This window comes from Ahaetulla prasina, chromosome 5, assembly GCF_028640845.1.
Source record: "Ahaetulla prasina isolate Xishuangbanna chromosome 5, ASM2864084v1, whole genome shotgun sequence".
Classification (NCBI taxonomy): Eukaryota; Metazoa; Chordata; class Lepidosauria; order Squamata; family Colubridae; genus Ahaetulla; species Ahaetulla prasina.
The window spans coordinates 36722108-36794196 of NC_080543.1; positions in this window are offsets into that span (position 1 = coordinate 36722108).

The window sequence follows — 72089 nt, forward strand, 5'->3', positions numbered from 1 at the left end:
GGATCTTTTTAGAATTTTATATTGAACTCCAGACTGCTAGATGTCTGTTGAAATCTTAGGTTCTTAGATTACTTCAACAAAATAAGTATACTCTATATTAGTTATACATTTATTTCTCCTTTTTTCTTTTTTTCCCAATGATTTTTTAAGCCATTATTTCTCTTCTATTGGCTATTTTGCAAATTTTGCTCAGCAAGTTTTCAATAAACTATTTCCTACTTTACAGTGCCTGACAATATAATTTGAGTCCTATAGATATAAAACCATGTATTTATAGCTTTTATCGATGGAACCACCACAACATTCTGCAAAATATTGTCACATAAATAAGAGCTTAAAGCATATTGATTTTAAATTTTCTATTACAAATTTTAATGGGGTTTTAGTTTTATATATTTTAAAGTTTTTTGGCCAATTATAAAATAAGCTTTTTAATTTGTATTTTAAATTGTATATTGTATTGTTTGTTTTTTTACTTTTTGGCTGTACACCGCCCTGAGTCCTTCGGGAGAAGGGCGGTATAAAAATCGAATTAAATAAATAAATAAATAAATAAATATCCATTCAAAACTGACCTGATGGCAGGATAAAATGGGAATATGTCTGAGTTTACTTCAATAACAGGGTAGCTAGGGATAAGTGTGAGTGTCCAGTAATTTATTTCTGTATGATCATTGTTTAGTTGTTTTAGTTTTCCTTGCTTCCTACACTCAAATTCCAAGACAAGATAGTATGAGGCTAATTGTCTTGGACACGTTTTCAGCTCTAGAAAGATGAGCAGTTGATAAGCAGAAATGTGAAAGAAGAAAGAAAGAAAGAAAGAAAGAAAGAAAGAAAGAAAGAAAGAAAGAAAGAAAGAAAGGGCAACAATACCCTCCATCCCATTTCAATAATATTCAAAAATGCTACCTGCTTTTTTCTTTTTCACTTTTTATAGACTAGACTAGACTAGACTAGACTAGACTAGACTAGACTAGACTAGACTAGACTAGAATAGAATAGAATAGAATAGAATAGAATTCTTTATTGGCCAAGTGTGATTGGACACACAAGGAATTTGTCTTTGGTGTATATGTTCTCATATACATAAGGAGAATAAAATACATTCTTCAAGAATAAAAAAGATACAACACTTAGTGATAGTGCAAATTATTTAGTGTGAATCTTAATATAGTATATTGTGCTTATATTTTCTTATCAAATAAGTGATACTTTGTAATGATTGAAGATCATTGATTCTAATGTTTAGATAACCTAAATAATTGAGGATTTTAAAAATCCATTTTAATTACAGTATAGGATGTCACAATTAATGAGCATAAAATTATTGAGCTTTTTCATCTAGAATTGAATAACAGTTAAAAACACTGCTGCAGATTGTGTCTTTTTTGTTTAACAAAGGTTTCTGTCTTAAACTGATTAGTGTTGACATTAACAATAATGTATTGTTACATAATGTAATTTGTACATGTTAATAAAGGAAAAAGGACATAAACAAAACACACTTGACATCAATTAAAATAGCAAACAATGAAGAAAGAGACAGACTGTTGGATTATGACTTTGCCCATTTTGTGCATCTGCTAAACTGAAAGACTTCAAAAGCATACTGAAAATAGCTGGGAAACAGAATACTTTTTCTTAGTTTTGCTCAAGAAATTGGGAGACAGTTTCAGCACTATGAATGTCAGTAATTTTGAGCACAACTGCAAACAGCATGACAGTAAAAGAAAAAGGAGTACATAGTGGTGGGAAACAGATTAAATAATGCAATCCTCTACAGTGGGCAGTTTTATGTTACAGAGATATTTTAAGTTCAATTCTATACTTACTGGAAAATAAGCCTTCCTGAAATCAGTGAAATTTACATTTAAGTATATTCAGATGTTCTTGGTGCTGCTAGGAATTGTAGCTTAGTAATACCATAAGCAGAGGTGGGGAACTCTGGCACCTTTATGACTTGTGGACTTCAACTCCCAGAATTTCTGGGAGTTGGCTCAAGAATTTTGGGAGTTGAAGTCCACAGGTAATAAAAGGGCCAGAGTTCCCCATTCCAGCCCTAAGGGCATGGATTCTCCACCAACAGCATATTGTGTACAGTACCCCAAATAAGTATAGGTTGTTATATCTGCATGAGTCAATTCCATGAAAAACGATGGCTCCTGGATTTTTTAGTTTATTATATAAATTTATTTTATTCATTTCTATAGAGATTAATATCTCAATTTTCCATTGCCCTTCACCCATTGCTCAATTCAGTTTAAAATCAGAATATACTCTAAAACCATATTAATAGAAACAAAAGTACATTTAGAAGTGGTAAAAATGAAGAGGCAGAAAAGTTGTAGTGAAGTTGCAGTGGAATGCAGTGGAAGTGCAGAGCATGGAATGATTTAAGAACTTTTATTGTGCCTCAGAAAGGGAATTATTTGACTGAGTGCGTGAATGCTACTCTCTGCATGCAAGTGAAAAAGGAAGGAAGTATATACATACATACATACATACATGCATGTATACATACATATATACATAATGTACATACATACATACTGTATGTACATAGAATAGAATAGAATTTTATTGGCCAAGTGTGATTGGACACACAAGGAATTTGTCTTGGTGCATATGCTCTCAGTGTACATAAAAGAAAAGATACTTTCATCAAGGTACAACATTTACAACACAATTGATGATCAATATATCAATATAAATCATAAGGATTGCCAGCAACAAGTTACAGTCATACAGTCATAAGTGGAAAGAGATTGGTGATGGGAACTATGAAATGATTAATAGTAGTGCAGATTCAGTAAATAGTCTGACAGTGTTGAGGGAATTTTTTGTTTAGCAGAGTGATGGCCTTCGGGAAAAAACTGTTCTTGTGTCTAATTGTTCTAGTGTGCAGTGCTCTATAGCGTCGTTTTGAGGGTAGGAGTTGAAACAGTTTATGTCCAGGATGCGAGGGATCTGCAAATATTTTCACGGCCCTCTTCTTGATTCGTGCAGTATACAGGTCCTCAGTGGAAGGCAAGTTGGTAGCAATTATTTTTTCTGCAGTTCTAATTATCCTCTGAAGTCTGTGTTTTTCTTGTTGGGTTGCAGAACCGAACCAGACAGTTATAGAGGTGCAAATGACAGACTCAATAATTCCTCTGTAGAATTGGATCAGCAGCTCCTTGGGCAGTTTGAGCTTACTGAGTTGGCGCAGAAAGAACATTCTTTGTTGTCCTTTTTAATGATGTTTTGATGTTAGCTGTCCATTTGAGATCTTGCGATATGATAGAACCTAGAAATTTAAAGGTTTCTACTGTTGATACTGTGTTGTCTAGTATTGTGAGAGGTGGAAGTATGGAAGGGTCTTCCTAAAGTCTACCACCATTTCTACGGTTTTGTGTGTGTTCAGTTCCAGATTGTTTTGGTTGCACCACAAGGCTAGTCGTTCGACCTCTCGTCTATATGCGGATTCGTCATTGTCTCGAATGAGACCAATCACTGTTGTGTCATCTGCGAACTTCAGTAGCTTAACAAATGGATCATTGGAGATGCAGTCATTGGTATACAGAGATAAGAGAAGTGGGGAGAGCACACAGCCTTGGGGGGCCCCTGTGCTAATTGTACAGGTATTTGATGTGATCTTGCTTAGCTTCACCTGCTGCTTCCTGTTTGTTAGGAAGCTTGTGATCCACTTACAAGTCTGTTCCGGTACCTGTAGCTGGTTTAGCTTAGTTAGAAGAATGTCTGGAATGATGGTATTGAATGCTGAACTAAAGTCTACAAAAAGGACCCTTGCATAGGTCTTTGGAGACTCAAGATGTTGTAGGATGTAGTGCAGAGCCATATTAACAGCATCATCTGTTGATCTATTTGCTCGGTATGCAAATTGCAAGGGGTCTAAGAGCGGATTTGTGATGGTTTTCAGGTAGGAAAGCACTAGCCTTTCAAATACATACATACATACATACATACACTTATTGCTTCATTCCTGGGGTTTGTATTGCTTTCTTTGTGGTAAGCTGTCCAGAGTGATCTTGAAGAACTAAATAAATAAATCAATAATCAATCAATCAATCAGTCTCTTGAGACATATAATATGGGATCAATATCCAGGTTAACACTGAGGTGTTTATTTCCATATGATATACTCTACATACTGTATAGCAATCAGTCTATATTCAATACATAAGAAAGCCTCTCTTATAAATACATGCATATTTAGAGATTTTATATGAGGTTTTATTGCTTTAATGGTTCTGTGCAATTTAAAATACAAACATATGTAAAAACTGCATAAAAAGCATAACAAATAGAAGCATAAATGAAAACAAGAACATAGAAACACCATGTAGCAAGTTTGTTTTAAACCAATAATAATAATAATAATAATAATAATAATAATAATAATAATAATAATAATAATAATAATAATAATAATAATAATAATAATAATAATTTAATTTGTATACCGCCCTTCTCCCGAAGGACTCAGGGCGGTGCATAGCCAGAATAAAAATACAAAGAAAAAAACAATACATATAATATTAAGAACACCCCTTAAAAAACTTATTCAATTGGCCGAAAATTTAAAATATAATAACACCCTATAAAAAATTTACAATAATTTAAAACCCATAAAAACGAATTAAAAATTTTAAAATCAAGCCAGTCCAGCTAGACGGAATAAATAGGTTTTAAGTTCACGGCGGAAGGTCCGAAGGTTGGCTAGTTGACGAAGTCCAGGGGGAAGTTCGTTCCACAGGGTAGGAGCCCCCACAGAGAAGGCCCTCCCCCTGGGGGCCGCCAGTCGACATTGTCTGGCTGACGGCACCCTAAGGAGTCACTCTCTGTGAGAACGCACCGGTCGCTGGGAGATAGAAGATGGCAGTAGACGGTCCCGTAAATATCCTGGTCCTAAGCCATGGAGCGCTTTAAAGATGGTCACCAATACCTTGAAGCGCACCCGGAAGACAGCAGGCAGCCAGTGCAGTCTGCGCAGGATGGATGTTACATGGGAGCTCCGAACCGCTCCCTCTATCACCTGCGCAGCTGCATTCTGGACTAACTGGAGTCTCCGGGTGCTCTTCAAGGGGAGCCCCATGTAGAGAGCATTGCAATAGTCCAAGGGAGAAGTCACGAGAGCATGAGTGACCGTGCATAGGGCATCCCGGTCCAGGAAGGGGCGCAACTGGCGAATCAGGTGAACCTGATAAAAAGCTCTCCTGGAGACGGCCGTCAAATGGTCTTCGAAAGACAACCGTCCATCCAGGAGAACGCCCAAGTTGCACACCCTTTCCATAGGGGCCAATGACTCGCCCCCAACAGTCAGTCGCGGCTGCAGCTGACTGTACCGGGGTGCCAGCATCCACAGCCACTCCGTCTTGGAGGGGTTAAGCTTGAGCCTGTTCCTCCCCCAGACCCGTACGGCTTCCAGACACCGGGACAGTACTTCAACAGCTTCATTGGGGTGGCCTGGGGTGGAAAAGCACAGCTGTTGATCTATTTGCTCGGTATGCAAATTGCAAGGGGTCTAAGAGCGGATTTGTGATGGTTTTCAGGTAGGAAAGCACTAGCCTTTCAAATACATACATACATACATACATACACTTATTGCTTCATTTCTGGGGTTTGTATTGCTTTCTTTGTGGTAAGCTGTCCAGAGTGATCTTGAAGAACTAAATAATTAAATCAATAATCAATCAATCAATCAGTCTCTTGAGACATATAATATGGGATCAATATCCAGGTTAACACTGAGGTGTTTATTTCCATATGATATACTCTACATACTGTATAGCAATCAGTCTATATTCAACACATAAGAAAGCCTCTCTTATAAATACATGCATATTTAGAGATTTTATATGAGGTTTTATTGCTTTAATGGTTCTGTGCAATTTAAAATACAAACATATGTAAAAACTGCATAAAAAGCATAACAAATAGAAGCATAAATGAAAACAAGAACATAGAAACACCATGTAGCAAGTTTGTTTTAAACCAATAATAATAATAATAATAATAATAATAATAATAATAATAATAATAATAATAATAATAATAATAATAATAATAATAATAATAATTTAATTTGTATACCGCCTTCTCCCGAAGGACTCAGGGCGTGCATAGCCAGAATAAAATACAAAGAAAAAACAATACATATAATATTAAGAACACCCTTAAAAACTTATTCAATTGGCCAAAATTTAAAATATAATAACACCCTATAAAATTTACAAAATTTAAAACCCATAAAAAGCAAATTAAAATTTAAAATCAAGCCAGTCCAGCTAGACGGAATAAATAGGTTTTAAGTTCGCGGTGGAAGGTCCGAAGGTCGGCTAGTTGACGAAGTCCAGGGGGAAGTTCGTTCCACAGGGTAGGAGCCCCCACAGAGAAGGCCCTCCCCCTGGGGGCCGCCTGTCGACATTGTTTGGCTGACGGCACCCTAAGGAGTCCCTCTGTGAGAACGCACTGGTCGCTGGGAGTAAGAAGATGGCAGTAGACGGTCCCGTAAATATCCTGGTCCTAAGCCATGGAGTGCTTTGAAGGTGGTCACCAATACCTTGAAGCACACCCGGAAGACAACAGGCAGCCAGTGCAGTCTGCGCAGGATGGGTGTTACATGGGAGCTCTGAACCGCTCCCTCAATCACCCGCGCAGCTGCATTCTGGACTCCGGGTGCTCTTCAAGGGGAGCCCCATGTAGAGAGCATTGCAATAGTCCAAGCGAGAAGTCACGAGAGCATGAGTGACCGTGCATAGGGCATCCCGGTCCAGGAAGGGGCGCAACTGGCGAATCAGGTGAACCTGATAAAAAGCTCTCCTGGAGACGGCCGTCAAATGGTCTTCGAAAGACAACCGTCCATCCAGGAGAACGCCCAAGTTGCACACCCTTTCCATAGGGGCCAATGACTCGCCCCCAACAGTCAGCCGCGGCTGCAGCTGACTGTACCGGGGTGCCAGCATCCACAGCCACTCCGTCTTGGAGGGGTTAAGCTTGAGCCTGTTCCTCCCCCAGACCCGTACGGCTTCCAGACACCGGGACAGTACTTCAACAGCTTCATTGGGGTGGCCTGGGGTGGAAAAGCACAGCTGTATGTCATCAGCGTACAGTTGGTATCTCACCCCAAAACCACTGATGATCTCGCCCAGCGGCTTCATATAGATGTTGAACAGGAGAGGCGAGAGAATCGATCCCTGCGGCACCCCACACATGAGGCGCCTCGGGGTCGATCTCTGTCCCCCTGTCAACACCGTCTGCGTCCGGTCAGAGAGGTAGGAGGAGAACCACCGATAAACAGTGCCTCCCACTCCCAACCCCTCCAACCGGCGCAGCAGGATACCATGGTTGATGGTATCAAAAGCCGCTGAGAGATCTAATAGGACCAGGGCAGAGGAGTAACCCTTATCCCTGGTCCTCCAGAGATCATCCACCAACGCGACCAAAGCTGTCTCCGTACTGTATCTGGGCTGGAAGCCGGACTGGAACGGGTCTAGATAGACGGTTTCATCCAGGTACTGGGGTAATTGACGTGCCACCGCACTCTCTACAATCTTCGCCGTAAAACGAAGGTTGGAGACGGACGATAATTTCCTAAAACAGCTGGGTCCAGGGAAGTCTTCTTGAGGAGAGGTCTCACCACTGCCTCTTTCAAGGCAGTGGGAAAGACCCCCTCCCGCAAAGAAGCATTTGTAATCCTCCGGAGCCAGCCTCTTGTCACCTCCTGCGTGGCCAGCACTAACCAGGAGGGGCACGGGTCCAGTAAACATGTGGTGACATTCAACCTTCCCAGCAACCTGTCCATGTCCTCGGGAGTCACAGGATCAAAACCATCCCAAACAGTCTCAACAAGACGAGTCTTGCAACTCTCGCCTGGATCTACCCAATTTTGATCCAATCCATCCCGAAGCTGAACGATTTTATCATATAGTTAAACTCCTCGGCACGCCCTTGTAGTGGGTCCTCCCACCCCTTTTGTTGAAGGAGAGAGCGGGTGACCCGAAACAGGGCGGCCGGGCGGTTATCTGCCGACGCAGTGAGGGAGGAAACGTAAGAATGCTTCGCTTCCCTCAATGCCACTAGGTAGGTCCTACTATAGGACCTAACTAGTGTCCGGTCAGTCTCGGAATGGCTGGATCTCCAGACACTTTCTAGGCGTCTTCTCCGGCGTTTCATCTCCCTCAGCTCCTCGGAGAACCAAGGAGCTGGTTGAGACCTGCGCCGGGTCAGAGGCCGCAAAGGCATGACACGGTCCAAAGCTCCAGCCGCAGCCTGTTCCCAGGCCGCGACTAGTTCTTCAGTCGTGCCACGGGCCAGGTTCTCGGGAAACGGCCCAAGCTCTGTCAGGAACCTCTCTGGGTCCATCAGGCGCCTGGGACGGAACCAACGCATTGGTTCCGTCTCCCTGCGGTGGTGAGTAGTGGTCCGAAAGTCCAGACGAAGAAGAGAATGATCTGACCATGACAGAGGCTCAATAACTAAATCATTTAAAATCAGATCATTCGCCCACTGGCCAGAGACAAAAATAAGATCTAGAGTGCCTCCGCCGATGTGGGTAGGGCCGTCCACTAATTGAGTCAGGTCCATGGCTGTCATGGAAGCCATGAACTCCCAAGCCATCGAGGATGCCACGCCAGTTGATGGCAAGTTGAAATCCCCCATAATCAACAGTCTAGGGGTTTCAACTGCCAACCTAGCCAACAACTCCAACAGCTCGGGCAGGGCTGTTGTCATGCAGCAAGGAGCCAGGTACGTGATCAACAAGCCCACCTGAGTCCTACGACCCCACTTCACATAGAGGGATTCACAACCAGCTATCTGAGGCACAGTGGTCTCCCTCGGTTCTAGGCTTTCATTAATAATAACCGTCACCCCGCCACCCCTACCTTGGGCCCTCGGCTGATGGAATGCATGGAAACCTGGTGGGCACATCTCCACTAGGGGAACCCCCCCTTCCGTGCCCAACCAGGTCTCCGTAATGCCCATAACGTCCGTGGACCCCTCCTGAATTAGATCTGAGATCAGGGGGGCTTTGTTAACCACGGACCTTGCATTGCATAACATCAGCCGGAGGCCCAAGTCCCGAGTACTCTGGCCACCCGGGGAACGGGAAGAAGCAGGGGGGTCGGAGCACGCGATCGCTCTTAAATAGCGAGGGCGCACTCCCAAAACCTGATGTGCCCCCCCCTTCCACCATATCTGCCTCTCCCGCTTACCGTATCAATAGCACAACCCTGATAAGCTGGAACGAAACCCTCTCCCACCTCCCTCGGACCTAATTTAATGCCGTGAACGCATACTGGACTTGGCTCTCTCCCTGACGAGTTTCCCTCCCCACCCTTTACCCCTCCCCCCCAACCCAAACCCGTCAGTTTCCACCCTCCCCGTAAAATTCCCATTAAAACTCCCCTTAAAAAAACCTAAACTATAAGAAGGACCTTTAGATCCAATAGCAGTTGATTCCATAATAAAATCTACATAATTCTACATTACTCCTCTTATGCAAAATGAACAACTACATTTTAAAAATAATTTGTGAATAATGTTATCTACACTTGCTTCCAATACTCATTTCCTAATGAAGTTTCAGAACTTATCCACAGATCCTGTTAGAGTAGCACAAGGACCATTTTTCAATGAAGGGGACACACTACTGCCACCATCACACTTCTAGAGCAACCCCCATCCATTTTTTCTTGTTCTACATCAAAGGTATTAGGATGTTTGCTTTACTTCTGTTTTACCAACAAAATCATCTCCTTTTCTCTCATAGTGTAAATTGACAAAAGATCCATCAGATTGTCCTTCCAGCCCATAATAAAACTGTGGTGTTTTCTGAGGGGTTTATCCCAGTGGACAGCTAAAGTGCCAGGTATGAGGAGTGAATCAGTGTAGTGATACTCAAACAAAAATATTCTCAGAGAAATCACATATTTTATAGGACCCGTGCAGAAAGGAAAATGCTTGCTTCCCCTGCATGAGTGGGAGGAGCACAGAAGTGGGGCAATCCATCAATGAGAAACCATGGTAACCACTATCCAGGCAAAGCATCTGGCCAGCATTGTAACCGAAGCTGAAGAATTGATTGAAATTCAGAGTGCAATTTCTTAAGCTGGCTTCATTTCCAGCTGGTTTCAGTACAGGAGACAAGGAGCTTAAGGGTGCTCCGTAGAAAAGTCCTTAAAGCTGCTCTTTGTGAATCCCTAGTTTGGAAATGTCAAGTTGTGCCAATTTTTTTCTGGGAGTAGGCTTAGAAAATGATGCCAGTGCTTCAGTAATGATTATATTAGCTGCTTTGTGAGATCAGTTTAATGTGCTGTGTTCTTTAAATTGTTCCAGACTTTAACAATGGTAGCTGAGTGAGTCTGCCTGGGTTTTTATTAATTTCTTTCTTTTTTGCTCTTATTATAATCTGTCACGTTGCTATGTAACGTAGACAGGCCTTTTTCAGCAGTAGTCAGCTTTAGCCTTTAAGATCATCTCTAAGAATTCCTTCCTCCCTTCCAATATTTGATGTATTTACAGCTTGTGAAATATATTCTCCCCTATTATATGATCACATAATATTTTTGATTGTACATAATTTTAGAAATTCTTTTAAACATGATCTTAGTAGACTGGGATAATAATCTTTTAAATAATAAGATTGTTGATTCAGAAAATTCTTTGGACATCTGTTTTGCCTGAAGGAAGAAATCATTGTAACTTTTAAAGTTATATTTACACAACAAATCATTTTATTACCTTTTTGTATTATCTAAGGCATTGTATACAATAGCCACCTTATATTATACAAATAATATAGTGTTATGAATCTTTGAAAATTAATCCTTAACTGTAAGCATCAAGCATGCAAGCAGCAACCTGTAATAGTAACTGTTGTAGCATATATTGTCTGGCAAAAAATGAATTAATGATTTGCCTTCCACAGAATGTTGTAATAAAAATATTTAAAAATATATATTTACTTATTTTCTTTTTATGCATTTACTTAAAGAATCTTCCAGTTTTTCTATTTATCTGTCACTTGATTGTAAAATAATTTGCCAATAATACTTTTACCATCCAATAAATATGGATTTAATTGTTTATAACAATAGCAATGATACAGAGATTGAAAACGTATAAACGCTTTGCAATAAACTAGCCAATTACTTTATGAATCCAGACAAGATACATAGATACTACCAACACAATTTATAAAAGAAATCTATGTTAGTATCAAGCAATGAATAGAGCATTGGGAATGAAAAGCCCAGATAAGTAATCTATAAAAATAGAAATATATAAATTAAATATACATTAAATTATTATTAAGGTATTTTGTCTTTCCTTGCATAATTTATTCAGGCACACATAGTTAACATTTCTTGTGATACTGGCTATGCATCTGAAGATGAAAATATCAATAAGCATAATTTTAAAAACTATGTATTAAATTTATTAAATGTATTTGACGTCCATTAAGAGGTATATATTTTAAAACAATAAAAATGGAAATTACAATTAAACATAGAGTTATAGTTAAAACTGTTAATTTGATACAGACTTATAATATGTCCCTGAAATTTAAGTTACTTATGAACCTTTATTAATTTTAGTGGATGTTCTAATTATGATTGTGTATGATTGTGTTATCCCATGTTTATTTGTTTTAAAATAATAAATCTGCTATCCTGCATCTCTTAATTGAAAATAACCTCTAGTGAAAGTAATTAAACCGATGTCTACATATATATGTACGAGAGAGATCGAACGACTAGCCTTGTGGTGCAACCGAAACAATCTGGAACTGAACACACTCAAAACCATAGAAATGGTGGTAGACTTTAGGAGAAACCCTTCCATACTTCCACCTCTCACAATACTAGACAACACAGTATCAACAGTAGAAACCTTTAAATTTCTAGGTTCTATCATATCACAAAATCTAAAATGGACAGCTAACATCAAAAACATCATCAAAAAAGGACAACAAAGAATGTTCTTTCTGCGCCAACTCAGTAAGCTCAAACTGCCCAAGGAGCTGCTGATTCAGTTCTACAGAGGAATTACTGAGTCTGTCATTTGCACCTCTATAACTCTCTGGTTTGGTTCTGCAACCCAACAAGAAAGACACAGACTTCAGAGGATAATTAGAACTGCAGAAAAAATAATTGCTACCAACCTGACTTCCATTGAGGACCTGTATACTGCACGAATCAAGAAGAGGGCCGTGAAAATATTAACAGATCCCTCACATCCTGGACATAAACTGTTTCAACTCCTACCCTCAAAACGACGCTATAGAGCACTGCACACTAGAACAACTAGACACAAGAACAGGTTTTTCCCGAAGGCCAACACCTGCTAAACAAATAATTCCCTCAACACTGTCAAACTATTTACTAAATCTTCACTACAATTAATCTTCTCATCATTCCCATCACCAATCTCTTTCCACTTATGACTGTATGACTGTAACTTTGTTCCTGGTAATCCTTATGATTTATATTGATATATTGATCATCAATTGTGTTGTAAATGTTGTACCTTGATGAAGGTATCTTTTCTTTTATGTACACTGAGAGCATATGCACCAAGACAAATTCCTTGTGTGTCCAATCATACTTGGCCAATTAAAAATTCTATTCTATTCTATTCTATTCTATTCTATTCTATTCTATTCTATTCTATTCTATTCTATTCTATTCTATATATACAATTGGATCTTAAAGTAAAAGAAATATACCCTGTTTTCCCCAAAATAAGACATCCCTGATAATAAGTCCAATCAGGCTTTTGAGCGCATGACAATAAGGCCAAGTGCTTATTTCAGGGTTAAAAAAAATATAAGACAGGGTCTTATTTTTGAGGAAACACAAGTACTATCTGTATTCAGTAAGATAAAATATACTATCTGTGTACAGTAGTTTGATAGTATGACATGATGCAAATAAATTAAATTATATCAAAGACAGGATTAAGAATAAAATCTAATCTAATCTAATAATCTAATCTATAAACTAATCTAATCTAATCTAATCTTTAGTGCACTATGTGCAAAAATCTTTTTACAATAGGAATCAATGACTATTGCAACGTGCTCTACATGGGGATGCGTTGAAGAGCATCCGGAAGCTCTAGTTGGTGCAAAATGCAGTGGCCCGCATGGTTTTGTGCAGATCACCGTACGCACATGTATCACCTCTCCTGAGGGAACTGCATTGATTGCAGATTTACTTTTGGGTGCAATTCAAGGTGCTGGTTGTTGCCTTTAAAGCCCTTCATGGTTTAGAACCAGGTTATCTGAGGGACTATCTCTTGCCGGTCACATCTATCCGACCCATTAGAGTGGGGAGGCAGGGAATGTTGTAGGTCCCATTCCCGAGGGAGATACACCTGGTGGGACCCAGAAGAAGGGCCTTTTCCATGGTAGCTCCCTCTTCTGGAACATCATTCCCCAGAGATTAGAATGGCCCCCACTCTAATACTCTTCCGGAAGGCACTAAAGACCTGGTTCTGCCAGTGGGCCTAAGGAAACCAAAGTGAGATGATTTCTTCTAGATTGCTTCTGAAGTAGTCCAATATGAATTGGTATCCATATTTTGAATATTATTCAAAATAATATTTGGAATATAGACTATAGAAAGACGGAACTGTAGGAATGTACAGAAAAAGTCACAAAGTCTGCAATTATTTGCTTTTGGAATGAATAGGATATGAAATGTCATCAATATGTGCTTCATGCGGAAGTGAAGCATGTAAAATTTCATTAAAATTATTGTACAAGTTTTTATTTTTTATTTTTAAAAAATCTCGGGGAGTGTTATTTTGAGACTGAATATGCTGTCATTTTCAACAATAGAAACATTTTTCTTCAGCTGTAAGGGCGGAGGGGGCTGAGAATTCATTTTTCATTAAATATCAGTTAATATCAGATCAGCTAGCTATCACAATTTAGAAATGGTCAAGCCAAAAAATTAGACTACATTGATATCACATTGTAGAGCCAAAAGTCCAGCTAGGAATCCTTTGCCTTTTAAGTTTTCCTTCCATCTATGGTCCAATAGCTGGGATGAACAATGGTGAACTAACCTGTGATTAAATTTAATTACTGATGATTGAATCTGAGAACTTTTTTCCTTTCTCTTTTCTCTTGGAATTTTTTTTCTTTTTGATGCTGCCATTTAGCTATTTATCAAATGTATACATGACCCATCTCATTATCTCAGTGTTTCTGGGTAGTTTACACATAAAAGCCATAAAAACCAGAGGTGGGTTTCATTTACCTTTGCTATCAGTTCACTCGCTCACTCACTTTGCTCGTGCGTATGACACTTCTGCGCATGCGCAGATCGTATTTGATGACATTCAGGTGGGTGGGTGGAGCCTCCCGCCGCCACTGATACCAGTTTATCTGAACTGGGGCAAACCGGTAGCAACTCACCACTACCGCATAAAACTATATAAAAGACATAGTTAAAAACAGGATTAAAGAAGCAGTACTCTCAAGCCACCATTTACCCTTACTCTTAGATCTCCCTACTAATTGAAAGAGTCAAGTTTTCAAAGTCTCCCAGAAGGCCAGAAAAGTGAGTGCCAGCCTCATTTCTGGGAGCAAGATGTTCCATAGTGCAGGGGCAATAAGAGAAAGCTCTTTCCTAGAAAAAAAAAATACCTGCACTGCATATCGTACCTTAATACAATTGAACGTGTCCAGAAATATTTCACAAGAAGAGTCCTCCACTCCTCCACTCACAACAAAATACCTATGCCACCAGACTTGAAATTTTGAATTTAGAAATGGTCAAGCCAAAAAATTAGACTACATTGATATCACATTGTAGAGCCAAAAGTCCAGCTAAGAATCCTTTGCCTTTTAAGTTTTCCTTCCATCTATGATCCAATAGCTGGGATGAACAATGGTGAACTAACCTGTGATTAAATTTAATTACTGATGATTGAATCTGAGAACCTTTTTCCTTTCTCTTTTCTCTTGGAATTTTTTTTCTTTTTGATGCTGCCATTTAGCTATTTATCAAATGTATACATGACCCATCTCATTATCTCAGTGTTTCTGGGTAGTTTACACATAAAAGCCATAAAACCAGAGGTGGGTTTCATTTACCTTTGCTATCAGTTCATTCGCTCACTCACTTTGCTCATGCGTATGCCATTTCTGCGCATGCGCAGATCGTATTTGATGACATTCAGGTGGGTGAGCGGAGCCACTGATACCAGTTTGCCTGAACTGGAACAAACCGGTAGCAACTCACCACTACCGCATAAAACTATATAAAAGACATAGTTAAAAACAGGATTAAAGAAGCAGTACTCTCAAGCCACCATTTACCCTTACTCTTAGATCTCCATACTAATTGAAAGAGTCAAGTTTTCAAAATCTCCCAGAAGGCCAGAAAAGTGAGTGCCAGCCTCATTTCTGGGAGCAAGATGATCCATAGTGCAGGGGCAACAAGAGAAAGCTCTCTTCCTAGTAAAAAAAATACCTGCATTGCATATTGTACATTAATACAATTGAACGTGTCCAGAGATATTTCACAAGAAGAGTCCTCCACTCCTCCACTCACAACAAAATACCTTATGCCACCAGACTTGAAATTTTGAATTTAGAAAATTTAGAACTACGCTGCCTTCGGTATGACCTAAGCATAACTCATAAAATCATCTGCTACAATGTCCTACCTGTCAATGACTACTTCAGCTTCAACCACAACAATACATGAGCACAAAATAGATACAAACTTAAGGTAAACCACACCAAACTCAATTGAGAAAATATGACTTCAGCAAGAGAGTGGTCAATGCCAGGAATGTCCTACCTGACTCGGTGGTTTCATCCCAAAATCCCCAAAATGTTAACCTTAGACTGGCTACTCTTGACCTCATCCCGTTCCTAAGAGGTCTGTAAGGAGCGTGCATAAGAGCATCAGTGTGCCTACCGTCCCTGTACTAATGTTCCCTTTATTTGTATTCATTTTATGTATTCAATTCATGCTTATATATATTATCTAATACGTATTCGACAAATAAATAAATAAATAAATAAATAAATAAATAAATAAATAAATCCTGCCAGTCCAAATTCTTTAACCAACAGGTCCACAACATATCCTTCTTGTCTGACTGGATGAGATAGGTTAGTGTAATTGGGACAAGATGGTTCTTTAGATAGCCTGCTCCCCTGCCATAAAGTGATTTAAAAGTGATAACCAACACATTGAAATTGAATATGGAAACAAAACAGTACCCAATGCAGCTCATGAAGCAGAGGTGTACAGTCCTCAAAATTGTTCACATAGCTGCATTCTGCACCAGCTGCAGTTTCTGTATACTCTTCAAGGATTGGTCCATGTAGAATGCATTGGTAATAGTCCATACAGGAAATGACCAGGGTATGAGTGACTGAAAGAAATGTCTGTGATCTAGGAAGAGAAGCCACAGGAACACAACATAAACTTGAACATGAGCTGATGCACTGATACTGATTTGAATTCAGGAACTATGATCTTGGTCTGGAAGACTATAAATTTCTCTTCAGCTGTTTGTAATGCAGTGCATAATTGCTTCACATTAAATCCAGGAAGTAATTTTAGGCAGATACAGCCTATTTCAGGGGTCTCCAACCTTGGTCTCTTTAAGACTTGTGGACTTCAACTCCCAGAGTTCCTCAGCCAGCTTTGCTGGCTGAGGGACTCTGAGAGTTGAAGTCCACAAGTCTTAAAGGGACCAAGGTTGGAGACCCCTAGCCTATTAGGTCACTGATCTTATTCTGTTACTTCTTTCAGTTATTGGATATAAAAGACATGCATGTTTAGGTGAGATATAAGTAACTTGCCTGATGGTTTTCCTAACTTTTTTCCTTGTTTGAATGCTGCACAAAGGCAACATTCTAGAATTGATTTAGAAAATACAGTTACCATGGTCTCATCAGTAAGTGCTAAATCCCAAAAGACCATTCAGTTGTTTAGTCATTGCTGAACACAGTTTACAAAAAAAGAGCAAGGGATGCAAAATGACAGGAAGCAATTGATGACAAGCAATGTATGTGGGTTTGTGGACCTATATAGTCAGCCATATAATGTGGTAACACAAGCATATGTTTACTAATTCAGTGGGCAGCCCGTAGCAGCCAACTCATCTTCTAGCTCTGAATTTAATTTTAGGATTGAATGAATCAAACAAATGTGCCTGCTTTCAAAAATGCTCTACTAAACTGGGCTAAAATGTTTGAAACAAAAAAATGGAAAAAAAATATGCATTCCCAGCTCAGATTATGGAAAGAGAGACTACGTGCTACCACACAGGTTTTCAGACTCGGGTTAATAGTTTAAGACTGTTGCTTCCAGCAGTTTCTTTTTCAATTTTTATTTTTATTGAATATAAAAAGCAGAAGAAAAAAAAGCATAGAAGAACAAAATAAAAAACACAAACTAAATAGATTTCCAAGTATCATAATTTTAAAAAATCAGAATAATATTTAGTTATATATAACTATAACTATATATATATATATGCATATATGTGTTTGAATATATTATATAGTATATAATTTTATAGTATATAAAATTTAAAATCATTATTAAAATCAAACTACAAGTTTTAATGACTGTAATTAACACATTATAGAATTATAATTATAATATAAAGTGAAGAATTACAGTTTATCCAATCAATAGGAAATCTCATAACAAATCATCCATAACTTTTAAAACTTTGAAAAATACTAATTTTACGTGTAGTACAAATCATAATTGTTTTTCCAAATGATTCAGAAAATGATCTACCTACCTATCATTTCCCCCTCCCCACTCTCTCAAATTTCTTAAGCACCCATCTCCCTCACAGAGGGATTATTAATAACAAATACTTGAATAATATACAATCAGTAAAATTTCTTAGTTACCTTAATCTACAGCAGGGGGTCTCCAGCCTTGCCAACTTTAAGACTTGTGAACTTCAAGACTTGTGAACTTCAACTCCCAGAGTTCCTCTGCTGGCTGAGGAACTTCTGGGAGTTGAAGTCCGCAAGTCTTAAAGTTGCGAAGGTTGGAGACCCCTGTTCTACAGGTTAAGGCATCCACTAGAAACCAGAAAACTTTGACTGACTTAGATACAAAGTCTTGGACCAATAGCATTCTCTCAGCCCTAGGAAGAAAGCAATCACAAACCACTTATAAAGATGGTGCCAATAAAACTGCAGGGACTTATTTAGTCAGTCACCAGGTATCAACACTGACTTGAAGGCACATACACAAACTTTTTTCCCCTCTTAATACAAAGTTCACTGTAAATTTAATATTTTTCTTTCACTGAAAGTTCTATCGCTGCATATCAAGTGCTGTATCCAAATTCCGCATCCTTTTAATCATATAATTTGTTTAGTTTCTGAGACCTATTTTATCAGCAACTTATAAATAAGAACAGTGAGTTCTTCTAGCACTGTTATCAGTCTTTTTTACATATTCCAAGGTGGAAGTCATTATATGAAAATGTCAAACAAGATCTGTCTCTGATGAAAAAAGACAGTGAACTAGAAACTGTGGAACAACCTGACAACTTATCTTTCATGTATTATTCAGGAAGAAAGCACACAACTTTTGGGAAATGAAGATGTGTTTTATCCATTCTTCTTCCCCAAGAGTAACATGGGGATGGGGAATCTAAAAAAAAAAAAGAAATTGGCAATTAATTCCTTCTAGGATTACTAAAAAAAAGTCCTTACCTTCTCTATTGTTTAGGACAAGCCTTATGAAATGCTCTTGTTTCCCTCTAATGAAGTGTTTTGAGTCATCAGTTGACTAGATTCATTCTTCCAAATTGACAGTGCTACCTGATCCACCACATAAAGTACTGAAATTCAGGTGGCCTTAAATCACTTTGGGCTGCAAGACAAACCCTCTTTCCCAGTGCTGGCCAAAGGGGTTTCCAGCTAGACAACTTTGATATTGTCTACAGCCTTCACTGTAGTGCAGCAAACCCATCGGCATCATTTAATTCTGCATCGTCTTCATTGTGCAGCTGGGCTATCCATTCTGAAGTCTCCCCTTCATTCATCCCATCAGAAATTGCTGATATCAAGTCCCGATCTGATTTGTATCGATCTTCATACTGATCTATATGAGCCCAGACCCTGCTGAGGAAGTAAGCCAATTTGGCAGGCGTGCCATCAAACGTTGCTCTGAAATGGGGTGGTGTTGGCCACACAGGGGGAATGGCAGTTGAGCTGCTGTGGTGGAGCTGCTGCAGGTTGCTGGGAGACCCCCTGCTGAGGAAGAGGGGCCGGTGACGGAGCTGCTAGTTGGGCTGGAAGTGGGGTGGAACTCCAGCCAGCTGCTGGAGTATTCCCCCCCCCCGTGTTGTAGGGATCGTTAGGCCAGGGGGATCCCTGGAAAATTGGAGCAGATGATGCTGGATGCCACTGGCACTGGACCCACCCCTGGCCTGGGGGGATGGATTCAGCAGGAGGTAGCACAAAGGCAGGCAGGCGGGGGGCTCTTCAGGGGGGTATTGCATTCCCCATGTCAGCTGTGTTTGATGTCTCCCAGCTGTGTAATATCCCTGCTATGCCAGGGAGCCAATCGTTTTGCCCCTGGCCGAGTCGGGATGTGCCTCCACCCCACTCCGCCCGCTCCTGGAGGGGGGAAGGTGAACATAGGCTGTGCTAAGCTCCATCTCACTTGAGGAGGTTGGGAGGGGGGGTGTACAGCTTCCCACTTCCATCCGTTCAAAATGCTCAGGGAGCCCAGTCAAGGATCAGGCTCCAGTCCCAGGAATCTCTGGATCCCATAGCTGTCCCCATTCTCCACTCTTGCTCAGGGGGCAATTTTGCTGGGCTGGGAATAGCATGATATCCCAGCAGTCTCTCCTCTGGTCCCCTTTCGGGAGTTGTGTCAACTTTTCCAAGAACCCTACTCCTTGGGCCGAGTGCCTAGCCTTCAGGCCTCCTCTGCAGCCTCAATGGCACATACCACTTCTTCAGAAAGAGAGAACCAGGTGTCAATAAATCCTTGAATATCCGTCCCCATTGCCCCCTCTGTGATATTTTCTTTCTCCTCCATCTTCACTGAGTCTTTACACCACCCAAGGTTTTGGGTGGATGCTGGGGCCCAGCACCCCTGATGGCCCCCTTTTGGGGTACTGCTATGCTTTAAGGGAGATTCGGATTAATGTCAGCATTTCAGAAAAGAACCCCTCGCCAAGTAAAACTCCGAAGCATGCATCTTTCAAAGTTCTTTTACTAGGATAGGTAACCTGGCACATCTGGGAAAATCCAAATCTGAGAGATCCGGGTTTTCCCTCAGTAAATCAAAACCCCCAAAACCATTCCCTGACTCCTCTGCCGATCACATGCTCCAATCGCCAACAATCCCATCTCGAGACATCACTCCGACCACTCCTTGACCAATAGGAAGAATGTTATTATGTCTAATGACAACCCCCTTACTAAATCCCTCCTCCTACTTTCCCACACATGAGAAAGTGGCAGCACGGAAGCTTCCAGTCTAGTATGGCTTCCAAAGCTGACAAATAGCTTCTTTTCATGCTACTTATAGTCTATCAAACCTAACCACTACACCAAACTGGCCTTGTGTTATGTGTATGCTTCTGTCATGTCCCACTCCTCCGCTGACGGCCGGGTCAGGGAAATCCGAATCAGGCGTGCCTCTGCAGCTCTGCCAAAGTCCTAGCAAAGTCCTCAGGGCAGGCAGGAGACCAGAAAGTGACTTCAGCAAGATATGTTTAGACTTTGCCTGACTCGGAGAATGCCAGAGAGCAGATCCTTTATATAGGCCATGGGGTGTGGCTCCATGACTCAGCACTTATCCAGGCCTGCCCCTCCCTTCCTTCTGTTGCCTCCGCCTATCAAGTCTTCTGACGCGAGGGTCACTCCAGTCTGTAGCTGTTGGCAATTGACCTCCCTCAGGCTCACAAGCTGTGGAGGAGGGGGAGGGGTCTAGCTGCTCCGTTTGCCTGGGCATGGAGCCAGAGCTGGGGGCTGGAGGTATTTCCTCCTCTTCAGCCTGTCTGGGCATGGAGCTAGGGCTGGGGCCGGGAGGTATACTAGGACATTCCTCCGTGTTCGGAAGCAGATAAGAAGGCCCCGGCTGTGGTGAGATCGGACGAGACACAACACTATCCCTCACCGAAGGGCCCTTCCCCCAGGGCTGATGATCGGGATGCGGTCGGGCCGGGTTCTGCTTGTGGAAGGCCCACACCAGGTCCGGGCATGGACGTCAGAGGCGTCGACCCAGGTAAACTCGGTCCCGTACCCTTGCCACGCAACCAGGTATTGGAAGCGCCCCTTCAGCCAGCGGGAGTTGCGTATGCTGTGCACCTCGTACTCCTCCGCCCCGTCCTCGTCGACAGCGCCGGGTGGCGCCGGACGCCGGAGGGGAGACGGCAGGGTCTCAGGGACCAGCAAGGACCGGTGGAAGACAGGATGGATCCGCATGGAATGCGGCAGGGTCAGCCGGTAGGCCACCGGATTGATGACCGCCTCGATGGGGAACGGACCGATGAACCGGTGGTCCAGTTTCTTCGCCGGCCGGTCGGACGGGAGATGCTTTGTGGAGAGCCACACGCGATCTCCGACCACCAGTGGGGGTGTTGCCCTTCGGGAACAATCGGCGACCCGCTTGTAGTCCTCCTTCGCCCGATTCAGCTGCTGACGCACCATCTGCTGGACCGCGTGCAACTCGAAGAGAAAGGACTGTGTCTCGGGAACCGGGGAGTCCGGGGACGCCAGAGGGAAGAGCTGTGGATGGTACCCCAAGTTGGCCAGGAACAGGGTGGTCTGGGTGGAGGTGTGTTGGGAGTTGTTGAAGGCGAACTCCGCCAGGGGCAGGTAATCGGCCCAGTTGTCCTGCTGTTGGTTCACGAAGCACCGGAGGTACTGCTCCAGGATGCCGATGACCTTCTCCATCCCTCCATCTGTCTCCGGATGGTGCGCCGACGACAGGCACACCTGCACCCCCAATGCGGCCATCAGGCTCTTCCAAAAACGAGCCGTGAACTGCGCCCCACGGTCTGACACCACCCTGTCCGGCAGACCGTGGAGGCGGAAGACGTGCTGCAAGAAGAGACGGGCCGTCTTGGTGGCGGTGGGCAGCCCGCGGCACAGGATGAAGTGTGCCATCTTGATGAGCATGTCCACCACCACCAGCACCGTGGTGAACCCCGAGGACGGCGGCAGGTCCGTCAGGAAGTCCATGGAAATCGCCCCCCAGGGTCTGTCAGGAATCGGCAAGGGCTGGAGGAGACCGGGAGGGGCCCCCGTGGCGGCCTTGGCTTGCCGGCATGGCACGCAGGACGTCATGTAGGCATGGACGTCATGCTGCACCCGGGGCCACCAGAAGGTCCGCGTCACCAGGTTGAGAGTCTTGAAAAACCCGAAATGGCCCGCGGCAGGGTTGTCGTGGCACTGGGCCAGGACAAGGGACCGGAGCGGTCCCGTGGGCACATAAAACCACCCCTGGAACTTGAGTACGTCGTCTTCCAATGTCCACGGAGACGTGGGGCCCGCCTCCGCTCGCCGCTGCTGAGACCAGGCGTCTTGGTGCTGCGCCTCTCGCACCCGGCCCATAAGTCCACCGGTTCCCGGGCGGCGGCCAAGGCTTCCGCCGGTAGTACTGTCCGTGGAGGAAGAGGGTCTTGGGTGCTCAGGTACTCCGGCTTACGAGACAGGGCGTCCGCCCTCCGGTTGTGGCCGCTGGGGATATAGGTTACGCGGAAGTTGAACCGGGCAAAGAACAGCGACCACCGGATCTGCCGCTGGTTCAACTTCCGAGCCGTGGTGAGATGTTCGAGGTTCCGATGGTCCGTTCGGACCTCCACCTGATGCCAGGCCCCCTCCAGGTGGTGCCGCCATGCCTCGAACGTGGCCTTGATAGCCAGCAACTCCTTTTCCCAGATGGTATAGTTGCGCTCGGAAGGGTTGAGCTTCCGTGAGTAGTACGCGCAGGGAAAAAGAGTGCCGCCATCCGCCGGGGCCTGTAGCAGCACTGCTCCGAGGGCGACGTTGGAGGCGTCCGTCTCCACCACGAAAGGCCGGTGCGGGTCGGGATGTCGCAGGACGGGCTCCGTGATGAAAGCCTTTTTGAGAGCCGTGAAGGCTTCCTCCTGCGGGGGACCCCACCGGAACGGGACCTTCTTCTGGAGGAGCTGGGTGAGCGGAGCCGTCAGCATGGCGAAGCCCGGGATGAAGGTCCGATAGTAGTTGGTGAAGCCCAGCAGCCGCTGGACATCCTTCACCCGACCCGGGCTTCCCAGCTGCTCAGGGCCTCCACCTGATGCCGGGCCCCCTCCAGGTGGTGCCGCCATGCCTCGAACGCGGCCTTGATAGCCAGCAACTCCTTTTCCCAGATGGTATAGTTGCGCTCGGAAGGGTTGAGCTTCCGTGAGTAGTACGCGCAGGGAAAAAGAGTGCCGCCATCCGCCCGGGCCTGTAGCAGCACTGCTCCGAGGGCGACGTTGGAGGCGTCCGTCTCCACCACGAAAGGCCGGTGCGGGTCGGGATGTCGCAGGACGGGCTCCGTGATGAAAGCCTTTTTGAGAGCCGTGAAGGCTTCCTCCTGCGGGGGACCCCACCGGAACGGGACCTTCTTCTGGAGGAGCTGGGTGGCGGGCCGTCAGCGTGGCGAAGCCGGGATGAAGGTCCGATAGTAGTTGGCGAAGCCCAGCAGCCGCTGGACATCCTTCACCCAACGCGGGGCTTCCCAGCTGCTCAGGACCTCCACCTTGCGCGGGTCCATGGCGATCCCCTCGGGTGAGAGGATGTGCCCGAGGAACTTGATGGACGTCCGGAGGAAAAAGCGCTTCTCCAGCTTGGCATAGAGCTGGTGCTCCCACAGGCGCTGCAGGACCAGGCGGAGGTGCTGGAGGTGACTTTCCCTGGACCGGGAGTAGACCAGGATGTCGTTCAGGTAGATCACCATGAACCGATCCAACGTGTCCCGGAACACATCGTTCATAAAATGTTGGAAGATGGCGGGGGCATTGGTCAGCCCGAACGGCATGACCGTGTACTCATAGTGTCCATACCAGGTTCCGAATGCCGTCTTCCAATCGTCCCCTTCACGCATCCGCACCAGGTTGTAGGCCCCGCCGGAGATCGAGCTTGGTAAAGATGGAGGCCTCCTGCAGCCGGTCCATCAGCTCCAGGATGAGTGGCAGGGGGTAGCAATTCCGCATTGTGATGGCGTTCAGCTGGTGGTAGTCGCAACACAGGCGCAAATCCCCCGTCTTCTTTTTCACGAAGAGGACCGGGGCCGACAGAGGGGACTTGGAAGGCCGGATGAACCCTCGGGCCAGATTTTTGTCCAGAAAGTCCCTGAGGGCGCCAACTCGGCTCGGACATGGAATACAGGCGTCCGTTGGCAGCGGGCGCCGGGCTGCAGGTCCACGGGCAGTCGAGGGCCGGTGCGGGGCAAGCGGTCCGCCTCCTTTCGCTGAAGACGCCAGCGAAGTCCTGCAGCTCAGGGGCATGGCGACGGCCGGGTGAAGACGCCCTGGCCAGCACAGGTGTGGCGGATGTGATCGACACACTGCAGGCTGGGAACGAGATGGCGCCCGCGACCAGGCCACCTGAGGGTCGTGAGTCCGCAGCCAGGCCAGTCCGAGGATCACCGGAAATGGAGGTCCGCCATCACGTAGAAGCGAATCGCCTCCTCGTGGTCCCCGATGGCGGCGCAAGGGCTGCGTGGCGGTTAATGGGTCCGCCACCAGCTCCCTCCCGCCGATGGTCTCGACGCCATCGGAGGGTCCACCGGTACCAAGGGACCCCAAAATGGTCCACGAAGGCCGGTGCGGGTCGGGATGTCGCAGGACGGGCTCCGTGATGAAAGCCTTTTTGAGAGCCGTGAAGGCTTCCTCCTGCGGGGGACCCCACCGGAACGGGACCTTCTTCTGGAGGAGCTGGGTGAGCGGAGCCGTCAGCATGGCGAAGCCCGGGATGAAGGTCCGATAGTAGTTGGCGAAGCCCAGCAGCCGCTGGACATCCTTCACCCAACGCGGGGCTTCCCAGCTGCTCAGGACCTCCACCTTGCGCGGGTCCATGGCGATCCCCTCGGGTGAGAGGATGTGCCCGAGGAACTTGATGGACGTCCGGAGGAAAAAGCGCTTCTCCAGCTTGGCATAGAGCTGGTGCTCCCACAGGCGCTGCAGGACCAGGCGGAGGTGCTGGAGGTGACTTTCCCTGGACCGGGAGTAGACCAGGATGTCGTTCAGGTAGATCACCATGAACCGATCCAACGTGTCCCGGAACACATCGTTCATAAAATGTTGGAAGATGGCGGGGGCATTGGTCAGCCCGAACGGCATGACCGTGTACTCATAGTGTCCATACCAGGTTCCGAATGCCGTCTTCCAATCGTCCCCTTCACGCATCCGCACCAGGTTGTAGGCCCCGCCGGAGATCGAGCTTGGTAAAGATGGAGGCCTCCTGCAGCCGGTCCATCAGCTCCAGGATGAGTGGCAGGGGGTAGCAATTCCGCATTGTGATGGCGTTCAGCTGGTGGTAGTCGCAACACAGGCGCAAATCCCCCGTCTTCTTTTTCACGAAGAGGACCGGGGCCGACAGAGGGGACTTGGAAGGCCGGATGAACCCTCGGGCCAGATTTTTGTCCAGAAAGTCCCTGAGGGCGGCCACCTCGGGCTTGGACATGGAATACAGGCGTCCCGTTGGCAGCGGAGCGCCGGGCTGCAGGTCCATGGGGCAGTCGTAGGGCCGGTGCGGGGGCAAGCGGTCCACCTCCTTTTCGCTGAAGACGTCAGCGAAGTCCTGCAGCTCAGGGGGCATGGCGACGGCCGGGGTGAAGACGTCCTGGCCAGCACAGGTGTGGCGGATGTGATCGACACACTGCAGGCTGGGAAACGAGATGGCGTTCCGCGACCAGGCCACCTAGGGTCGTGAGTCCGCAGCCAGGCCAGTCCGAGGATCACCGGGAAATGGAGGTCCGCCATCACGTAGAAGCGAATCGCCTCCTCATGGTCCCCAATGGCGAGGCGAAGTTAATGGGTCCGGCCACCAGCTCCCTCCCGTCGATGGTCTCGACGCTCATCGGAGGGTCCACCGGTACCAAGGGGACCCCAAAATGGTCCAAGAAGGCCCAGTCCATAAAGTTCGTGGTGGCCCCCGAATCCATCAGCGTGTGCGCCGGGATCCCCTCCGGCTGGTCACCCACCCACACCCGGGTGTCCAAAATCAGGTGCCGAGGAGGCCCGGGGTCCACGTCGGCCATGTCTGGCGGGGGCTTGATCCGTGCCCGGCCTAAGGTTTTCCCGAGGCCGGGCCTGCCCCGTTTCCCAACTGGCCAGGCTGGGATTCGGGGACGGGCACACGTGCTCCGCCGCGCTTCCTGGGGCATGCGGCGGTGAAATGGCCGGGCTCCCCACAGTACAAACACAGCCTCCCTTGGTGCCTCCGGCTCCGCTCCTGGGCCGTCAGGCGAGGCCTGGCTGCTCCTAACTCCATGGGCTCCTCGGCGGCAGCCACGAAGTCGGGGCGGCCCGGGACAGGGTCAGCACGGGTCGAGGGAGTGCGACGGTCTTTGACGGTTGCTGGCAGCGACGGGACGGGCGTTGCTGGAAACGGGTGTCGAGGCGCAGGCAGAGGGGCACCAGGTCAACGAGGGTCCGTGGCGCCTCCACCCGAGCCAGCTCATCCTGGAGCTCTTCCGAAAGGCCCCTCTTGAACGCGTCCGCCAGTGCTGTGTCGTTCCAGTCCGAATCATGGCACAGCAACCGGAATTCAGCGATGTACTCCCGGAGGGGGCGGGACCCTTGTTGAATCTCTCCTAGGCGCCAAGCGGTCGTCTGGGCCCACACGGGGTCCTCATACATTAGGCACAGTTGCCCCCAGAACCCCTGGTAGTCCGCCAGCAAGGGGCTGTCCCTGAGCACCAAAGGCATGGCCCACTGAGCAGCCTGGCCAGACAACAGGTTCATCACGAAGGCTACCCTGGCCCGGTCATCTGGAAAGTCCCCCGGCCGCATTGTCATGTAGGTCTGGCACTGGGTCATGAAGGCCGGGAACATCTCCATCCATCCTGAGAACTTCTCCGGCACCGGTACCGGGCTGTGGCACTGAGGAGGAGGAGGAGGAGGAGGTTGGACTGCTGGGGCATTCCCAGCAGCCAGTTGAGCAGTCAGCTGGGCGACTTGCTGTTGCAGTTGCTGGTTATCTGCTTGTAGCTGCTGCACAATCAGCGCCAGCTGTTGCTGATCCATCTTGTGGTGTAGATGTGTGGGAGTCAGGCAAGATGTCGTGTCCCACTCCTCCGCTGACGGCCGGGTCAGGGAAATCCGAATCAGGCGTGCCTCTGCAGCTCTGCCAAAGTCCTAGCAAAGTCCTCAGGGCAGGCAGGAGACCAGAAAGTGACTTCAGCAAGATATGTTTAGACTTTGCCTGACTCAGAGAATGCCAGAAAGCAGATCCTTTATATAGGCCATGGGGTGTGGCTCCATGACTCAGCACTTATCCAGGCCTGCCCCTCCCTTCCTTCTGTTGCCTCCGCCTATCAAGTCTTCTGACGCGAGGGTCACTCCAGTCTGCAGCTGTTGGCAATTGACCTCCCTCAGGCTCACATGCTGTGGAGGAGGGGGAGGGGTCTAGTTGCTCCGTTTGCCTGGGCATGGAGCCAGAGCTGGGGGCTGGAGGTATTTCTTCCTCTTCAGCCTGTCTGGGCATGGAGCCAGGGCTGGGGCCGGGAGGCATACTAGGACATTCCGTGTTCGGAAGCAGATAAGAAGGCCCCGGCTGTGGTGAGATCGGACGAGACACAACAGCTTCATCATCTGTTCCTGATCCCTCAAGACTGGAAACTTTCCTTTCAGCCTTATCTAACAACACTTTCCAAAGAAGGCTACTTTGCCTTGTTTTGTACCATAAGCTCTGCCAAAAAAAAAGATTAAAGGGAGCTTCACTTTCAAACTAAGAGGACAACATTGTACAACATTGTAAGTAGATTCAAGGGGATATTTCTTCTGAAGCCTTGTTAACACCAAGCATCTGTTCAAAGTTTTGCATATCCCTCAGTGGTAGTATTCAACCAGTTCTATCTGGTTCGAGTGAACCGGTAGCAGCAGTTGCAGAAGGCTCTGCCCACCCACCCGGATGTAATCATGTCCTGTTTCTGATGCTCTGCGCATGCGCAGAAGGCCCTGCGCATGCATGGAGGTGGTACATGCACTGACATTTGCGAACCGGTAGCGAAGGTAAGTGAATACCACCCCTGCTTAGACTATATAATACTAAAGAAAAGAAATGTATGAGAGTTTAATCTAAGGAGTTTCATATCTCTATCATCCATCCATCCATCCATCCATCCATCCATCTATCTACCTATCCATCCATTCATCCATCTATCACTGAACTCCTGTCATTTGAAGAAGCCGGCCTAAAATAGTCCATGACTCATTTCATGCCAGCTTGTGTTTGATCTTTCATGTGGCTGCTTAGACTTTACAATATGTTTTTCTCAGATATAAAATCTAATCTCTTGTTTCTTAACAGGCCTTAAAATTATATTAATTTTTTAAAGTTTGAATTGGATTTAACTTGGCTTAATGTTTTATTGTAAATTTTCTATAGCTACTAAACTATAAAATACTGGTATGTTCTTTTATTATTAATACAGGGTAATATTACATAAAAATACAATGTAGAAATGGCAATAAAACTGTTTCCACCAGCTTCCAGTGTTTTCTTCTCTACATGTCTCTGTCTGTCCCTAAAATAAGCTCTGAATATTTAAGCTCTTACAACAGGAAATGGATGGAATTGGATTTCATTCTTATTTAGCCATAGCAAAACAATATCTTGACTATTTGGTTTCCAAATATTAATTAATCAGAGCCAAGAATATTCTATTTGACTTTATTTTGAGAAAAATTGAGTTTATGTTGAAAAGGAAGATAGTAAGAAACATTCCAGTATAGAAACAAATCTCTTATATAATATAATAATATATTATGTCTCAGTTACAAAGAAGTAATAAATGGTAGAATAGAAGGTTTAAGAATGACTATTTCAAGGTATAAAAACAATCCTGGATCTTATGCAGAATCAGTCAGTCCTAGATTATATCCTAAATGGTATTTTAGGCTTAAAAAAAAAAGGTAGAGACACTTATGATATATCCATGTGTCTGGATGCTGACTAAACATGTCTAATGGAATGGAATGGGAATTATTCCTAGATAACTGCCATAGATGGTAGCTGAAACCCTGTAAATTAAAGACATCAGCATAGCACGTTAATCCTCCAAAGATCCTCTAAATCTATACAAATCCAGGATAGTTCCAAAACTGAAAGGCCTAAGCAATTTTATCCTTTCTTCCTTTGCCAATATCATGCTTGTAAAGCTTCTTTTCTCCATGCTGGCTTCTATGTTCACTCATTCTCTAACTCCCTACAAAATTGTCACAAGTGCACTAAAATTTCTATCTTTTTCATTTCTGGACTGAATAGCCAAAAAGTCATCTTTCATTAAGAAAAGTAGACTTTAATGGCAGGGGAAATTGACTGTGAGCTGATTATGTCATCAGAGTGGCTGAAGTTGATGTTACTTGTCCTTTTAAGACAGATTGAACTAAAGAGATTAAAAGGCAAAATAAATTCATTTTATTTTAGGAAATGCACACATAGGGAAAAAATACCCAAAGTGGGTACCAAAGGTAAACTCAAGCTATGTAAACTCAGGCTAACAACTGGCCATCATGCTAGAGTAAAATGGAGGCTAGAATGGGGAGGTAATAGGAAGGTGCTAAGAGGAAGACCAGGCAATTAGTTATTTGTATGCGGATTCTATATGTTGCTTTACTAAGAAGTAATGTACAGCTGGAAATGAATTAAAGAAGTACGGTGAAAAAATTAAATATGTAGTAACAGTAGTTGCCTGGCTTAAAATAGCTAATAAAACATATCCAAAATAGTGGCAACATCAGATAGAGTCACTAAGTTGGTGTATGTCAAATCAAGAGAAGACCCAATGGCTTACATGATGTGTAATGCTCCATTATTCCTCCAATGAAATTAATAGGGACATATATTGAAGTTCCGGGTTAAATAATTTGCAAATTGTTTCCTGGTGTATAATTGCTGGCATTAGTACCCATAAAAATGCATCTAGGATCCTTTACCTCTCAGTAAGCAATTTATATTCTTGAGTATAAGAATCCTTGTACTCAAAACAGCAAACCAGAATATTTAAGAAGAATTTGTCTGAAATGCATTCTATTTCTGAGATGCTGCTATCCTTTTACAAACACCTTTCCTTCCTGACATTCAGAAAGTTATGCATGCATTGGCAGCAAGAAGACTAAGCATTTTATTTCAAGCAGATGTGTTCACTGAACACATATCTACCATTTGCTCAGAATTACAGGGTGCTATTGAGACATTTGTAAGGAATCATCAGCAAGTATAAGCAGGTACTGAAACCATCTATTTTTATCAATTCACTTCTACAAATGTCTTCTAAGAATGTTATTTTCTCAGCTGCTGCTCATTCTTTCTGTTCCTCTTCAGTTTTGAGCTAGGAAGAGTTATACACACAGAGAGAAAAACATGTGCGCGCACACACGTGTAATGAGAAGGATTGGCAGTTGCACAGACATCCTCATGCTTCAATTCTATCATGTATAACTTCAGCACAATATTTTTCTAAAATAATAATGGAAAAATAAAAAACGAAACAGTCATACATTATAAAAATATATAGGTAAAGGTAAAGTTCCCCTCGCACATACGTGCTAGTTGTTCCCGACTCTAGGGGGTGGTGCTCATCTCCGTTTCAAAGTCGAAGAGCCAGCACTGTCCAAAGACGTCTCCGTGGTCATGTGGCTGGCATGACTCAACGCTTAAATGACTCAAGTGCTTAAAATAAGTAAAAATAATGCAACAGAAAAAATAAAAATGCATTAAAATATGGAGTATGATATGTTATTACAACAGTAAACAGTACAATTCTATATTTAATTATCTAATATAACCAGTGGTGGGATTCAATTTTTTTTACTACCGGTTCTGTGGGCATGGCTTGGTGGATGTGGCAGAGGAAGGATACTGTAAAATCACCATTCCCACCCCACACCAGTAACCTGTTTTCCAGCTCCGTTCTCCTGTGTAGGGCAACAAAAGAAGACTTAGCAGATCAGCTGGGACTCAGGAGGCAGCAAATAGATGGTGGTGGGTCCAGTCAGAAGTGGTATTTGCCGGTTCTCCGAATTACTCAAATTTCCACTATCGGTTCTCCAGAATTGGTCAGAACCTGCTGAATACCACCTCTGAATATAACACAATGCAAGTGTGTGTGTGCATTTCTAATATGCTTTATAATTATCATACATTTTAAAACCAACTATATTTTTGTATTTCATTATATTTTTCCATACAAAATTTGAGTCTATAGGTAATCCATTCATAAATAGCAAGTGTAAACAGGTCTTTAATCCATGAGTAATTTGGGCCATATATTTATCTTTCCAATGTTACAATAACAGTCTTTTAGCTATATTAAATGGCTATTTAGTTATATATAAATGGACAATCCATTTACATTGCCCAGTTGTCAAGTTTCATGTACTAGGTATAAAATTCAAGAGAATATTATCCCCTGAAAATTTTAGCTTTTGTTGCACAGTCACATTTATATAGACCTCTACTTTCATCTAAAGCTTACTAAGTACAGGACACTGTAAAAATGTGTTCTAAAGAAAAGAAAACAAATTGACTTTGAATCAATTGATAGATGATCATTGAAGAGTATTGAAGAGCAACAAAGATGATTAGGGAACTGGAGGCTAAAACATATAAAGATCAATTGCTGGAATTGGGTATGTCTAGTTTAATGAAAAGAAGGACTGGGGTGACATGATAGCAGTGTTCCAATATCTCAAGGGTTGCCACAAAGAAGAGGGAGTCAAACTATTCTCCAAAACACCTGAAGGCACGGAATGGATGGAAACTAATCAAGGAGAGAAGCAACTAGAACTGAGGAGAAATTTCTTGACAATGAGAAAAATTAATGAATGGAACAACTTGTCTCCAGAAGTTGTGGATGCTTCAACACTGGAAGTTTTTAAGAAGAGTCTGGACAACCATTTGTCTGAAATGGTGTAATTTCCTGCCAGAGCAGGGGATTGGAATAGAAGACCTCTAAGGTCCCTTCCAACTCTGTTATTCTGTGTAAACTTTTAACACGTGTTTGTAAGAGACAAATACCTTCTATCAGATGTACTGTAATTCTTATAATATTTACAGTTACCACGTTTATTAACAACATTGTTAGGCCAGCAGCATTTTTAATATTTGAGATACCAGAGATAATAGAACAACTAAATATTTTACACACACAACACACAAACTACTTTTGTTTCTATAGATATTTATTCTCCATAAATTAATTTGATAAGCAGATGTTAAAAGATGAATGGAATAAAGAACTAGAAGTTCCTATAGTGCCTAGACAATGGGAAGTGTCTTAACTGGTGACTTATACAACAGAAAAATAGTATTTAGAATTTATTGGACTCCATTACATCTATATATAAAAGAATTGTTGAGGACAACATTTTGTTGGAGATATAATAAAGACAATGTTTCTTTAAAACATCTTCACTGTAGAATTAATAATGCAAGGCAAACAGGAGCCAGTGTTTGCTTTGTAAAGTGGGATCCTCTTCATAAAGAAGAAATGGAATGCAAGTAAACTCCATCCAATTCATTGTGAGTTAAATAAAAGTTTGTATTTTATTAAAATGCAAAACAAATGCTGAAGGTATGACTGATAATAATAATAATAATAATAATAATAATAATAATAATAATAATAATAATAATAATAGAAAACAATGTATATTTGCAAGGAAGGACAAACTTGAATAGAAGCTGAACGATATTATATGAAGAAGTGGGTGGCAGAATTTAGTACTTGGTGCAGGATGCTGCAGTTTGTTAATATAAAAATAAATGTAGAGTAGAAAACATGATCTCCAAATCAAAAGAGTGCCTTGTGAAATAACAAAAACAAAGACATTAATCCAGTAGTGTTGTGGAACTAACACATTCTTAGAAATCAGTGCTATTCTTGGTTGTCCTCTACTGCATTTCCTTATCACAATGTTAAATATTTTGATACGGAAGGACAATGGAGCATGAATATAGCCATAGGCTTGGTTAGCATTCTTGCTTCTTTGTTTTGCAACCATATAAAAGTTAAATCAATTTCCAAGATAAAAAGAACAAACTCTGCAGAAGAAGTATCTTAAAGTATTTAATTAAACAATTATAGAAATTCAAATCTTGCTCCTGGCAAAATTTGTTTTTAGATAATTTTTTTAAAATCACATTTTTTAAAGGCAAAAAACATGAAACAATCGATCATTACACATGAGCCCCTTTTTACTGTCAGTTTATGTGGTCAAAACTAATCAGATCTTCAATAATAGGCAATTCAGTTCACTGTAATTAATCTATGCACATAGATCTTTTTCTATGTGTTTTTCTATAAGTATGAATAAAATATTGTTGTAGTGTTTATTTCATGTTATTTTGAATATGAGTACAATGAACAGTTGGTTGAATTTAAATCATACATGTAACTATGTTTTTATATAGTAGGGTTTTGGTGTTGTACAGAAACCATAATTTGGTCATAAGAGGGCTAGAAGATTTGGTATAATTCCCTGAAGCTAATCTCATTTGCTCAGCTATGCCATCTGAATAGAGTTGGAATAGAAAATGGAAGATTAAATTTTGCTTCGTACTACTGATACAGAGCTGAAAACTCTATGAGTTTACAAGAATCAGGGCTGCTGTAGAAATTTCTTCTTATTGCTCATTTTAATTTTTCATCTTCAGTGCCATAAGGGAGAGTAAAGGTGGGATTATATAAATTAAAGGAGACCTACTGCAATTTGTGAATGAAGATTTTTGTCACAAAAAGGACGCACATCCCTATGTGTTGCTACTGTTTGGGATGAATACTTTGCCTGAAAGAACACATGACTGGGTCAATGTTGACATCTAAACATAGTCTTTCTTGTGGCACATTGAACTTCAACTTATTTGTAATTGTATCAGTGTTATTGCATGTATCATTAATATGTTATACTTGATATTTTTAGATCCACAAAATATATATGCTATAATGGATATGTTGGCCTTTAAGGTAGCACAGTATCTGTTGGTTTTGTTCCATAGGCTAGTTTAGCTAACCTTTCTGGAAACGGAATGCAACAATTTTCCTTGGGTGTCTTGATTCTCTGATTAATTTAGCATGCAAGCACATGCCAATGGCCTTTAAAGCCATTTTCCCATAAGAAAGAAAATGAAAGAAGTTGGTTTTCAAATGTCTCACAATAAAATGTACCAGCTGGATAATGTTATAGGGAAAGAGGATTAATGATCTTCTGGTATGTCATTCCCAATGTTGAGAACAGACACGTACAAAACACATGTCTTTTTATTCTTTCTTTCTTTCTTTCTTTCTTTCTTTCTTTCTTTCTTTCTTTCTTAATTAATTAATTAATTAATTAATTAATTACATGTAGCAAAAGAGATCCAGAACTGTCAGAAGGGGATAGTTAATATTTTCTCTGCATCTTTTTAGCACTGTAATATCTGGAACTCAAAGTGGTATGAGTCATGGAAGTCACATGCACATGTACATATGCAGAAACACACATTAGACAATCCTGTGGAGAAGCATATGTAAGACTAGTTTGGTCATGCTTAAAAAAAAATAGTGCAATCTGATGTGGCCAGAATAAATATTAAGTTTAGGCTGAGCATTTTTGGCTTTTAACCCAATTCTAATCAGTCCTGTGATGATCTTATATTTCATAAATATAAAAATAACTGTAGATGTACTTGAATAAGAAGTCAATATTTTTCATACCTAAATAGATAAACAGAATGATCACAGGTGAACAAAAAAAATTAGTGGGGAAGGGAGTACTTCCAACTTCCTCCTAGCTTCCTCAATTGCTAAATGGAGCATTATAAATCACAATCACATGACCATAGGGATGCTGAAACAGCCACAACTTTGAACACTGTACATCCCAGAAACTTCTATTCCACAGGTGTAATGGGTCCTAGATTTTTATGCCCTATATACAATACGTTACTGGATTTTAGGTACCTTGATTCAAAAATCATGCCAATGAATAAATTATTTTGCTACATCACTGAAACATTTTGTAAACATTTCTCTCTTCATCATAAGGCCACTTCAAGTAGGGCAGTATTGAGAGCCCAGTCTTGCCTACCACAAAGTATTCCTCCTTTCAAAGTCAACAAAATAGATGTTTGAAATTACAGATTCAACTTGTGTGCTCCTTAGAACGTGATTTATTAAAAAAAAAAAAACACCCCTCGTATTGGACTGTAATTTCATACCCAGAGTTGAAATAAAGACTGATATGGAGTTGAAAAGCCATGGAAAGTGAGGGAACTCTTTCTTTATTCTTTCTCTCCTCTTACTTTTTCAGAATGTCCCTGAAATGTTTTTTCAGCAGATACTTTTGCCCCATAGGAGAAAGGTATTTTAAAAACATATTTCTCCAATGGGGTAAAGATAAAGGTAAAGGTTCCCCTCGCACATATGTGCTAGTCGTTCCCAACTCTAGGGGGCGGTGCTCATCTCCATTTCAAAGCCAAAGAGCCAGTGTTGTCAGAAGATGTCTCCGTGGTCATGTGGCCGGCCTGACTCAATGCCAAAGGTGCACGGAACGCTGTTACCTTCCCACCCAAGGTGGTCCCTATTTTTCTACTTGCATTTTTTACATGCTTTCAAACTGCTAAGCTGGCAGAAGCTGGGACAAGTAACTGGATCTCACCCCGTTACGCGGCACTAGGGATTTGAACCGATGAACTGCCGACTTTTCGATCGACAAGCTTAGCGTCTTACCCACTAAGCCACTGCATCCCGTTTCCAATGGGGTAGAAGTGAACAAAGAATATTTGAATATGTTTTCTCTCTGCAGTTTTTCTTTCTAAGATTATTTCCTCCTCAAGATGTTTTTGCCATGGAGAAGCAGCTGTTTTGCTTATTTTACTTGCCTTATATGTATACTAAGTCATTCTAACCAATGAATTTATTCCAATGCCTAAACTTTAAAAGAAATTTAGGATTGTTTGTCACATCGAGTATACTTGGGTTTTACTTCCTGTTCTAGAATTTAACTCATAGGTTTGATCTTAGACTATTTAACAAAGTATATACCATTCTGTTTAATGTACCTAACAATACTGTTGTAAATTCTATTTGAAAATTCCAAACGAGAAGTTGGTGGAGAAAAGGTGATACATTAAAATGACAAAGAGAAAGCCATTTATTAGTCTTATTGCACATTTTATTTTATAATGCTGTGCATAATTACCTTCATGTTTAAATTATTTTTGCATATAGAATCCATTAAAATATATCTATAAAATAATTATAATATAATAAAGATGTGATGAAAAAAGGTTTAAAATTTGAAAGTATAATTCTTCATCTTGAAAAATCGTTCAAGGCTGCAAAGAAACAGCATTTTAAGAAGTTAATTCCAAGCAACTGAAGAGTTTATAAAAAGGTTTCAAACTGCTAGCCATAAAAATTAACCTGTAGTTCATGGAACTATGAGTAAGTTTTAAGTTGGTTTTACACATAAAACTAAGAAAATAGCAAGAATATATAGTAAAACTGGACTGTTTTGCAAATCAAGGATATTACCTTTGGTTGAGGTAAGTATCAGGACTCATATTATTCTTATTTTTGCTATATTTAAATACATTGAAACTGTAATATTAAATCAGCAATCAAGACCTCACTTATAGAAGTGACAGTCCAGATGTGTCTATAAATCATGGTAAAAAATCTATCACTGCACACATTAAATGATAGTATTATCATTAAAAGTTAATAAATAATATACAAAGTATATTAAAGTATATAAAATCATAACTTTGCAAGACATGAAATTCCATGAATGAAGCAAAATATAAGTGTCCCAGGATAATATTGCAGGATCCAATTTGAGTCGCTCATCAGGACCAGACATTTTGTCTTCTAAGCTTTTGGATTTGCGCTGGGGCCCATCTTCAGGAAACTTCTCTGTAGCTGAGTGTGTGCTGTTCTGTGTGTGGTATTAGAGTTGCCTGTTGTAAGTGGCTTTTTAGATGTTGATTGGGTGTATTGATGCCTAGCTTTTAAGTCATTAGCTGTCATTTGCTTGTACTAGGCAGCCCTCACCTTCTAAGTACATGATAGGCTGGTGATAAATCAGCACTCTATTGACTGACCAGGGAACTGTTTCTCAGGCTTCAATCACTTCCATGGCTGTTTTTATGCCTGCTCATCCAACAATCTTCATAGCTGCAAAATTGAATATATGTCTTGTTCATTGCAGTGCAAGGTTATCAATGAGTTCAGATCTCCTCATCTGACCGTTCTCTTGTGTTCTTGCAACTTGGTAATTACTTTCCCCCATCTGTCCTGCATAGTCACAGGAGCAATCCACGGAGGGATTTCAGCAGATTACATTGGAAGTATCTCCAACCTCCAATTGATCTTTACAAGGCATAATTTGTATGGTAGCCTCTGGGTAGTGTGTGCAATGCCCACGTGCAGATCTTGGAAGCTGCATTCTACAGCTTCTGAAATATTTTTGATGTATGGCAGGGTGTGCCATGTGGTTGGTCCTGTGCCTTGTTTCTTCCTTTCTCTCCCCACTGTGTCTGTGCAGTAACATGGGGGGAGGGGGGCGATAGAGATTGGATCCTGAAACTTGACATTCCAGTTAAATGGATAATTCAGGAACAACCTGAAAGTTGCTTACACAATTTAATGCCAGAATTTTTTTTCATAAATAATCTAGAATAATTTATTAGGTGATAGGAGCCTTATTCCTTCTTCTTAGTGCAGTTCCAATCAGGACCTCTGTAACTGCTAGTTACATGGTGAAAAGTTCCCAAGATAATAGTAATTCTTCATTCCAATTAACTGATACAGAGGTTGGAAGACAAATCTTGTGATACGTATCAAGCGTTATTTGGCTCTCATTTGGATTGCAATCCTGCATAAAGAAAGGTTCACTATTTCATCAACTCATAGTTCTTTGTTTAAAAATATCTTAAAGGTTAATATTTTAAATATACACAAACACATATGTTGCACAGAGACAGAGAGATTATCCTGATCCTATGAAGGATTTCTGAATGCCAAAGAAGTTTTCTACTGTTTCAAGAGATGCAAATTTATACCATCATTTTCAAAATAAACTTGAAAAACTTATCGTATATCAGTATGACAATGAGTAGATTAAAACCAATTGGTAAGAAAATAGTTAGTAGCAGAAGTGAAATTAAATGAGATCTTAGAAAAATTCTGCCTTATTTTATGAGAGAGCAATCTTATACATACATATTCAGAATGTTGGGAGATAAGCTATGAATGATGTAAAGGAAATTTTCCTTGCTCTGTATGAAGCTGAAAATGTGGACTTCCAAAATAGCATTCTTTGAAAAATCATATATTCCACAAACAAGGCTAGTTAGGCAAAGCTGAGATGTCTCAACATGTGAGTGAGAGATAGAGAGAACATATGGCCTTCAGAATAATTTGAAAAGAACTAAGCTTGTACCAAAGGAATGAAACCCACTTGAATCAGAATAAAATGCCAATATTAAAATGATATCAGGTGATAGTTCAAGCTGAACTTTACTGGAAAGCTAAGACATACTTATAAAATATGATTTAAAAGTTAAATCATCTTTAAGGAATAAATGTGAAATTTCACTTACATATAAATAGAAAATTGGCCAAGGACATCCAATACAGTTACATATGATTTTAAAAGACGAGCATTTAAAACAATGAGGACAAAAAGCGAATTTGGAATAGAAAATCAAGAAGGGCAAATTTTTGTCCTGGGAGATTAATTAAAAGCCCAAGGTAATAAAACCTCAGTTATAATGCATACTGCAGGTCAGGAAAAGTGTCACCATGGTTATTACTGACGCTATAGATTAAAAAGCATATTTCAGACAGTAGATGTCTTGGCTAAGAGAAACAAAACAGAATCATGTAATACAAAAGAAAAAGATAGTGAGAGTTGCAAAAGATATATTTCAGAACCGTATTAATTCACACACACACATATACCCACACAGAACTGCAGGAAAGGAACTCTCAAACTTTGTGATAATATAATATCTTAAAACAACAGAGTTAGGCAAGCAAAATACTTACTAGTTATTAAAGGATATATCCTTGTATCACACTTCTTTATTTAGGCTTACTTTATCAGCACTAACACCCTAGTGATTTTTAGCTTTTCTCTTACTACTTAATGAACATCTTTTCTGTTCTGAGAAGCTAGAAATTTAATCGCCGATTCCAGCGGCGATGAGAATTCGGCCCGATTCCATCTGGGGCATGGATTCCGGCCCGTTCGCCTGGCCGTGGGCCCGCCAGCTCCATCGGCGCTTTGTTGCACCTGGCGAGGCCTTGTGGGCCGCGAGGTGCCCGTCCAGCGGCGTCCAGTGTTCTGCGGCCCCATCGGTTCCATCGGCGGCGGGCGTGGTGAGGCCGTGGTCGGAGATGAGGCCGGAGGCAAGGCTATGGTTTGGCTCCCTCTTCTGGCACTTTTGGCACATTACATCGTGCTTTGTTCATCTGCCTTTTGCTGTATGGCCTGCCTTCCTCCCCCCCCCCCCATTTTCCATAGGTTTACCATGGAGGCTGCCGGCCTGTTTACCTGGGCTTATCATCTTCATCTGGTTCCAGCTTTATTTGTCCTCTTTGACATCTGGACATCCGTTGGAGGATCCATCTTTTAACGTCTTACCATCTGGGATGTTACCATCTTAGCACCCTCACCGATTCGTACTTTTCTATGCTACGCTGCACATGAACTCTTGCGCCTGCAGGTGCCCCGCCTGCAGGAATGGCCTGTCTCACTACCAAGGGCCGGCCTCAATGACGGGTCTTGGGACCCACAGAGGTGGCATGCGAAGAGAAAGAGCCTTTGGGGTTTTTAGATAGGGCATTTTAAGGGGTGGGAGGGTTAGGGGCGGGTGTTGGGGTAGCCCGTCGGGAGGAAACCAGTCTCGCGCTCGTGGCGATTATTTAGTGGGTTCGGAGGTTATGGGGGAATGTGTTCCTTTTGTGAGGGTGGTTCCATTTGCACGGTAAGTGGGAGGGGCAGATATGGCGGAAGGGGATCGATCGGTCTAGGGGTCACGCGTTCGATGTCTGCAAGCGATCGCGTGCCCGATCCTCTGACTTTTCCGTTCCCGGATGGTCAAGACCCTCAGAGCCTGGGCCTTCGTCTTATGTTATGCAACGCACGGTCCGTGGCCAATAAGGCCCCCTAATACGATCTTATCCAGGGGGCGCGCGGATCTTATAGGCATTACGGAGACCTGGTTGGGCACTGAAGGCGTGCCCTGGTCGAAATGTGCACACCGGGTTTCCGTGCATTCCATCAGCCGAGGGCCCAGGGTAGGGGTGGGGGGGTGGCGGTTGCTATTAAAGAGAGTCTAGAGCCGAGGGAGACCACTGTACCTCAGATTGCCGGGTGTGAATCCTCTTTGTGAGATGGGGTCATAGGTGTCAGATGGGCTTGCTGGTCACGCACCTGGCTCCTTGCTGCGTGACAGCTGCCCTGCCTGAGCTCCTGGAGGTGCTTGCCGGGTGGCAGTGAGACCCCAGACTTTTAGTCATGGGGACTTTAACTTGCCATCTGCCGGCTCGTCATCGACAGTGGCTCGGAAGTTCATGGCTTCCATGACGGCCTTGGACCTGACTCAAGTAGTTGATGGCCCCACTCACATTGGGGGTGGCACTCTGGATCTTATTTTTATCTCTGGTCAGTGGTTGAAGGATCTGGATTTGAGAGATGTAGTCATAGAACCTTTGTCATGGTCAGATCACTCTCTCCTTCGCCTGGACTTTCTGACCGCCACTCAACACCGCAGGGAGATGGAACCACAACGTTGGTTCCGCCCCAGGCGCCTGATGGACCCGGAGAGGTTCCGGACGGAGCTTGGGCCACTTCCTGGGGGTCTGGCTCATGGCACGGCAGAGGAACTAGCCGCAGCCTGGCAACGGGCTGCGGCTGGGGCTTTAGACCGTGTCGTGCCTCTGTGGCCTCTGACCCGGCGCAGATCCCAACCGGCTCCTTGGTTCTCCGAGGAGCTGAGGGGGATGAAACGCCGGAGAAGACGCCTAGAGAGCTCCTGGAGGTCTAGCCATTTAGAAGCTGATCGGACACTAGTTAGGTCCTATACTAGGACCTACCTAGTGGCACTGAGGGAAGCGAGGCGTTGCTACGCCTCCTCCCTCATTGCGTCGGCAGATAACCGCCCAGCCGCCCTTTTTCGGGTGACCCGTTCCCTCCTTCACCAGGGGGAGCGGGATGACCCGTTGCAGGGATGTGCTGAGGAGTTTAACGGTTATCTATACGATAAAATCGTTCAGCTTCGAGACGGTCTAGACCAAAATTGCGGCGATTCAGATGAGGCGTCTGAGGGTGGTCTTGGTGACATTTGTTGGGATGAGTTTGACCCTGTGGCTCCCGAGGACATGGACAGGTTGTTGGGTAGGCTGAATGCCACCGCGTGTTTACTGGACCCGTGCCCCTCCTGGCTGGTGCTGGCCACTCAGGAGGTGACACGAGGCTGGCTCCAGGCGATTACAAGTGCCTCCTTGTTGGAGGGAGTCTTTCCGGCCGCCTTGAAAGAGGAGGTGGTGAGGCCCCTCCTCAAGAAGCCCGCCCTGGACCCGGCTGTCTTAGGTAATTATCGTCCGGTCTCCAACCTTCGCTTCGTGGCGAAGGTTGTAGAGACTATGGTGGCATATCAGTTTCCCCTGCACCTGGATGAAACTGTCTATCTAGACCCGTTCCAGTCCGGTTTCCGGCCCGGCTACAGCACGGAGACGGCTTTGGTCGCGTTGGTGGATGATCTCTGGAGGGCCAGGGATAGGGGTTGTTCCTCTGCCTGGTCCTATTAGACCTCTCAGCGGCTTTCGATACCATCGACCATGGTATCCTGCTGCGCCGGTTGGAGGATTGGGAGTGGAGGCACCGTTTATCGGTGGTTCTCCTCCTATCTCTCCGACCGGTCGCAGACGGTGTTGACAGGGGGCAGAGGTCGGCCCCGAGGCGCCTCACTTGTGGGGTGCCGCAGGGCCGATTCTCTCGCCTTCTGTTCAACATCTATATGAAGCCGCTGGGTGAGATCATCAGTGGCTTCGGTCTGAGGTACCAGCTGTACGCTGATGACACCCAGCTGTACTTTTCCACACCGGGCCACCCCAATGAAGCTATCGAAGTGCTGTCCCGGTGTTTGGAAGCCGTACGGGTCTGGATGGGGAGAAACAGGCTCAAGCTCAATCCCTCCAAGACTGAGTGGCTGTGGATGCCGGCATCCCGGTACAGTCAGCTGAGTCCTCGGCTGACTGTCGGGGGTGAGTCACTGGCCCCGATGGAGAGGGTGCGCAATCTGGGCATTCTCCTGGATGAACGGCTGTCTTTTGAAGACCATTTGACGGCCGTCTCCAGGAGAGCTTTCCACCAGGTTCGCCTGGTGCGCCAGCTGCGCCCCTTTCTAGACCGGGATGCCTTATGCACGGTCACTCACGCCCTCGTGACGTCTCGCCTGGATTACTGCAATGCTCTCTACATGGGGCTCCCCTTGAGGGGCATCTGGAGGCTTCAGTTGGCCCAGAATGCGGCTGCGCGGGTGATAGAGGGAGCCCCTCGGGGCTCCCGTGTTACACCTATCCTGCGCAGACTGCACTGGCTACCTGTGGCCTTCCCGGTGCGCTTCAAGGTGTTGGTGACAATCTTTAAAGCGCTCCATGGCATAGGGCCGGGCTATTTACGGGACCGCCTACTGCTACCAAATACCTCTCACCGACCCGTGCGCTCTCACAGAGAGGGACTCCTCAGGGTGCCGTCAGCTAGGCAGTGCCGTCTGGCGACACCCAGGGGAAGGGCCTTCTCTGTGGGGGCTCCCATCCTCTGGAACGAACTCCCTCCAGGACTTCATCAACTTCCGGACCTCCGAACCTTTCGTCGCGAGCTTAAAACGCACTTATTCATCTGCGCGGGACTGGATTAGATTTTAAAGTTATTGGTTTTAAGGGGTTTTTTATTATTTATATTGTTTTTTAAATTCGGCAATAGAATAAGTTTTTTAATTGTTGTTTTTTAATCTGTATTTATATGTATTTTAACTGCCTGTGAACCACCCTGAGTCCTTAGGGAGATAGGGCGGTATATACATTTGAAAAATAAATAAATAAATAAATAAAAATTATAGGTAAAAATACTGAATTTCATTACTACAGTACATATATTTTTTACACATAATCCAATATTATACTGTGGCTATACTTGTCAGGTCAGCTTCAGGGTTGACAATACTATTACATGCCAGACTGGAAGTTACCAGTTCCAGATGTTTAAACCCTGATGTTTTTAAAGCAACTTTATAAACTACCTTTCTAATGATCCCAAAACATCATAGTACTTGGTTTGATAACCACTGAGTTAAAGAAGTGATTCGCCAAGCACTTTCAGAAAGAATATTTTGTGATACCAAGGCAATAGGTATCTGGTGGCTCAGCAGACTAAGTCTGTCTGTTATTAACACAGCTGCTTGCAATTACTGCAAGTTCAAGTCCCACCAGGCCCAAGGTTGACTCAGCCTTCCATCCTTTATAAGATAGATAAAATGAGGACCCAGATTGTTGGGGGCAATTAAGTTGACTTTGTATATAATATACAAATGGATGAAGACTATTGTGTAACACATTGTAAGCCGCCCTGAGTCTTCGGAGAAGGGCGGGATATAAATTCAAATTTTTTTAAAAAATAGATGCAGGGGTGAAATGCTCCCGGTTCGGACCGGATCAGGTGATCCAGTAGCGATGGGGGGAGGGTAGTTCGGAGAACCAGTAGCAAAAATTCTTGCCTGCCCCCACCCCCATGCCCACCTAATCACCCAGTCCCACTTGCCTACTTGGCAGCTTCCTGCTTCTTTCAGTCTAGCTCGCTATTCCGGCCTTGCTTTGGCTGCTGCAATCAATTGCATCAGCTAGCAATTCAATCTGCCTGCCTGCAATCCATCTCATCAGTGAGCAACTCAATATACCTGCCTTGTCCCTTGAATTGCATAAGTAAGGGGAGGGGAGCTTTAAAAAAATAGTTAATTGGGGGGTTTTTTAGGAGATTTTTTTTTTAGACATAACAATTTAAAGTTAAGGAAGTTTTAAATTTATCTGCTTTTATCTAAAAATATAAATAAAATAAAATAATAAAATAAAATATTTGTGCAGCTTTCTGAGATTTGTTGTGTTTCTCTAACTACACAAACACACAAAATCTCACAAAGCTGTATGTGGCAGTTTGTGTGTGTGTGTTTGTGAATCAGTTGTGTTGTGTTGTGTTGAGTTGTGTGTGTGTAAAGTGTGAAAGTTGGTTTTTGAGCTTTTTGTGGATATGTAAGGTTCCTGCTTGTTGCAGGGGCCATTTTGGGTGAGGTGCAGCTGCTTTTACATTGTGTGTGAGTCAGTTGTATTGTATTGTGTCGTATGTGTATAAACACCCACAGAACCGGTAGGGAAATTTTTTAGATTTCACCCCTGAATACATGGTATAGGCCAAATACAGGTGTCTGTTGTGATGTATGATAAGGATATGTATGCTACCAATAAATTAAAAATAAAGCTTGAAACTGGAAGGTTTTCTATGCCATTGGTTTCCTTATGCTCAGCTAATAGAAAGATTTCAATTGAATAAGAAAAGCTGTAAAGTTGAAAAGGGTAAAACTGAATTTGATGTAGACCTCAATACAAATGACGATATTAGTGCTATGATATACAAACTTTGATTGACAGGATGAACAACTTAAAGATTGTATGATAAAATAAGCAAAACATGTTGGATATAATAGACAATTGGCCAATGGGAGAGTCTGTGGAAGAAAGCACTGACATTTACATTGAATTATTATTATGTATGTGTGTGTATTGTTGATGTATTGTTGGACATGACACCATATAAATTATCAAAACTGTATAAGAAAATTGTAACTATTGGTTGTAAAAATAATCAAACTGATGCAACTTTTTTTTTAATCTTTTGTGGACATTTAACAAGTTAGAAAATATTGGGATCAAGCATGTATTTTGATGCGGAAGATTTTAAAAGTGAATCTACAATTGAAACCAGAAGTTTTCTTTTGAGCTTAATAGACAAACAAATGGAAACATTTAATGGAATGGTTCTTTTTAAAATCTTTTTCTGTTTATTTATCTTTTAACTTTGTACTTTTTTAAAAAAAATCAATAAAGTTATCAACAAAAAAGTGAAAAATTCTAAAACATTCTCTAAATGACAAAGTGGACATTGCTGTTTTTTCATTATATATCCAAGCAAACCAAATTTTCAATTTTCATAGGCAGTGATACAGTCTGAATTATTGATGGCTGATTAGAAAAATGTTATGGATAAAATAACATTTTATGGATAAAATAACAATAACATAAAATGTGATTATTGATAAAAGGCTAGGGACAGTATGGAGTTTCAGGTAATATAGCAAATTCATGGGTCATTAGAAAAGAGAAAAATAAATTGCTATTATAATTAAATTATTAAAATAAGAGATTCTTATCTACACTTATCTATAGCATATATTTTGGTTATTGCTGGATACCATCCAGTTGAAAAAAGTAAAGAAGATTAAGTTTTTCAAATAAATAAGAGAGATGAGGGAATCCTATCTGGAAATTGTTGGAGGTATAGTTCTTATAAAATTATGGTAATAGAAGTTATGAATGAGGGGAGTGTATTATGCATGATATAGAAAATATAGCCTTAAAAAATATCACTGTGCCAAAATGTTATATTAGTTTAGTTTTGGCTTTGGCCATGATAGAAAGGAGCAAAATCAAAGTGCAGTGATGCTAAATGCGGATCCAAAGGTACTTCATTAGAAGAGTACTCCACTCCTCTACTCGCAAGAGAATCCTTTATGCTACCAGGCTTCAAATTTTGGGCTTGGATAATCTGGAATTGTGCTGCCTGTGGTCTGATCTAAACATAGTACATACAATGTCTTACCTGTCAATGACTTCTTGGTCTTCAACCTTAATAATACATGGGCAAAGAATCGATACAAACTAAAGGTAAACAGCTTCAAACTCGATTGCAGAAAATACGACTTCAGTAACCAAGTGGCCAATGCCTGGAATGCTCTACCCGACTCCTCAAACTCTCACAGCTTCAACCTTAAAATGTTTACCATGGACCTCACCCCAGGAGTGAAATGTAAAATTTGTTACTACCGGTTCTGTGGGCATGGCTTGGGGGGGGGTAATGTGACTGGGTGGGTGTGGCCAACTTTTTTATTTTATTTTTTTACTTTTAAAAGCATTTTTCCTACAACCTTTTCGTCCAAAGAGGTTGTTAAAAAATGCTTTTAAAAGCCTCTGATGATCAGGCAACTCAGCTGGGATCGCCAGAGGAGCCTTTTAAAAGCATTTTTTAACAGTCTCTTCAGCTGAAAAAGTTGTGGAAAAAATACTTTTAAAGGGTTCTGATGATCCCAGCTGAGTTGCCTGAGCATCAGAGTCATTTGAAAGCATTTTTTACAGACTCTTCGGCCAAAGAAAAAATGCTTTTAAAAGGGCTCTGATGATCCCAGCTGAGTTGCCTGATCACCAGAACCTTTTAAAAGCATTTTTTACAGCCTCTTTGGCCAAAGAGGTTGTAGAAAAAATGCTTTTAAACGATTCTGACGATCCCAGCTGAGCCGCATGATCATCAGATCAGAGGCTCTTTTTTTTGTTTACTTTTAAAAGCATTTTTTTGGCCGAAGAAAAAATGCTTTTACAAGTAAAAAAAACAACAACAACCCTCTGATGATCGTGCGATTCAGCTGGGCATAGTGGGAGGAAGTGATTTTTGCTACCAGTTCTCCGAACCACCTGTCGCCATCACTACCAGATCGGGAGGTCTGGTCCAAACCATGAGCATTTCACCCCTGCCTCACCCCATTCCTAAGAGGTCCATCAATCAATCAATCAATCAATCAATCAATCAATCAGTTTGGACCTGAATTGTGAAGAGGTCAAGAAGAGGAAAACTAATTTTTGTCCACATTCCCTTTTTCTTTTTAAAGACAGTCCTCCTATATCTTCATAAGGAATAGGAAGGCTCTCCTACCCATATTTCTTCTCAGTAACAATGAGAAAACAATCATTTTGTACCTTAGCTATCAAACACATTGTTACAAAAATACCAGTTTATGGTATGTTATCTAACACCATTTTTGGGGGATTTGATCAACAGAATATTATCTGATCTGGCATCCAAAGACTTTAAGCATCTATTTGGCTCCTAGGAAAATATTGGACTCAACATGCCTTTGGTTTGATCCAGTAAGAGTCTTATGCTCAGTATTTTTCACAAAATATTTAATATTTCATATAAAAATTCTAGGTATATTCTGATCAGTAGATTCAGTTCCTGAACCCAAATTCTGAAATAATGAAGTTCCAGGTTGATCAATTTCTTTGGCTTTTTATGCTTTCTCTAATATAACAACTATTGTTTTGGGACTTGTCCCAAGCCAATGTGAGTAGGATGGAGGTCTCAGTAAATGAACACATGGCAAACGCAAGCTGTTCCGCTGAGCTGTGGCTATTCCCTTTCCACGTCAAGACAAGAGACTGATTTTCAGTCACATTCATTTCTGCTCAGTTGTGTAATGAGGGCTCCCTCTCCTGTTTTACAAGAGGGAAAGCTGAATAATTGATTTTCCATTTCAAACAACTTATACATTCTCCTTGCAGTTATTTGTGCCTCAGTGAATAAGTTACACTTTTAAAAAAGTGTTGCACTAAATTTAGTTCTCTTGCTTCCAAATATAGGATGGATTAAGAAATTGAATCTTGCATATATTATTATTTTAACTTTACAAAATGTTTTATTGACTTTTATTTCTATTCAGTGTTAGATGAAACAATATGCAGTTCCTGGTGATTTTTACATAGTACTTAGGGAAAAAGCATTCAACTATCTGAACACCTTAAACACAGCTGATTACTCAGATTTATATATTATTTCAATCTCAACTAGCTTTAACTACCATAGATTTCAATTCAGTAGACAAATATATCAGTGACATAATTCAACTATACCAAAATTTTGTAGGCAGCTGCCATAGCTTTGATTATACAAACTGTTGTCGGCAAGGTGATGACTAATCTACTGTCTAGATTTGCCATAGCAATTATGCATATAGCATGTGCTAATTTGATTTAAATTATTTGATTGAAAAACAATATCATTTTTCAGGAATACATTTGAAGCAGGATATATTATATGTATATTTACTATAATAAAATTATTGCATATATGTTAATCTAACAGCATAATAACCTATATACAGTATTAAGAATGGCATCCAATTATGCTTATCCCAGTTACATGAACACAGAGAAAAATATAATTGGGTTTATCAGTATAAAGAATTTCAGTTCTTTTCATACATCTGTATCCTGAAAAGTTCAATATTACTTATGTATTCTTAGTCATCCAGAACTGTTGCATAAATCATAAACCATAAATGTCTGTATTCAGTTGTATCAAATATTTGAAAAAATGTCAGAGAATAAGAAGAGCAGTGACTGTGAATACAATAGCCCTGTAAAAGGGGAATAGATTTCTTGCTGTCATAGAAGATTTCCAAGTACGATCACATGAAGCAGTCTTCAGTCTCAGGCAATTTTCCAGTGGATCCATTCTATAGCTTTGTTACAACCTTCCATAACTAATATATAATAGCTGGTTTTATATCTATCAGTTCAAGCTGCCTCTTTGTGATATATATTAAACTTTTTGTTTTAGTGTTTTGTGATGACGCTGAACTATTTTCATACAACATTCCTGAACAGTGGTTGCTTGCCCAAAGATAGTATTTGCCTAATATGAATATAGGGGTCACTCACTTATCATTAGGCCTACGGATAGTTAAAGAAAAGTCTCTCTTCATTGTTCAATGGAGTAGCATATGCTTTACATATAAAGTGTCCCTGATTAATTGTGTCAAGTTTCCAACTGGCAGAGCTTATAAAAACTCTTTTCCAAGATTTAGAGTACTGATGTCTTACAAAATACAGTATTTGGAGAGATTTCACTTCCAAGTTTGGTTCAAAGTTTTAAAAAAGAAAGCAATGTAAGAAGAGAAAGCAGATATAGTCCAATTTGTTGTATTTTTGTTTCAGTTTCATTGACCGTAAATGTAATTTTGAATGTATGCCTTTCATTGATGCACGGCACTAACTATACCTGTTCCCTTTGTTCTCATTTTAATTTTTATTCTACACGCAATAGTTGGACACTTCTGATAATCTGTATAATTTAACAATCCCTAAGTAAACTGAAGATAAGCCATTCTCTAGTTACTGAAAGATGAGTCTTTCTCTGTCAGTGTAAACAATACTGAACATTGACAGAATAGAATAGAATAGAATAGAATAGAATAGAATAGAATAGAATAGAATAGAATAGAATAGAATAGAATAGAATTTTTTATTGGCCAAGTGTGATTGGACACACAAGGAATTTGTCTTGGTGCATATGCTCTCAGTGTACATAAAAGAAAAGATACGTTCATCAAGGTACAACATTTACAACACAATTGATGGTCAGTATATCAATATAAATCATAAGGATTGCCAGCAACAAGTTACAGTCATACAGTCATAAGTGGAAAGAGATTGGTGATGGGAACTATGAGAAGAAGAATAGTAGTGCAGATTCAGTAAATAGTTTGACAGTGTTGATGGAATTATTTGTTTAGTAGAGTAATGGCCTTCGGGGAAAAAACTGTTCTTGTGTCTAGTTGTTCTAGTGTGCAGTGCTCTATAGCGTTGTTTTGAGGGTAGGAGTTGAAACAGTTTATATCCAGGATGCGAGGGGTCTGTAAATATTTTCACGGCTCTCTTCTTGATTCGTGCAGTATACAGGTCCTCAATGGAAGGCAGGTTGGTAGCAATTATTTTTTCTGCAGTTCTAATTATCCTCTGAAGTCTGTGTTTTTCTTGTTGGGTTGCAGAACCGAACCAAACAGTTATGGAGGTGCAAATGACAGACTCAATAACTCCTCTGTAGAACTAAATCAGCAGCTCCTTGGGCAGTTTGAGTTTACTGAGTTGGCGCAGAAAGAACATTCTTTGTTGTCCTTTTTTAATGATGTTTTTGATGTTGGCTATCCATTTTAGATCTTGCGATATGATAGAACCTAGAAATTTAAAGATTTCTACTGTTGATACTGTGTTGTCTAGTATTGTGAGAGGTGGAAGTATGGAAGGGTTTCTCCTAAAGTCTACCACCATTTCTACGGTTTTGAGTGTGTTCAGTTCCAGATTGTTTTGGTTGCATCACAAGGTTCGACCTCTCATCTATATGTGGATTCATCATTGTCTCGAATGAGACCAATCACTGTTGTGTCATCTGCGAACTTCAGTAGCTTAACAGATGGATCATTGGAGATGCAGTCATTGGTATACAGAGAGAAGAGAAGTGGGAAGAGCACACAGCCTTGGGGGGCCCCTGTGCTAATTGCACAGGTATTTGATGTGATCTTGCTTAGCTTCACCTGCTGCTTCCTGTTTGTTAGGAAGCTTGTGATCCACTTACAAGTCTGTTCCGGTACCTGTAGCTGGTTTAGCTTAGTTAGTAGAATATCTGGAATGATGGTATTGAATGCTGAACTAAAGTCTACAAAAAGGACCCTTGCATAGGTCTTTGGAGACTCAAGATGTTGTAGGATGTAGTGCAGAGCCATATTAACAGCATCATCTGTTGATCTATTTGCTCGGTATGCAAATTGCAAGGGGTCTAACAGCGGATCCATGATGGTTTTCAAGTAGGAAAGCACTAGCCTTTCAAAGGTTTTCATGACTACAGATGTTAAAGCAACTGGTCTGTAGTCATTCAGTTCCTTGATGGTGGGCTTCTTCGGCACTGGGATGATGGTAGAGCGTTTGAAGCAAGAAGGAACATAGCACATCTCTAGTGATTTCTTGAAAATATGGGTGAAGATGGGGGCCAATTGGTCAGCTCAGACTTTTAAGCAAGAAGGAGTTATCTTGTCTGGGTCTGGAGCTTTTCCTGGCTTTTGTCTGTGAAATAGGTCCTGCACTTCCTTTTCTGTGATCACTAGAGGTTGTGAACCCAATGAAATGGGGTCAGTTGTGGAGGCTTGGCTGTTGTTGGTGTGTCTGAGATGATGGATCAATGACATGACTTACTTACTAGGTCTGTAAGGGGCGTGCATAAAAGCAAAAGCGTGCCTACTATTCTGTCCTATTGTTTCCTTTTGTTATATCCAATTAATATAGTTATTACATACTCATACTTATATATATGCTTATATATTGTATAGTTATTACATGCTTATGCTTATATATACTGTGTGACAACATAAATAAATAAAAATAAAAAATAAAACATCATTCATGCCATGTTTTGCTGAAAGTTTTATTAAATAAACTATAATTGGCTTTTTAGCAAATTTTAATAGAATAGAATAGAATAGAATAGAATAGAATAGAATAGAATAGAATAGAATAGAATAGAATTGAATTGAATTGAATTGAATTGAATTGAATTTTTATTGGCCAAGTGTGACTGGACACACAAGGAATTTGTCTTGGTGCATATACTCTCAGTGTACATAAAAGAAAAGATACCTTCATCAAGGTACAACATTTACAACACAAATGATGGTCATAGGGTACAATTTAACACTTAATGATAATCATAGGGTACAAATAAGCAATCAAGAACAATCAATATCAATATAAATCATAAGGATTACCAGCAACAAAGTTACAGTCATACAGTCATAAGTGGAAAGAGATTGGTGATGGGAACTATGAGAAGATTAATAGTAGTGCAGATTTAGTAAATAGTTTGACAGTGTTGAGGGAATTATTTGTTTAGCAGAGTGATTGTGTTTGGGGAAAAACTGTTCTTGTGTCTAGTTGTTCTGGTGTGCAGTGCTCTATAGCGTCGTTTTGAGGGTAGGAATTGAAACAGTTTATATCCAGGATGTGAGGGATCTGTAAATATTTTCACAGCCCTCTTCTTGATTTGTGCAGTATACAGGTCCTCAATGGAAGGGAGGTTGGTAGCAATTATTTTTTCTGCAGTTCTAATTATCCTCTGAAGTCTGTGTCTTTCTTGTTGGGTTGCAGAACCGAACCAGACAGTTATAGAGGTGCAAATGACAGACTCAATAATTCCTCTGTGGAACTGGATCTAGCAAAGCTGGCTGAGGAACTCTGGGAGTTCAAGTCCACAAGTCTTAAAGGGACCAAGGTTGGAGACCCCTGATCTAGAAAGCCACGGTTTCTCATCCTTCCAATAGTATGAAAAGGCTGGTTTTTATTCTCCTTCTTATTACTGGCTCTGTTTCAGAAAATGTATTGTTGTTGCTATTCACGTCTTGACATGATCCTTATCTACTTGTAAGCATTTTCTGTCACAGAAGTCAGCATTCTTTTTTATGTGCAGCTGTAAATAGAATATTTTTCTTCCCCAGCACCTGGTCTCCTGTCTATTTCACTTCATACTACCACAATTTTTGTTCTTTGGATTGCACTGTTGTCTATCTTCTTTCCTAATGTCTTTCATTACGTTAAATATAGATTATCTGCAAATTTCTCAAATGGAGATCTGCAGCAGCAGAAAAGAAAGCCAAGTTTTTGAAAATATCCCTTGCTAGAGAAGTTTTTGCTTGGGTTTTTATATACGGCAGCCTTATCTGTGCCTCCTGAACACAAATTGACTGGAAATAAAACTGGTTTAAGAAATCATTTTCAAACCTCTCCTCTGCTTTGACCTCTGATGTGATGTTCATTTTTTATGTCACCTCCAATTGCTGGATTCCCAATTTTCTTTCTCCTATATTTTTTTTTTTTTTTACTATTATTTAGGCTTTAAGGAGAGTGACAAATTTATGTCAATTTCACCTGGTTTAAAATATTGTTTGCAACATCTTGAAATCAGATTTACTGTTGTATCACTGAATTTATTAAAAAAGAAAAGGAATGCAAGTCTTCATTTTTTCACTGTTTCATCAGTAATGGACACTATTAATAAGATCATTTTTGCTCAGCATATGTTTTGCATTTTATTTTCCTGTTTACTATCTTCTCTCCCACTATATATTTGATGAACAGGGACTCTGACCACTGAAAGCTTATGATGTGGAAAATTAGTCGCTCTTGTTATCAATTGTTAGTTTTTAGTGATTTAGTTGACACATGCATCTTTTCCAATAGAAAGATAGAATATTGATTTTAAAGAAATAAGCAGCAGGCACGCACATCTCTTAGGTTGGAAAATATAAAATAAAAAAATAAAGTTGTGCATGCTCATAGTCTTGTTCTCCCTTTACTGAGGCAAATGAAGTCAGAGATTGCACATAGTACAGTATACCAGAGGTGAGTTTCAGCAGGTTCTGCCCAGTTCTGGAGAACCAGTAGCAGAAATTTTGAGTAGTTCGGAGAACTGGTAGTAAAAATTCTGACTGGCCCCACCCCCACCTATTCTCTGCCTCCCAAGTCCTAGCTGATCAGGAGGAAATGGGGATTTTGCAGTAACCTTCCCCTGCCACACCCACCAAGCCACACCCACAGAACTGGTAGTAAAAAAAATTGAAACCTACCACTGCAGTGTACTGCAATTGGGTTTTGTCAACCAGCTACTAGAAATGCATCTTTTAAAAAACAGAAATAGAAATTTAAAAAATGAACTAACAGATATATTTAGCTTATTAGCCTGGGTAAATTTATTTATTTATTTATATGGTTATGCTTATCCCAGTTACACGAACACAAGGAAAAATATAATTTGGTTTATCGGTACTGGACCTCTGTTTCTTCTGGCTAATAAAAGGTCTAAAGATGTGGTGGTAGGCTGGATATGTTAAGTGGCTAATATCTTCTTGAGAAAGGAGCACTGCATGTAGTCTTGAAAGAGGGGCTGGTGCCCCCTTTTTAAGAAACTAACTCAGCAATTCTGAACAACTACAAGCCATAAAAAAAATCGTAAAATCAAAAGGAATATTTTCAACATGAAACTGCTGGGTGACGTTGTATATCAATACACAGTATGGTATCAGTAATATGTGAATGATATGTATATATACATCTTCACTTTGTCCAGACAGATGATGCAACGAAGATAATAATTTGCAGAGTTTCAGGATTTGGATAGGGAAACAGACTTGGACTGAACTCTAGAAAAGTAAAATTGGTATAGAACCGTGATTTCAGGGATTTTTTACCTTTGGTTTTAGATGGTCACATTTCCTCAGATGGAATTGGTTTCTGCTTGAAAAGCAGGTGAAGGCTGTGATCTGAACAGTTTCAGCCCAATTACATCTTGAGTACTAATTTTGATCTTTTCTTAGCTAGGATGCATTACTCACAGTTACTTAGGCTTTGTCACCTCATTGAACTACACAAGACTGTCATTGAAAACCACCCAGAAATTAAACTAGTCAGCATGCCACAGGCAGGGTAATGCTGGTACCTTGTAATTTATATACATAATGTTTCTACTGTAGGAGTTGAAATGGCTGCCACTTGGCTTCCAGGTGCAATTCCACATGATGGGATATTTAAATTCCCCCATCTTCTAAGATTGTGACAGAAATCCTTTTGGATCCTTTTCCATTTTTAAAAATATTTATTTATTTTCATCAAGCATGTATTTTATTATAGATACAAATGTAAAAATAATTATAAACACATGTAAAGGGTATGAATAAAAGAAAACATTAGGACAGGGTCAGTAGGCATGCTGGTGCACTTATGCACGCCCCTTACAGACCTTTTAGGAATGGGGTGAGGTCTACAGTCTAAGGTAAAAGTTTTGTGGATTTGGGGAAGAAGCCACAGAGTCAGGTAGTTCATTCTAGGCATTGACAATTCTATTACTGAAGTCGTATTTTCTGCAGTCTAGTTTGGATCGGTTTACCATGAGTTTGTATCTATTGTATTACTTTGGTTGAAGCTGAAGTATTCATTGGCTGGTAGGACATTGTAGCATATGATTTTATCTACTATGCTTAGGTCAGACCGAAGACAGCGAAGTTCTAAGCCCAAAATTTCGAGTCTGGTTGCCACCAGTATTGTATATGTATAATGTATAATGTATAATTATAAGTATAATGTATAATGTATAATGTATAATTGTATATGTATAATGTAGGTATTTTGTCCACCTACATGGCTTCCAGACCAGGGCCTCCTCAACAGTGATCTTCCATCTGCATAACAGTTTTCCCTTACACATATAAACTGCTCCTATGTACAAAGCTTCCAAAATGAGATGAAAATTTGATTCTAGAAGAGAGGATGTTAGTTTGAGCCATCTCCACTGGTTCTGCTCCTATAATAAATATTGTCACTGTTTTGATATTTTAACCTTTCATTTCTATTGTAAGAGATATTTTTGAGTAGAAGAGCATAGAAATACCACTAACCAATCAATCAGCCTGCAGAAAATTTGAAAAGGTTTTCAGAAGACATATCTCCTTATTTTACAAAAGTATAATGCTTTAGCTATACTTTCTAGATGTGAAAGAACAAAAACAACCCAACAGATAACAACATGAGTTTTAAAAGAGTTTTATTTCAATTTTTATTTTTTTAAACTGAATTGGTTTCACAGTTGGGTTAAAGGTGAAACATAAGTGACATTTATTAACACACACAGTGCACACCGTGTTAAGGGCCTCTTTTATAACAAACTTTTATCTTCAAGAAAGAGGTTAAATGTGTCCCTGAAGCTTATGGGGGCAATTTTTTCCTGACCCTTTGCAAGTATTTTTTGCTGAGAGTGTGACATTAGCTGGTCCCTTAAGAAATGATGAAGGAGGAAGCATTTAAAAGAAGTAAAAAGGAGGGTGGAAAGATAATATTCTTCCATAGCATAAAGTGTCTGCTACTAAGCACAATTATATTCAAAAAGCCATTAATCTAATATATCTGATAACTGATGGTTATTTATTTATTTATTTATTTATTTTTCATATTTATATACCGCCCTATCTCCCTAAGGACTCAGGGCGGTTCACAGGCAATTAAAATACATATAAATACAGATTAAAAACGACGATTAAAAAACTTATTCTATTGCCAAATTATTAAAAACAATATAAATAGTAAAAACCCCTTAAAACCAATAACTTTAAAATCTAATCCAGTCCCGCGCAGATGAATAAGTGTGTTTTAAGCTCGCGACAAAAGGTTCGGAGGTCCGGAAGTTGACGAAGTCCTGGAGGGAGTTTGTTCCAGAGAGTGGGAGCCCCCACAGAGAAGGCCCTTCCCCTGGGTGTCGCCAGACGGCACTGCCTAGCTGTAGAAATATAGATAACTTATCTATCATAGCTTCCTCTACACTACACGGACATATAGTTATAGTTATATGATAAATAAATATATAATCACATAGAGATGGAGGGATTCTGAATTTTCCTTTCATTAATCCATAGCAAGAGGCTGAAAATGCATAGTCCCTGAGCTAGGGGTGCCCCTTTTTCATTGTTTGAAAATAGAGGAATATTTATTTTTGTTAAGGTGCTTTGAGGAAACAGTTTGAACCAAATATTAAACCTTTGCACAATTCTGCTATTTAGTAGTTTTATGTAGTTTGCTGGTTCTCTTTAATATGTAGTCTTTTATTTATTTAACACATAATGTTTTATAGAGTAATCGACCAGTACTTGCCTGAAGCACCCACAAAAGTTTGTCAGAATTAGATGAAAGGAAGATCTTTATATCTGCTGCTTTAAATCCATTTAAGTTTTTGGTTATGTTAAGACCATGAAAATCATTTCTGAAGTTGGCCGGGGGGACCCCGGAAAATAGATCTAACAGCAGTGGTCTTCATTCCAATATTCTTTCTCAGGCAACATTCCTACCAACTATTGTCCCTTCAGTTCCATTAAAATATACAGCACTAAAGAAGTATCTTTACACAATGAAATACATAACAACATCATAAAAGCCCTGCAGGATCTCTAAAAAGAGTTTGTGGAATATGCATTGTGTAAGAAATTCTTTTATAGATCATGAATTTCTCCTCATTTAATAGATATTAGAGTAAGCTTACCCATTCTTTTACTGGATCCAATTATTTTGGAACAAATTGCATGAAGTTTGTTCAAGAATGCTTGAAAACAATGTCAGGATTATAATGAAGAATATAGCATGCCAAATTTAGTCTCATTTAATGAACCAAGTTCAATAAGTCACTAAAGTAAGTTAACTTAAACTAAGTTAACTTAACTAAGTTTTCGTGTTTGTTGAACTTTGAGGGTCCTGTTAGCCTGAGATAACATTTGTGACTCTCAAAAAGTAGAAACCAATTTATATCAACAGAATGATATGATTATGAGAAATAGGTAGGTTTTGAGGAAAGGTGGAAATAATACCACATTTCCTTGGAAATATATATTTAGATAAATTGTTCAACAGTATATTCCACTAAAGAAAGGACAATCTATTCAGGGGCAAAGTTATTTGTGGAGGCTGTAAAAGGAGGACAAATGAGACCAAAAAGAGATATTCTTATCACAATAGTTTCTAACATAAAAATATTAAATAGGCAAAGCTTATTGTAGTGTCCAGTTAAAAACATAGAGGTCTTCTCAAGTGTCTTATCTATACCTTCATTGATTTTTTAAAAATACCTATGTAATTTAGACAGTAATTTAGAATTGGCTCCCAAACTGTACTGCTCATGTTTTAACATTTCAAATGTTCATAAATTGTTTATGAACCCCTGAAGCTTATGGTATATCAATAAATATATCACCCCCCAAAAATGCATCCTGTCTGCTTGATTTGATAAGTTCATTGCATGCTGTTTTCCATCACATCTGCCCTTTTTATTTTTAAGATTATTTTATGGGGGAAAATAAATGGGAAACTGCCATGATGCAAAGAGAAGCACTAGCTTTTATTAAAAAAAATCATAAGTGATACCTCTGACTCTACGTAAGTCTCATTTCATTCTTAAAAAAAGGATAGAATAGAATAGAATAGAATAGAATAGAATAGAATAGAATAGAATAGAATAGAATAGAATAGAATTCTTTATTGGCCAAGTGTGATTGGACACACAAGGAATTTGTCTTGGTGCATATGCTCTCAGTGTACATAAAAGAAAAGATACATTTGTCAAGAATCATAAGGTACACAACACTTAATGATAGTCATAGGGTACAAATAAGCAATCATATCATACTAGGAAACAATCAATATAAATTGTAGTGATACAAGCAACAAAGTTACAGTCATACAGTCATAAGTGGGAGGAGATGGGTGATAGGAACAATAAGAAAATTAATAGTAATGAAGCCTTAGTGAATAGTTTGACAGTGTTGATGGAATTATTTGTTTAGCAGAGTGATGACGTTAGGGAAAAAAACTGTTCTTGTGTCTAGTTGTTCTGGTGTGCAGTAATCTATAGCATCATTTTGAGGGAAGGAGTTGTAACAATTTCTGTCCAAGATCCAAGAGGTCTGTAAATATTTTCACAGCCCTCTTTTTGACTCGTGCAGTATACAAGTCCTCAATGGAAGGCAGGTTGGTAGTAATTGTTTTTTCTGCAGTTCTAATTATCCTCTGAAGTCTGTGTCTGTCTTGTTGGTTGCAGAACCAAACCAGACGGATAGATTGCATGTTATTGCAGTCTACTGTTTTGTTAGGAAATATGACCACTGTTCTATAACGAAAATGAATTATGTCATAAAGAACATAAAAGATGGTGGAGAGAAAAAATGCAGCAAAAGCCTTTACTATTCAACCTAAAAAAGAGCTGTCCCAATTCTGTATTTCATCCTTATTTATGTACTTATTAAATTTATACGCTGCTCATCTCATTATTGAAGCAATAGCTCACAAAATGATAAATACAAAAACCATCAAAATTAACAAGGATTAAAGAGAAACTAGGATGGGCAGCATGGGAATTAGGGTGTTTTACTACCCCTTTAATCACCCCCAGTTTATAGCTCCCTCAGCAGGATCCCAGTCCAACCGGCAGAGCCAGATTTAATAGATTAAGAGAATTGGAAGGGACCTTGTGGGTCATCTACTCCAACCTCCTTCCCAAGCAGGAGACCCTACACCATTTTTGACAAATGGCAGTCCAGTCTATTCATGAAAGCATCCAGTGTTGAAGCTCCCACAACTTCTGAAGGCAAGCTGTTCCATTGGTTGATTGCTCTGTCAGAAAATATCTCCTTATTTCCAGGTTGAATCTCTCCTTTTTCAGTTTCCATCCAATATTCCTTGTCTGCCCTACAGATGCTTTGGAAAATAGATTGACTCCCTCCTCCCTGTGGCAGCCCTCAAATATTGGAACACTGCTATCATGTCTCCCCTGATCCTTCTCTTCACTATAAGATAATTTTTTTATTTTTTTATTTTTATTTATTTATTTTGTCGAGTACATATTAGATAATATATATATATATAAGTATAAGCATGAATTGAATACATAAAATGAATACAATTAAAAGGAACATTAGAACAGGGACGGTAGGCACTCTGGTGTTCTTATGCACGTCCCTTACAGACCTCTTAGGAATGGGGTGTCTTAGACAGTCTTAGACAGTCTAAGGTTAAAGTTATTTGTGGAGGCTGTAAAAGGAGGACAAATGAGACCAAAAAGAGATATTCTTATCACAATAGTTTCTAACATAAAAATATTAAATAGGCAAAGCTTATTGTAGTGTCCAGTTAAAAACATAGAGGTCTTCTCAAGTGTCTTATCTATACCTTCATTGATTTTTTAAAAATACCTATGTAATTTAGACAGTAATTTAGAATTGGCTCCCAAACTGTACTGCTCATGTTTTAACATTTCAAATGTTCATAAATTGTTTATGAACCCCTGAAGCTTATGGTATATCAATAAATATATCACCCCCCAAAAATGCATCCTGTCTGCTTGATTTGATAAGTTCATTGCATGCTGTTTTCCATCACATCTGCCCTTTTTATTTTTAAGATTATTTTATGGGGGAAAATAAATGGGAAACTGCCATGATGCAAAGAGAAGCACTAGCTTTTATTAAAAAAAATCATAAGTGATACCTCTGACTCTACGTAAGTCTCATTTCATTCTTAAAAAGGATAGAATAGAATAGAATAGAATAGAATAGAATAGAATAGAATAGAATAGAATAGAATAGAATAGAATTCTTTATTGGCCAAGTGTGATTGGACACACAAGGAATTTGTCTTGGTGCATATGCTCTCAGTGTACATAAAAGAAAAGATACATTTGTCAAGAATCATAAGGTACACAACACTTAATGATAGTCATAGGGTACAAATAAGCAATCATATCATACTAGGAAACAATCAATATAAATTGTAGTGATACAAGCAACAAAGTTACAGTCATACAGTCATAAGTGGGAGGAGATGGATGATAGGAACAATAAGAAAATTAATAGTAATGAAGCCTTAGTGAATAGTTTGACAGTGTTGATGGAATTATTTGTTTAGCAGAGTGATGACGTTAGGAAAAAACTGTTCTTGTGTCTAGTTGTTCTGGTGTGCAGTAATCTATAGCATCATTTTGAGGGAAGGAGTTGTAACAATTTCTGTCCAAGATCCAAGAGGTCTGTAAATATTTTCACAGCCCTCTTTTTGACTCGTGCAGTATACAAGTCCTCAATGGAAGGCAGGTTGGTAGTAATTGTTTTTTCTGCAGTTCTAATTATCCTCTGAAGTCTGTGTCTGTCTTGTTGGTTGCAGAACCAAACCAGACGGATAGATTGCATGTTATTGCAGTCTACTGTTTTGTTAGGAAATATGACCACTGTTCTATAACGAAAATGAATTATGTCATAAAGAACATAAAAGATGGTGGAGAGAAAATGCAGCAAAAGCCTTTACTATTCAACCTAAAAAAGAGCTGTCCCAATTCTGTATTTCATCCTTATTTATGTACTTATTAAATTTATACGCTGCTCATCTCATTATTGAAGCAATAGCTCACAAAATGATAAATACAAAAACCATCAAAATTAACAAGGATTAAAGAGAAACTAGGATGGGCAGCATGGGAATTAGGGTGTTTTACTACCCCTTTAATCACCCCCAGTTTATAGCTCCCTCAGCAGGATCCCAGTCCAACCGGCAGAGCCAGATTTAATAGATTAAGAGAATTGGAAGGGACCTTGTGGGTCATCTACTCCAACCTCCTTCCCAAGCAGGAGACCCTACACCATTTTTGACAAATGGCAGTCCAGTCTATTCATGAAAGCATCCAGTGTTGAAGCTCCCACAACTTCTGAAGGCAAGCTGTTCCATTGGTTGATTGCTCTGTCAGAAAATATCTCCTTATTTCCAGGTTGAATCTCTCCTTTTTCAGTTTCCATCCAATATTCCTTGTCTGCCCTACAGATGCTTTGGAAAATAGATTGACTCCCTCCTCCCTGTGGCAGCCCTCAAATATTGGAACACTGCTATCATGTCTCCCCTGATCCTTCTCTTCACTATAAGATAATTTTTTTATTTTTTTATTTTTATTTATTTATTTTGTCGAGTACATATTAGATAATATATATATATATAAGTATAAGCATGAATTGAATACATAAAATGAATACAATTAAAAGGAACATTAGAACAGGGACGGTAGGCACTCTGGTGTTCTTATGCACGTCCCTTACAGACCTCTTAGGAATGGGGTGTCTTAGACAGTCTTAGACAGTCTAAGGTTAAAGTTTTGGGATGAAACCACAGAGTCTGGTAGTGCATTCCAGGCATTAACAACTCTGTTACTGATGTCATATTTTCTGCAATCGAGTTTGGTGCGGTTCACTTTAAGTTTGTATCTATTGTGTGCTTGTGTATTGTTGTGGTTGAAGCTGAAATAGTCATTGACAGGTAGGACATTGTAGCAGATGATTTTATGAGCTATGCTCTGGTCATACCGAAGGCAGCGTAGTTCTAAATTTTCTAAACCCAGAATTTCAAGTCTGGTGGCATAAGATATTTTCTTGCGAGCAGAGGAGTGGAGGACTCTTCTTGTGAAATAGTTTCGATGTGCTCAATTGTATTAAAGTCTGATATGCAGTTGGGTTCCAGACAGATGAGCTGTATTTGAGAATTGGTCTAGCAAATGTTTTGTATGCTCTGGTTAGCAGTGTAATATTACTGGAGAAGAAGCTACTCAAGATTAGGTTTACAACTCTTAATGCCTTTTTGGTGATGTTGTTACAGTGGGCTTTGGCACTTAGATCATTTGATATGAATACTCCAAGGTCCTTGACAGAGTGAGGGTCATCTACAAGGTCATGTCCACTTAGCTTGTATTTTGTGTTCTGATTCTTTTTGCCAATGTGTAAGACAGAACATTTGTTGGTTGAGATTTGGAGTTGCCAAACTTTTGACCATTCCAACACAAAGTCAAGATATTTTTGAATGGTAGCAGCATTGTTGATAGTGTTAAATGGTTTAACATCATCAGCGAAGAGAACGCAGTTACTATTAACAGGTGCAGGATTTTGATTTAAAATCAAAATTCTAAAAATTGATTTAATTTAAATCCTTCTGAAGGCCAAAGGTGTGAGACATATCTTACCTGCTGGCATTACAGTAGAAAAGGTCTCTTGAACCCCACCAGCTGAAATTCCTTAGCACACAAGGTCTATAGAAACCTTTTTCTACTAAAGCAAGTGGAATGTGTCAATCCCATTAGGATGAGATGGCTCCCCAGATATCCTGGAGCTATGCCATGAAGGGTTTTAAATACTTTGAATTTGGACCCTGAAGCAAATGTACTTTGTTGTACTTATGCAACAATGGAGTTGCATTTTCCACCCTATGGGCTTCCAGAACTGTGTGTGCTTCTGTGTTCTATACCAGTTGTGGCTTCTGGATACCCTTCAAGGAAAGCCCTATGTAAAGTGAGTTGCAGTAATTATTCAGTAATGGTTAGCCCTTTGTCTTGTCTATGTCTTGTTAGCCTTCAGCACCACTAAACTTTTACTTATTCATCTTAGCTTTTTGTTGAATTTATATTGAAGTATCATTGCTATAATGTTGTTTTTGTTGCTTTTTATTGTGCTGCACTGGGAATTATATTAATGAAAATGGGCTATTTTTAAAATAATTAACTCTGCAAATAAAAATTCTTGCTTTTTAATACATTCGTAATCACTGGTCTATGATATATGTAATATATGAGAAGGAAGATATTTTAAATCTTCCTTCTCATACATTACATACTGTTGTATTATATAATCTTATATACTCCTAAATGCTAGCTACAGATATAAAAATGCATGCTTATTTATTCATTTCTGGATTTCAAGGATCCTTAAATGTTGGACAAGATATGCCAAGTCAGATATATTTTCTTATATGCTTTAGAAATATATACAGTAAAAGAAAAATGTATCATAGCTGATGTAGCTGGTTTGCTGTCTTGTTATTCCAGCCATGGCCAAGCATTGTATCACTGAAGTCAACAGCATCATATATTATATTAACAATTTTAAAGTGTCCTACTGCCATTGCTTACTTAGCCAAAATGATCTATTGATTCAGGGCAGCTGGTGAAAGGCAAAAGACCAAAGATTTGCAGAACTACCAAAAATAAAAATAAAAATAAATCTGTATGGATTTCTTACATCTGAAGGGAGGCGGTGTCCTCCTGCTGCAATTAAGAAAAGTTAGCAGACTCTCTCTCTCTCTTCCAGATTAATGAATCAAATAAATGATTGCATCATTTCCTGCATGAGATAGAAAAGTGAATGGTTTTCTTTTAGACTGTCACAAAATTGCTTTTAACAGGACTGGTTTCATTTTGAAGGCGACACTGGCAAAGTCTAGCTTCCCCTAATAAACAAAGCACTTATCCCCAGCAACAAGGACATTCTTGTGGGAGACCACAGAGAAGAAGAAATTGCAAGTGAGAGAGCAGAACAAGCCACCATCAGGATAAAGTAAGCATAGCAGGCAACTGATGATGAAAATGAAGTAGGTGTGGATTATAGCAAGCCAACAGCAGAAGAGCTGGAAGAGCAGAACGTTGCAGCCACTCCACTCCCTCAGAGATGCTGACAGCCCACAGTCAGCCAGCAGCTGATAAAGCACCTTTCTTGCCCCTCAGTCTAGTCCCCCAAAATAGATAGAAAGATTTTGCAAAGCCAATGCTTGAGCTGCAATTCAGAACATCATCATCCGGCAGCAACATAAACCAAGTAACTTCAAGGTGGTTAAAGACTTTCCTGTAGTTCAAGGAACAAAAAACAATTGTTCATATATAATTCTTTGGGATATAGACACACCCATGGGCACAGACGTGCTGTATAGTGTAAATTTAGTGACACGTGCTGAATTACAGATTAAGAAACAAGTACATTTATTAAGCTTTTTAATAAGAAAAGTCTCCTTGCAAGTCCATGAAGATATCAATAATCCTCTTGCCAGCGGCCTGTACCATTTCATTGCATTCTTGGACAATAAAAGACTACAGGAAATTAAGCCAAACTACTCACTGGAAGCAACACACATGAAACTATAATCCTTCGGATATGTCATGAAGGCTGATGCATCTTTGAAAAAGAGGATTAGATGAAGAGTAGGAGAAGGGACTTACAATGCACATGTGCTGGATTGATGGAGTATTGGAAGCCACAGAAATGCACCTGCAAGAACTGTGTTATGCAATAAAAAGGATAGCTTACTGAGTTTTTATTCAAAATCATCAAGAATTGATTGCGATATGACAGCATAAGAATCACAACAACATCAGAATTATAGTGATATTGCAAAACATGAAGTAAAGTGGTTTATGATGGAAGTAAAGTCCAGTGAGAATAGATGCTTAGTGAATTATTCATCCATGACCTGGAAATAAAACAATGATGTTGTATATTACATGTATAGATAAATGTAGAAAACATGTTTGTGATGATCTTAGATGTATATGGGTTGGCAGCATGAATATATGTGAACTTTTCTGTGCAAATAATATCCTGCTTCTTGGCTGAGACCCCAGGTGATTTGCAAAGTAGTAACAAGAACTGCGGATTTGAATATTTCAAAGGAGATAACATAAAAGCTATGTGAATTCAAAGTGCGGGTATCCCTCGAGACAGGTTCATTGATAGATTGTTACACTTTCATTAATATTAATCAAGCCATTGTTTTCCCATAAAGTAACTTAGTGTCTATTTTTTCAGTTAGTGTTTGGCTTAGGAAGTACTTGTATTTGCAATAATTTGTTTTTCTTTTAATTTTTCCTTTTCTCTTTGCATTCAAACTATTGGATATAGGTTATATAATTCAAGACATGTGCTTCAAGCCAGCAGAAAGTTTTAATTTTATGTATCTCTTTGCTGTTACCAAGTGGTTTGGGATTTTTGCAAGCCAGATAGCCCAATTTCCAAGCATTCTCATCCTGCTTGAGAATTCTTTTTGACTTGCGTTAAGTGTATCACTTCATCTCTCAATTATTAGATCACTTTAAACTGCAAACATCTTTCTCATTCTCAAGCCTGTGTTATGTGAGCGTCACTGCCTTCATCTCTGCATATAACTATCTACTTCTCCAGGGAGGGTAAATGTACTCATGGTTTGGTTTTTCCGTTTCAGCTGCATGCAGGTAAATTATCTTGTTCTGTGGAGAGCTGTTTTTGTCAGCTGTCAGCTCAAATTACTTTGATTAGACAGATAAGAAAACTGTGTGGAAAGCAGAGACTTTTTCTTTTTCCTGAGCTATGGAAAACCACATGTCATAACAGCAACATGTTACAACAAATATTTTAAACAGGTTTTCCTGCTTTCAGAAACTAAATTCACACTAGTGACAGTTTGATTTCATTAATCACTGAAATTGAAAAAAAAAACCTGCCCACTCACACATGCTGTTTTACTGTGAAGAGATAGCTTTTATATATATATATATATATACACATTTTCCCAGTATTCTCTTCCCTCAGTCCATTAGTTAAACAAAGAAGAAAAAGATCTAACAGTTACCGGTAACTTACTTTCAGTCAAAGAAAGACAATCCATCAGCCAAGAACAAAATATAACATATAAAACATTTGCTAGACCAATTCTTGAATACAGCTCGACTGTCTGGAACCCATACCACATTTCTGATATCAATACAATTGAACGTGTCCAGAAATATTTTACAAGAAGAGTTCTCCACTCCTCTGAATACAACAAAATACCTTATGCCACCAGACTTGAAATCCTGGGCTTACAAAATTTAGAACTCCGCCACCTTCGACATCACCTAAGTTTAACTCATAGAATCATCTATTACAATGTCCTTCCTGTCGAAGATTACTTCAGCTTCAATCGCAACAATACACGAGCACACAATAGATTTAAGCTTAATGTTAACTGCTCCAATCTTGATTGCAGAAAATATGACTTCAGTAATAGAGTTGTTAATACTTGGAACACATTACCTGACTCTGTGGTCTCTTCCCAAAATCCCCAAAGCTTCAACCAAAAACTGTCTACTATTGACCCCACCCCATTCCTAAGAGGTCTGTAAGGGGCGTGCATAAGAGCACAAGCGTGCCTACCGTTCCTGTCCTATTGTTTCCTTCCATTATATCCAATTAATATAGTTATTACATATTTATGGTTATATATATGCTTATATATTATATAGTTATTTCATGCTTATGCTTATATATACTGTGTGACAACATAAATAAATAAATAAATAAAAATAAAAAATAAAATCGACCCAGAGGACAATGAAGTATTATGCAAGTACCATTCCTGTGACAACAGGAGTTCACTGATTTGTTTGCAAGGAAACCAGACATTAAGAGGCAAAGCAGGTAGTAATGTTTGTTCTAACACAAGTAAGGAAACATTCATTTGATATATTGCAGGAAAAAGATAGGCAAAAATGGGCTGAGAGCCATAAAGGATGACATTGAGAAATAGTTAATGGTTCATCATTGTTCTTGAGTCAAATTGGCTAGGCAGATAAACCTGAAGGATGTGACTCAGTGTCAGCAGGGTTGCCAACATAGTGTCCTTAAGTACTAGTCCATCCATAGCAGAGATGGGTTTCAGCAGGTTCTGACCAGTTCTGGAGAACCGGTAGCGAAATTTTGAGTAGTTCGGAGAACTGGTAGTAAAAATTGTGACTGGCCCCACCCCCATCTATTCTCTGCCTCCCAAGTCCCAGCTGATCGTGAGGAAATGGAGATTTTGCAGTAAACTTTCCCTGGCTTGGGAAGGGAATGGAGATTTAACAGGATCCTTCCTCTGCCATACCCACCAAGCCATGCCCACCAAGCCACACTCTCAGAACCGGTAGTAAAAAAAATTGAAACCCACCACTGATCCATAGATATCAACTTTTATGCCTCACAGTTTCCCTGCAACATTCAGGGTTTGTTTTTCCTCATTAAACAAGAAACTAACAGTCTGGCTGTCTGTAATGATATTGTTCTGTCCCCCCACCTCAGTCCGGGAGGCACGTGAAATGACTCAATTAGCCAGCAATTTAGTCCACGGCAGTTATCAGCTCTGGCAGCAAACCAGCAAGTGTCTGCCAAGGTTTTCTTTTATCTTCCTTGATGCTGGCGTGTCAGAAGCTCGTTACCGGAGCAACCAGGAAGTCAGGAACAAACAGCAATCCAAGCCAAATGCTCAGTCAAATAGTTCAGCTCAAGTTTTCTCCAGTCAGTTTGATTTGTCCGTCACAAAGTGACGGAAACAGCAGTCCCTCCTGTTTTTATACCCTGTGGGGTGTGGCTCCATGACTCAGCACTTTCTAGGCCTGCTCCACCCCTTCTTCTGTTGTTCCCGCCTCTCTCGTCTACAAAACCTGGGATCTAACCAGGACTGATTGTCCACAGCTGGGTCTGGAAGCATTGCCTGGGCGGGGGGAGATACAGGAGACAGAGGCCTCATCACCTCCTCCACCTGGCCTGCCTCTGGCTTCTGGAGTTGAGCCAGAGAGGCCGACCCTGAGGAAGGGAGCCCTGACAGCCCTTCCCCCTCACTCTCTGAGTCATTCTCTGGCAGGGGGACAGGCCCAGGGGGCAGACTGGAGCCACAACAGATATGTTCATATACCAAAGATCATATCTTAGGAAAAACAACTTATATTGGGTAGCTTGCAACCCAGCATTTTATTTGAAAGCATAACTACCTGAGAAGGCAAAGATCAACTTGGTAAGACAGCATCCTAAGTTGCTAGACAGGATGAGAAGGAACAATTTTACTGCTTCAATTTCTAGTAAATGGACATGGACATATTTTCCTTGAGAGCCATTTTTGTCATGTGGGTAGGTTTAAGGGTGTTCTCAAACTAAAAAAATGTCAACATTTTTTAATGTTCCTCATTTATGTCAAACTGGATGGGAGTTTAAAACAACAGGCATTTTGGCATGCCTAATTTTTACTGTGGACTCTAGTATGACAGACTTGTAGAGTATTTGAATTCACTCAAATTAATTTAGCCTTCAACAGAATACGTAGGAGATTTGATGAAGGGAGTAGTATGAGCTAGAGGTGAGGAGTTCATAGAATAATCCATGCTTGAAAAACAGACTAGCTAACAGAATGCAGCACATAAATTGTATATATGCCAAAATACCTGAAAATAATTTGGATACCCAGTGATGCAGAGTATTGTATCCAATGGTTCACTGCTAGGGCAACTTCATCTGCTTTTCATTTCACTTTGTAAGAAAATCACCAACTCCACCTTTCAAGAATTGTACAAGAAATCAGAGAACTGCAGAAAAGAATCATATATGTAAGAATTAGCATTTTGTTACTTTTATTAATATTCATTTGGCTTTTGAGGTCCTCAAAAGAACTGAATGTTCAAAGAACATTTGATGACACCTGTAGCAACAGATGCACACACAGAATTATGTATAAAATGAACAATTTAAAAAATAAATTTAGTTATATCCTGTGCCAAAGCACAAATTGTTCTCAGTGTTTGATTATCTTGTGGAATCTTACTTTGTTGTTTTAAAAAAAAACATAGAAGAAATGTTCTTGAATGGAAATATTCAAAAATGTGTTTGTGTGGTCACACTGCATAAACCAATCATTCTAATAGTGTCAAAAAGTGAGAAAGGGGGAAGAAAATTCACAGAAAACATGTTTTATAGTATATAATTATACTTTGAACATAGAATAGGATTCGCAACTTGTAGTCTCCTATGGCTTTGGGGGTTTCAGAATCCACCAGAACTAATGCAGTTTCTTCCCATTTATTATGGGAAATTATAGGACAACTTGATGTCAGGTTTACATCCTTATATCCTGCCCCCATGCTGAACCCTGATCTATATTATCTGCAAAAAACAGCCATTTATCGTGTGTCCATTCTCTTCCTCCAATAACTTGATGGAGAAAATGCCACAGTAGGGAATATGAACGCCAGCCTTTTGTGCAGCCTTTTGTTTTCATTACAGTGAAAACAAAACAAGTAAGCATTCTTGTTTTGTTGTCTGTTCTTTATTGTAGAGTAGGAGTTCAGATGAGCCCTCAAGTGGATTTCATTCCAGACATGATTTGATGCATTCTCAAGAAGCCATCCATTTTCTCTGTAGCTGGAATCTTACCTGCTTCAACACCCTCAGTACATTACACCACAAAGAGATGCTTAGGAGCAAAGGGATCAGTTGCCCATATTTCACAGATCAGTCAGAACGTCAATAGTATTACCTGCAAATATTATGAAAAAAGTGCCAAAGTATATTTTGAAACTATCTGAAGATTTGTATTGGCTATCAGTCTTCAGCTGACCGAAGAGTGATTTGTCCATAACCACAGAATTATCCAGGGATCTTCCACTCACAGATAACCAGCTCTTCTGAACAGAAAACTAAATACCACCTAAGCCCAAAGACAGGTCTAGGGTCCTCATGAAGACTGCTCTGGACTGAAACCAGCAAATTCAGTTGCATATTTGATCCCATGATACAAAAAAAGCAATCCAATCAGTGGTGGGTTGCTACCGGTTTGCTCTTGATCGGGTGAACCAGTAGTGGTGGCGGCGGGAGGCTCCGCCCACCCACCCAGATGTCTCTGTGCATGTCCAGAAGCACTACGCACATGTGCAAGTGTGCACATGCGTACAAGCGAACTGGTAGCAAATGAAATTGAAACCCATTACTGAATCCAATGCCAGACTGGTTAACATTTCATCTTAGTTCTTTTCCATTAGTTGACCAATGACTTCTGAACGTGCTAATGTAGACATAGATAATCAATAACTAACATCCTGAGAAATGAAAGGTTAATTAACTTGAAGTACTTTGGACTTTAAATCTCATCATGATCAACATGAAGACACCATGCATGGCTGTGTTGGTATCTGTTACTCTTGTTTATAATTGCTCTTTTTCCCGTGCTGCTTTCAGTTCTGTATCAGAGACTGTATCCCAGAGGATTAATTTAGAGATTAATGCATTTCTCATTTTCTCTTACTCATAATTTTTGCCTGTGTGTGTCACTGTAGAGCATTCTTCCTGCTTATCAAAAAGAATGGGGAAGTTCCTGCCTGCAGGAAGTTCTACGTGAACTGTGGGAGTCCTAGAATTACAAACAAGGTAACAAACAACTCCTTCTTATAATATATTACATACAAGTGGAAGAACGATTATTCACATGCCTTTGGAGGTTAGGCTATCATGTATCTTACCCTTCTGCAGTTGGAGATGCATATAGTATAGGCTTCTTTTACCTGGCATTTGCTCAACCGATTGAATATTGGGGAAATGTGCTATCATATATCTAGAACAGACTTTTAGCAAATAGCACAAGGGTTTATAAGCCAACCTTCTAAGTCAATGGCATTTTAAAGATACAGCATTTGGATTGGCAGATAGAATGGCACTGTCTTCTTCCACTAAAGCAAGAAAATGGCATTCAGACTCCAGCCCTGATCCTCATGTTTAATTTAGTAGGTATAAAGAAATGGGTATAAAGACATTTTGGACAGGAGGATAGAAAAGTCATTGTCAATATTTTATGAATCCCTTGAGATGGTGGTACATGATGATACTGATGATCTGAAAACAGTTGCCTCCAAAGAGAAGTAATATCTGCTACAGTATGCTAAATGTTAGAGAAAGGTCTTCTAAAAATTAGTGGCACACTGTCTCCTCTACGCTAGCAAATATCTCATGGTTATTACAAAAATGTGATAGGCATATTTCCTTATAATAATCATTGTGCATTATCCCTTTCAGCATCTAGATGGAAATAACCTCTCTTATGATTATGCAAATACATTTTTGAGTGCACTTTTAGCCCAAGAATTACTTTTTCTCTCCGCTCACATATTTTCTACATTACTTTTAATTAAGCTTATTTAAGAGGCTGTGAGAGGAAGATAACCTTATTAGTTTAAAGAGATGCATACAAACCAGGTATTGTCTTCTGTAGCTTTCTAGTCATGTACAAAGCTTGGATTTAGTACCTTTTTAAGTTTATCTGTTTCACAATTCACTTTATGTAAACAATATTTATATAAACTTCTTGGTAGATTAGAAGGGTAGCTCAATAGCCTTAATTTCAGTGTCATTTTCCTAGCTTTTTGGTTAAGCTTCATGGCTGGCTTTAGCGTATTGATGCAGCAAACCGAAAGTCTATCTCATTGCTAAATCCGCTTCAGAGCAGAAAACAATTCTGGTAAATAACACAATTTAAATAATTGGAAATCAAATGTAAATGAAAGCACTGCTCTCAGATTATCTAGCTGCCAAAATAGAAGAGACAGTGCAAAACAAAAATGTCATTCATGGCATTCAGATTCTGCTTAATTAATTAGTTAACTTTTTGAAAAGTTAATTTCTAACATGAGTGTGTTGTGTTTGCCCAGGCAATATAGATAGTCCTTACTTAACCATTGGTTGCTTATGACAGGATAGCCCCCGCCCTCAAAAAAATACTTATGACAAATTGCTACATCTCCCTCTGGTCACATTATCACATTTTGGACCCTTGGCAACCAGC